Source organism: Echiichthys vipera (assembly GCF_963691815.1).
Source record: "Echiichthys vipera genome assembly, chromosome: 23".
Lineage (NCBI taxonomy): Eukaryota > Metazoa > Chordata > Actinopteri > Perciformes > Trachinidae > Echiichthys > Echiichthys vipera.
The window spans coordinates 18,129,076-18,190,023 of record NC_139848.1 but is presented as its reverse complement, the minus strand read 5'-3'; the positions used below and the strand labels follow the sequence as shown (position 1 = coordinate 18,190,023).

The 60,948-nt window shown below is 40.4% G+C and overlaps 1 protein-coding gene across 1 annotated transcript; it reads right to left on the bottom strand.

Moving 5' to 3' along the window:
* Positions 1–22,704: 22,704 nt before the first annotated feature.
* On the bottom strand, positions 22,705–29,963 carry LOC310964975 (uncharacterized protein). Its single transcript, XM_083938320.1, has 4 exons — positions 29,837–29,963; positions 27,427–27,852; positions 26,184–26,299; positions 22,705–24,194 (listed from the first exon to the last, which is right to left on the bottom strand). Exons 1-4 carry the CDS (start codon positions 29,916–29,918, stop codon positions 23,493–23,495), a joined length of 1,326 nt encoding a protein of 441 aa, XP_083794446.1. The 5' UTR covers positions 29,919–29,963; the 3' UTR covers positions 22,705–23,492.
* Between the last annotated feature and the right edge of the window lie 30,985 nt (positions 29,964–60,948).

The following is a 60,948-nucleotide window of genomic DNA, read 5'->3' as shown; positions in this document are numbered from 1 at the left end:
TTGTTTTTGTAATAATGCCCAGTGCTGCGAGAGTTACCTGCAAGGGATGGGACTCCTGCACCAGCAGGGATGACAGCTTGTCCAGCATCCTGGTCTCTCCCTATTGGTCAGCTCATTTATCAGGAAGTGGCTGGCAATCTTTTAGTAACATCGTACTGTATGGAAGAGGCATTCTGAAGCTTCCTGTTTCCAGCCTGACAGAGGAGTTCAAGTGCTCTAAAGTCAGCTTGGAAATGACACTAACAGAATCCTGTGACCAATGCGTTGCCAAAACTGCTCCTACCCTGGTGACCTGAAGGAAATGGACCACAGCTGCAGCTACTCAGCAGGCGAGGTCAGACCTCAGGCAAAGAGACATCATCAGCCTTGTGCAATAGGGGAGAGGAGGCCTCAGCCTTGATGAGAGCAGACCACCTTGGCATAGGGCAGCTCCAGCTTAAAACAACCACGTCATGAAGTGCCTAGCAGTTACTTTAGGGACCATACGGTTAAAGATCAATGGCCTACCTCCTCCATCATTCCATCCTACACCTGAAAGGGAGTTCATCCGAGAAGGTGCAAAGCCAGCCAAAGTCCATACAACATCAGACATTGGCCAGCTCGGAGGGGCTTGTGACTGAAAGTTGTCAAAGTCAAAACCAAGAGCCTTAAGAACACCATTTTGGCAGCGGATGCTAGGCAACGCAGATGGAAAGCCAAGGTTTGCCCAGTGGAAGTCGGCTGCAGAGGCTTTGACGTCAACCAACAGGATGCTTAAGGACTTGGGAGTATGAGTCCACACATAGGTTATTTATCATGGTTTATTGGGAGAAACCAAGCGTCTACATGTAAAATCAGACATTCATTACCCCCAGAGCCAGAATGGAATAATCTATTGTTTCATAACCACAGTTTTCGCATTTTGCAATAATTCGACAATGAGATTGGCAGTCGAATCAGGCTCCTCGGAGCGAATCATCGAAATAGTTGACTATTCGGGGTCCCCCTTAATTTATTTCAATAATGATATTCATTGTTTCATATACAGCAAACGTAAATGTAATGTAAGCACAGACTTAATGCGTTTCTGGCCAGCAAGTCAAGGAACGTGGAATTCGGGGGTCACATCTGCAAAGTGAGTTGTAGGCCTGTGGTTCTTTGTGGAGGGGCCTCATGGTTCCATTCTGCAGGGGCCCCCGGAAAATTGAGCTACGCCACTGTCTCACAGACAATAGTCAACTAATAGAAGAGGGTGTTGTAGCGGACTTAAAGCTAATAATTCAAAATTATTTAGATGTAAAAACAGAATGATTTGTGCCTTTTGTAAGAGGCTTTTTCCCTAGACACGATCCCTTTAGTGTCAGTGTGTCTCTTAACAACGCAGGAGGTTAGGGTTAAGGCTTAAGGTTCTTTTTCAACAGTTGTTGAGTTTCCTTATTGACTGTTTCAATAAAAGACACTCTGTTGTGTAGTCGAAGATAGAAGTTGTTTGTCTCCATTTTCCTGCAACTTCTACAGTGTATTATTATAGATCAATCTACATAGCAGTATGTGAATGCAGGACGTGTTCTCGTGAAGTGAACGAGTGGTGTAACATCAGTGTGAGTCCACTTTAAATGTATCTTTCACAGCTCCTGAAGACTTGAAGTGGAAACAATCACAGCTGCTTCTATTGCTCCTTTCACTCATAAACACATCAAGTCATTAACAGTCAAGACTCTGAATGAATCCTGGAGGATCAATACAAATCCTCTGAGAAACTTCAGGAGCATGTGTGTGAATGCTGTAGCTAACGTTAGCTTAGCATCATTAGCAGAGCAGTAGAACGAAAACAAACCTCCTCGCAGCTTCGGTTCCGGTTCCGGTTTTATAACCACCTCCAGCTGTTTACGGTATCGGTCCATCTCTGATGAACAAACAATCATCTGTTTTTCTGCCGTTATTTGGCTTCAACTAACGGCTTCTCTACGCTCACTGCTCCCGGTGTTTGGGTCGGGAAATAATAAACGTCACTTCCGGGGAGGGCTGTCAAAATAAAAGCCTCCTTATTCTTAGGGCGTACTGCTGCCCTCTACAGTTTGTTATAAACTGTAATTTTAACAGCTGATAATATTTAGTTCTACAGACCAATACTGTGCAGATATTCCATGAGTCCAGTCATCCAGGTGAAATAAAGATGGCAAAGTCAAAAGTGTTTAACTGCCTCTAAAAAGCTTCGTCCTTTGTAATGTGAACTTCTTACACTGGATAAGGAGGTTTTACTGTCTCTGTGTCTCCACATTCACATTCCCATCCATTCAGAGCCAGGCCACATTTACAACCAGAGACTAAGACAAGAATGGAGGCTCTTCTTGGTTATGGGAAACCTGGAAAACTAGTGGAATCGTTAAAATTGTTCAAAGTTTGTGAATAATCTTCTGATTTATTTGTTTAGAATTACATTTTCCGTGGATAGCCTTCCACTTAATGTGACAAGTTGGAGTTAATTAATTTTCTGTAGCTGTTGGTGTAACATGCTGACACACTATCCACGACTCATCATGAGCGCAGACGTTGTCGGGAGTGCATACAAGCACACAGGGGCCAAACACACTACTGAGTCACATTATGACTCCATCTAAACTGGATTAGCCTGTGATCTAAATTTTTCATTTTGGATTCGAGATTCAGAGCTCAGAGGGTTAAAGATTTTGTTTCCATTGACCGTTGTTACATAATTTTGTTGTCAGCACATTATATAATGTACATGAGAAAATGTTTTACAGTTGAAGTGTTCATTTCATTATTTTTGAGCAGTGTGCTTTTAAAATACACAGAGCTGCCATAGAGAATTAGCTCCTCCTGGTGGAAAAGTCACGCCACCGCTTGGCTGGAAACTGGAGTGATGGACTGCTCTGTTCAACCAGTTGCTGATCCGGCACCACAATCACCTTTTTGGCTACTTTCACACTGCAGGTATTAACGCACGATTCCGATCTATTGCTCAAATCTGATTTTTTTGTTTGACTGTTTACATTACGTCTTTAAAAGTGGCCTGTTTACAGATTGCTGTGTGAACAGCTCACACTCCTGATGTGAACCGCATGTGCAGTTCATCATTGATAAAATCACACCACAACAGTGTTTAAGGAAGCGAACACGCATCCTACTTTGCATATACACAAAGACTTAAATACATGAGTGAAGAATAACGACAACCGTAACAGTACCGGTATAATGTCTCCAAATGTAGATGAAGGATTTCCTCTAGAGTAAGTCATGGTTGTGTAGGGTTTTTATTCACTTGTGATTCCAGTGATTCCCTGATTTGTAGCCCCCGTTACGTCGTTAATTCTGGTGTATTGCACCAGGTCGGCTACTTTGCTTTCCAGGCCAGGAACATGATCTTCCCGTCCTTCTCCTCGTTCTCCAGCCTCAGCGCCTTCAACTCGGCCACCAGGTCCAGGATAGATTGCTGCTGCAGCCTGACAGCGGTAATCTCCCCTAAGAGAAAGTCAAGTGACGCCTTAATATCCTCGACTTTCTCCATCGTTGGTTGTTTTTCCAGCGGCATGGAGACTCTTTCACTGCCGTACCTGTGTCACTGCCGTATGCCGTACCTGTGTCACTGCCGTTCCTGTGTCACTATGTGCAGGGATGTGCAAAGTATTTTACTTATTTTCCAAAAATGTATTTATTTAATGAAATCTTACATTTTACCTCCTATACCACAGTTTAAAATTCTGTATTAGAGCCCTTTGAGCTAGTTAGAGTCGAAAGCTTTCTTAAAATCAATAAAGCAAGTAAATATTTTGCCGTTTTTTGTTTGTTGTACATGTTTACTGATTAAAGTGTGAAGGGTATATAAATGGTCGGTGGTGCGGTGTTTTGGGAGGAAACCAATCTTACTTTTGCTCAAGATTGACTGTTCCTCAAGGAAATCTAAGATTCTTGTGTTAGAATACTACAAAATACTTTCCCTAGACAGCTGCTGACACAAATGCCACGGTAGTTATTGGGGTCTCATTTGTCCCCACTCTTATGAATAGGGGAAATGAGCCCTTTGCACCATATATCAGGAGAATATCCTGAATGTAATACATTGTTAAACAACTTCAACACTGCACCCTGCATCTCTGGGCTGCTGTTTTTGAGCATTTCGTTTTTAATGCTGTCTGGACCACAAGCTTTCTTTAACTTCAGACATTTTGTCTGTGTGGTTAATTCTTCCCAAGTAATTTCAAAATCAAGGGGGTTTTGGTTGTCTTTAATTGTTTCTTCTAATTTTTAAGTTAGTCTAAGTCTAAGTTTTTCTTTTATAATATATTGATCCGAATTGAATTGGGTGATTGGTATGTCGTCGTATAGACTTTCAAATGTGTTCTCCAGGTGTCACCGTTTTAGATTGGTAACATTTGTTGCTGCTTTGTGTTGAACTTTTTCCCCATATCCCAGAATTGATTTTGATCAATGGCATTCTCAATATCTTCAAGGTTTTTGTTATAATAATTTTGTTTTTTGTCTCTAATTGTACATTTATATTTGTTCAAAATGTCATTGTATCTAATGCCTAAGGCTGGGTTGTTTGGTTGGCGATGTTTCTCATTTTCTATTTTTCTTAGCCCTTTTCTGATGGTTTTACATTCTTGAACAAATCATTTCTCAGCATTTTGACTTCAAACAGTTTCTGTTTTTGATTTATGAGGTCAGCCTTAATAGCTGCCTTGTGAAATATCATATTGATATCATCAAATGCCTTGTTTACGCCATCCCTGGTAGGGACATATTGGTTTTTCGTCATATATTCATAGGTCCTTCATCAAATCAGGGGAGTTCAAGGCCTTAATGGATGTGTCTCCACTGTCTGGGGCCCATCTTTAATGGGATTTAATTAATACAGCTTACTGGGTTCCCTTTTTATGTCATTCATTTGGCTTGAGAGTTTCAAGAACACATTTATTTGCTTGTGGTCTGAAAAGGGGGATTGCTGTCTGACAGTGAATGCACTGATCGTTGAGGGTTCCATGTCAGAGATTGCATAGTCTACTACACCAGACCCTGTAGCTGAGGAGTTTGTGAACCTCCCATTAACTATGTACAGCCATAGACCTGATAGAGATGCACTATCTCCCTGCCACTTTGATTCATTATAGAGTCAAGGATGTTCCAATGGGTGATGGTTGGTGCGGTGAACATAAGGTTCACTTCCTGTTCATTCATTCTGCTCCAGTGCACTTTGAATCACTGAATTGGTGTTTGATAACATCTATTTCTTTAGTGTCTGGTGTCTTTTATGTCTCTATATTTGATCTTCTTTCTTGTCTCCAGACTCTGCCATACTGGTGAAAGGGACTGGTCTGTGCTCAGGCAGACTGGAGGTGAAGTCTAACCAGTCTAACCAGTGGTGGTCCTCAGTGTGTGATGCTGACTTTGACCAGCAGGATGCAGAGGTGGTCTGTAGGGAACTCAACTGTGGGGCTCCTTCAGTTGTCCAGTGGGTGCTCTTTGAGAAGGGGAGGCTCCAATGTGGACCAATGAGTTCCAGTGTGGAGGCAACAAGTCTCCTCTTCTGGACTGTAGAAGCTCAGGCTCAGATATTAACACCTGCTCACCTTGAAAAGCTGGTGGACTCACCTGTTGAGGTAAAAGAGGAGCTGCAGCTTTAATTTTTTTTTTATGTTCAAACAAAACTCAATTTATTATTTTACTGATGATTCTCTTGTTTCTGTTTAGAGTCTTATAATGTCAAGTTGGTGAGAGGAGACAGGTAATGTGGAAGAACACTGGAGCTGAAGCATGGAGACTAGTGAATGACTATCACTCTAAATGGAACCTGAAGACAGCATCAGTTGTCTGCAGAATGCTCGACTGTGGTTCTGCTTTTTCTGTAGAGAGAAAAAAGTCCTCATACAGATCTATGTGGAGGAGCAGGTCTGACTTTGTTAAGTCTGGATCTGCTGTGAGGGAGGGTGCACAATCCCATTACTCTTCCTCCATCCTTAATATCACCTGTTCAGGTAAGTCCACGAGTGACATCATCTATGACACAATGTAATTTGACATCTGTCTGTTCTCTGTCTGTCCTGTGACATCACATCCTTTTTCAGGGGTCATTACTTTGAATGGAGGGTGAATGTCACTTTTCATCATCTCTGGGTTTACAGACCTGCTGCTTTCAGCCCAACATCTCTGTGTCCTCCTCTATGGATGGGATCTCCGAGGCCCAGCAGCAGGGGTTTCGGTTGTGTGCAGGGGCTCCACCTTCCTCAATTCAATTCATTTTTATTTATAGTGCCAAATCATAACAAAAGTTATGCCCCTTCCCTTTAAAAGGGCAGGAACGTCGGACAGACCAAGCTCTATGGAGGATGGACATCTGTCTTGACCAGTCTGGGAGGAAGAAAAGGAAAGAAGAGTGAAAGAGAGAAAAGACTGACAGATGGACAGACAAAGACGAAGACAGACACAAAAACAAACAGTGAGACATGTCCAAAGACCAAAGCAACCACAAAAGCAACAGCAACTGTAATTATATCTATAGTAATGTAAATGTGATTTATATGTTATGGCAGTTCATATAGCAGAATAGTAAGAAACAAGCTTAGGTGACAGAATATGATAATGATAATAAAAATTATGGTGGCAAACATGATCAATGATGAGTAGTGGCGATACAGCGAGACATAGCACTGATGGTGTTTTTATGGCTACAAATATAATAATTTATAAAACTAATGATAGTATTTATGAGTAATAGTAATAATAGCAACAGGGAGCATCATGCAGGACCACGGCAGCAGGCACCAGCACGATCAGCAGAGACCTGAGAGACGACAAAGCACAAACAACTCTAGGGAAGAAGTAGAATTAGTAACATGCATTGATGAGACATGAATGATACAGACAGAGAGGAGAGAAGCTCAGAGGATCAGGAACAGGATTATCCCCCGGCAGACTAGACCTATAGCAGCATAATTAAGCAGAACAAAATCCACTTAGAACATGCAGGCTCTAAGAGAAATTGAATGCCAATAACAACATAGCTAAGGGCTTGTAAGCCCTAGCTGTAAGCTTTATCAAAAAGGAAAGTCTTAAGTTTACTCTTAAATATGGGGGCAGAGTCTGCCTCCCGAACAACACTTGGGAGTTGGTTCCACAGGAGAGGAGCTTGGTAGCTGAAGGCTCTGCCTCCCATTCTGATTTTGAGACTCTAGGAATGACAATTAACCCTGCATTCTCAGAGTGCAGCGATCTAGTCGGGTAATACGGTACTATGAGCTCTTTAAGATACGACAGAGCCTGACCGATAGGAGCTTTGTAGGTAAGGAGAAGGATTTTAAATTCATATATTTCATGCCTTGCTCTACAGCACCTCGGCAGTGCCCAGGAGACGAACCGTCGACCCTCCGGTTCCCCGCAGAGTCACCTATGGACTGAGCTAGTGCCGCCCTTAATTAGTAATTTTTAAGTGCTGTCTAAATTCATTTTAAATCCTTACTGGAATTCCTTAAAATATCTCATTATTATGTAAAAAGTCACACAGCTGATTGGCGACTAATTTCTCAAAGATTTTACAGAAAAAGGGAAGGTTAGATATAGGTCTATAGTTGGCTAGTACCTCAGGATCAAGACTGGGCTTTCTAAGAAGAGGTTTAATTACAGCTACTTTAAAAGACTGTGGTACATGACCTGCTGATAAAGACATGTTAATCATATCTAATACAAGAGTGCTAACTATAGGTAACACTTCTTTAAGTAACCTAGTTGGAATAGAGTCTAGAATCTAAGAGACAAGTAGAAGGCTTTGATGCGTAAATAGTAGCGGTTAATTTGTTAAGGTTGACTGTAGAAAAGCAGTCCAAGAATATATCAGGTCGTACAGTTTCTAAGGTTTGAAGAAAAATTTGTGCCAAGCGAGTTGATTTTGTCTCTAATAGTTATAATTTTGTCATTAAAGAATGTCATGAAGTCGTTACTACTGAGGGTTATAGGAATACATGGCTCAATAGAGCTGTGGCTCTCTGTCAGCCTGGCTACAGTGCTGAAAAGAAATCTAGGATTGTTCTTATTCTCCTCTATTAAAGATGAGTAATAGGCTGCTATGGCATTACAGAGGGCCTTCCTATATGTTTTTAGACTTTCATGCCAAACTAAGCGAGATTCCTCCAATATAGTAGAACGCCATTTACTTTCTAATTTTCGCGATATTTGTCTTAGTTCACGGGTTTGTGAGTTATACCACGGAGCTAACTTCCTCTGTTTCATTATCTTCTTTTTTAAAGGAGCGACAGAGTCAAGTGTTGTTCGTAGTGAGCCTGCAACACTGTCAACAAGGTGATTAATTTCAGAGAAAAATTAAATTCCTTAAATTTAGTTATAGCACTATCAGATAAACATCTAGTGCAGAAACCTTTGCCCAGAGGTGAGTAGTCCTGTTATATGAATTCAAAAGTTATTAAATAATGGTCTGATAAAATAGGATTCTGTGGAAAGACTATTAAGTCATTGATTTCCACACCATAAGCAAAAACAAGGTCGAGGGTGTGATTAAAACAGTGAGTAGGTTTATGTACACTCTGACTAAAACCAATCGAATCTAGTAGAGAGATAAACGCAATATTAAGGCTATTATTAACAACGTCCACACGAATATTAAAATCTCCTACAATGATTACTTTATCAGATTTAAGGACTAAATTTGACAGAAACTCAGAATTCAGATAGAAATTCAGAGTACGGACCAGGAGCATGGTACAATATAACAAGTATAATTGGCTGCACAGTTTTCCAGGTTGAATGTGAAAGACTAAGAACAAGACTTTCAAATGAATTATAATTTAGTTTAGGTTTAGGGTTGATTAATAGGCCTGAGTCATAAATAGCTGCAACGCCTCCTCATCGACCACTGCCTCGAGGAATATGAGTATTGATATGACTGGGAGGAGTGGATGCATTTAGGCTAACATATTCTTCAGGACACAGCCAGGTTTCAGTCAGACAGAGTAAATCAATATGGTTATCTGATATCAGATCATTTACTAATACAGCTATAGATGGCAGCGATCTGAAGTCCACATTTTATTTTCTGATTTTTTTGCATTATCGCAGATTTGGTGTTGATTTGTATCAAGTTTTTCTGTGTAGCTCCTCTGTGTAGCTACTCAAAAAATTCCGACACATGAAATTCAAATGTTTCAAAATATGATAATACTCATTTGCTTCCACACTGTACCACTCCTTCAATCCACTTTTAAGATCAAGAAGGAAGAAAGTAGAAGAAGAAACAAAAGCTTATTAAGTCAAATCAAGTTTATTTATACAACACAATTCAAACACTTGCCTCAAGGGGTCTTCACAGTCTGTACAGCAAACGTGATCATCTGTCATCTGTCGGTCTGTCATGTCTTTGGGTTTTGCCTTGTGCATTTCCTGTTTTATTTTGAAAGATAACGCTCCTCTCGTTCCAGGTTACTTGCCCTTCCCATTGTGTCACCAGTCTGACGTCATTCCCTGATTCACGATTGATTCCACCTGTGGTTCCCCTTCCCTCATGTGTATAAAGTCTGTGTCGAATGTATCCAGCGGTTTGTGCCGCAGTCTTGTTCATGCTTTCGAGTTCTTTGTTTCATCGTTCAGGTTTTTGTATTCCTTGTTTTGGTCCAAGTAAGTTTTCCCTTTTTGAATTCTTTTGACTTTGTTTTTTCCTCCTGTGCGGAGCGTTTTTATTTGGTACTTTGGCTTAATACTGACGACTTTGGTTTTGTTCCTCCTGTACGGAGTTTTTTCTTCTTTTTTTTTTTTTGTGGCTTTTTCCCTGTTCCACGTCCCTGTCGTCAAGTTAATAAATTCAGTTTTGATCAGTAAACCTCTGCATCTGAGTCCTCTTTCCTGCCTGGGTCTGACAGTCATCAATACTGAGAGCCTCGACTGGGAAGAGAAACAACTCCCATTAAAAAGGACACAATGGAAGTTTTCACTACGTATCTAATTTATTGTGGAAGTGTGGACAGTTTTGATGCTAACTGACATTTGACTAGTTGGTGGAGACAAACTATGAGGCGCTAATTTTAGTTTGACAAATTATACTACAAGTTTTTAGTTACTCCAAAGCATACTAAACTTGGTCTAAGTTTTAATGACATTTTACTTGGCCTTTTTGTGACTTCATGATACACTATGTGTTTTTATTGTGAGCCTTCACGCTGTAATTGATTGATGATGATTTGAAAATGTCTTAAAAATTCTCAAATGCTTAGGCCTGTAGAACATTTCAATTCAGGAACAAAAGCAATTAAAGTTGCAATCAGCAATGAATGGGTATCAGAAATTTGGTAAAGAATGGATATGTTAAAGTTACAGCAACTTCCTGTTTCGCAACCTGCCCCACTTCCTGCATCCACTGTGTGATGCAAGAGACCGCATATCAAACTTGCTTTGCCTTGCTATACTTCAAGCGACATCAAACGAACAACACATTAAAGTTTGAATTTGCTTAAGTTACAGCAACTTCCTGGTATGACACCATCAAAAAGCCACATATTTCCTGTCGCCAATAGGGGGCGCTCTGACTGAGTGAATATTGAGATGTGGTTCTGCCGAACTCTCAACCATCAGAAGTTTGGAGCAGATTGGACAATTTATGCTTAAGTAATTAGCTACAGGATGAGGTAACTTTGATCACAAGGGTCTTGAGATGGTACAGGCCAATTTGGAAGTTGATCAGGTCACTAGGATGAGTATGGCACCCTTTAAAAGACCAAATATGAACTAAATTTGCATTCAGTTCAAAATGGCCAACTTCCTTTTGGGTTTAGGATATGGCATTTGAGGTTTTTTTGTGAGTCTCCTCATTCTCTATGTGCCTACCGATTTTCGTAACTCTCTCTAACCCCTCAAGGGGCTCAATTTGAGCAACTTTCTAGGGGGCCCTACTGAGCCAGGTTCCAAGGCCCATGCATGAGCCCCATAAAATACCTAAATGTACACCAGTCTTGACAAGGTTGCAAATTTCCGGGACATTTAAAAAATGTTAAGGCCCTCAAAAAGGCAATTAATGTAGTAAAAGAAAAATAATTATCATTTAAGCTGCAAGCATCTATGAACGGGCCCTAACACCCGGTACACGTCGGGGAAACTGGCCAGTCTCTGTCCGGTCCTGTCGCTTATCTCAGTGACCATCGAACACTGCATGAAGGGCCTGGGCCTCAGGCGATCTATCGAAATGTTTGCACCACTTTCTGTGTCCACTGTGAGGCGCTAGAGAGCACCTACAAAACATGCTTTGCCTTGATGTAAATCAAAACACATTGAAATTTTGATGTAAATCGGATGAAGTTTGTCAAATTAGGCTGACTTCCTGTTGCCAACAGGTGGCGCAGTGGCTGTGAGTAAATATTGGGATGTTGGTGTGTTCAGGCTGGAGGTTGTTATGCGTCAACAATTTGGTGAAGACTTGACAATGTATGCTCAAGTTACAGCAACTTCCTGATTTATATTGTGACGCCAATAATTATCGCCAGACCACAGCCAGGTGGTCCAAAAAAAATTAACGAAAGTAGGTAACTTTGATCACTAAGGTCTTTAAATGGTCAATCAGGTTAAATCTCTAGGAAGAGGTTGTTGAGTATGACACCTGCAAATGTCAGAAAATGGCCATAAAGTCCAAAATGGGCGACTTCCTCTTGAGTTTAGGATATCGGTTCAAGAGGCTTTTTTTTTTTTTTAGATCTGGGGGGCTACTGATGCCTACTGATTTTCATAAAACTACATTGATCCTGGAAGAGGGGCTGTGTTGTTGGGTCTTGAGATGGTGCAGACCAATTTTGATGTCAATCAGGTAAAATCTCTAGAACGAGTTTGTTAAAGTACAGCACCATCAAAAGGTAGAAGGGTTCTGGTGGTCCAAGTCAGCAAGTACAAAAACCTGATGAAACCTCCAGGAAAAGCTAGTAAGTGTATCTTGAGTGAAGATTATTTTGTAAAAATGGTTCTGGTCCTCAGTCTGGGTAGGATTCTCATCATCAAACTCTCACACTGCTGGACTGTCAGAACATCCACCAGAGTCACAGCACAAGTGGATAATCAAGAATATTATTGTCAGATTAATGGATGATGAAAAAATATAAGAGGAATAAAGGCCAGCATTTTTTTTACACAATTTAAAAACTTTCATAAAAATTACCAAATAAAATGACAAATAATAGACTGTACAGGAAGAGGGAAAAAACAGAGGGCTTATTTGAATCCTCCACCAAAAACAGTTCACAAAGTTATTGAGGTTTCAAAATGCAGAAAACAAAAATAATGGTAAACTTATGACAAAATTGGTAGCAACAACAAGAAAGAACAATAATAATTTCCATTTTAAAAAACAAACAAAAAATTGTGAAGTGTATGAATGTATGCGTGTGTTCATGTAAGGGTACTGTATTGACCCCAGGTTAATTACCTCTGAGTAGAACAAATAAAACCACCAACAATACATGAAGTTAATCATTTATAAACAGCAACTAAATGCTTTTAAAACATCTTTTGTAATAAGCTATCGAGAAACATCCATTAGCCAAATAAAATTTTTTTTTCATAATTTGGTTCCCCGAAATCCTATTGAGTGAGAAATTTAGGAGGATGAAGATGTGATGATTTATGAGTTGAATATGAATATGTTTTATTTGTTTTACTCAGAGGTAATTTACCTGTTTACTGGGAGTTTGCTTTAAAATAATACCTAAAGTGATCTGGAATATTTCCTTCATGTAAAAATATTTGGTAAATAAAAACACATATTTGGAAAATATTTAAGTCATAAATCTTAAGAAACTGGAGTTTCTGAAAATAAAGAGGCAGATGAAATATGTGACTCTGATTGGGTCAATCCTAACAAAACATTTCTGGAGGACCAAAATGTTGTGGAGTAGTTGGAAAAATACTACCCCAAATGTTATTACAGTATGAAAGATGGGGATAAATCAAGCTGTAATATACTGTGAGGATACACTTAGTGGTAGACCAGATGACCAACCCTCCTTATTATACCAGTAGATTATTTTTTTTCTACTAACCCAGTCAGTTTGTTCTCTCTTATTTAAACTCTTACCAACAAAAAATCCCAAAAAGTTTGCACTTTACACTTAAGGCATCTCAGCAGACTTAATTATAATCTTAGATAAATCTTTACAGTAGGTTTTATTACTTCTGAAAATAATAATATCAGATATTTTTATATATTCAACGATCATTTATTTAATCTGAACCAGGAATCGTAGGCAACTAAACGAGCATTAGCATCTCTTATCAATGAATCAAAATTTGAATGAGAGAAAAAGAGGGTTGTGTCATCTGCAAACATTATTGGAGAAAGGCTATCGAAAACATTAGACGGTCATTTATTTACATATAATGTATATATGTAGAAAAGGAATAATAATGGTCCAAGAATGGACCCTTGTGGGACCCCAGAGTAATTTGGCTTTATTAGAATAGCAACCCTCAATGCAAACAAATAATTATTTAACCATTTGTAAGTAACATTATGAAAACCTTATTTATACATTTCTTTCTTATAAAATCAGATGACTAACTATCAAAAGCTTTTGAAATGTCAATGAAAATACTACAAATAAATGTATTGTTTTCAAAGCGCAGAGGTAACATTGTCAATTAGGGAAGCAGAGCCATATAAGTGGAATGATTCTTTCGAAAACCATACTGGTGTTTATAAATAATTGAATTTGACTCTCAATGAAACAGAATCCGTTTGTAAACATTTTTTTTATTTACAATCTGTTTATTGCGTTTTCAGCCATATCAAACATCAACAAGTATTCAAGATAAATGAAGAGGTATCTTTGTAAACTTAGGTTTGTAAATATAAAAATAAAAAGGTTAAGATACAGTCTGTTTGTTTAAACAACATCAACAGTAAAAAACAAACAAACAAAATAAACAAAAAAAAACAAAAAAAGACAAAAGACAATTTCATCTTGAGCTCCTGAGGACCTACGAGTACCATTAAGTGTTTTGTAAATATCAATAAAGAAATTGTTTAGTTGCAGAGGTAGTGTTTAATCTCCCCTTAGCTGTGTCCAACATACTAGAAAAGTCTTTTTCTCTCAGAAACTTTATAAATGGGCCCCAGATATGTTAAAAACCGTTCTTGCTTATCTTTAATTGTGTATGTGATTTTTTCCAAAGGTAGACATCTTGACATTTCCTTTAGCCACTGTTCAATGTTTGGTCTATGGGAACTTTTCCATGTTAAAGCTATTGATCCTTTGGCATGTAAAAGACACAAGTCTATAAATATCTGTTCTCTACGTTTTATTTTATGTCCCTTTGGATAAATGCCAAGAATGAAGAATCTAGGATCTGCTACTAAATGGATTGATAGTATCTCCTGAATTGTACGACACACATCTGACCAAACTCCTGAGTCTTTGGGCACTTCCAAATGCAATGAAAGAGTGTTCCTTACTCTCTGCTACATTTGGTACATAAATCTGGAAAATTAGGATTAAATTTGTTCAGTTCTTCTGGTGTGTAATATACTCTCATTAACCAGTTGTATTGCAGGAGTACCAATCTTGTATTGGCAGTTTGAGTTTGAGCCCTCCTAAATGCCTTGTACCATTCTTCAATTGTCAGTTCGCCCTGTAAATCATTTTTCCATGCTCTAAACTTAGATTCTGTGGATTCCCGTGAGTTAGTCAACATCAAATTGTACACTTCTGATATGATTCCCCTATCAAAAGGGTTCTTAATTAAAATTTTCTCTAATAAGGATAGAGTAGGAATGCTGATGACTTGCTTTTGATTAGAACCTATAAAGCTTCTGAGCTGGAGGTATTTATAAAAAGGTTTAGAAGGAATATCATAAATATCAACCAGCTCTCCAAATTATGTAATATCTCCCTCCTCTGAGTCAAATATGTCACCTATTAAGCTTAATCCTCTGTCAAGCCACCATCATCCCTCCCTGGTATGAAATAATTATTTCCCCATATTGGGCTGTATTGAAAAAGAGTTTGCGTTTCCTTTAAGTATTTTTGCACATCATACCATACAGCAACCATGTTTTAACGATGGGGTTCTGTATTTTTTTGATTAGTTTTTTGGGATTATCTGAATATATGTATGCTGGTAGCTGAGGCGTTAAAGAAAGCGATTCGATATCTTTCCATGCTAGTGAGCTGTCTGATGAATAATAAAACCTCATAGACCTAATTCGAGTTGCCCAATAGTACCATGGTAGGTTTGGGCATTTCAGCCCTCCCCTGTCAAAGGGTAAGTAAAGAAGGGATAAACGGAGTCTGGGGCGTCTGTTTTTCCAAATAAAACTTTTTTTAAAACACTTTTTGAAGACTGCCAAAAAAATTTGAAGGAGGCGGCAAGGGGATATTCTGAAAAAGATACAATAATTCTGGCAGGATATTCATTTTTAAAATATTAATTCTACCTATTACAGAGATCGAAAGAGATGACCATTTATCAATTGATTCAGAAATGGACTTCATCACTGGTGTATAATTGGTTTGTACAATTTCCTCTAGTTTGCTGGTAATTTGAATTCCCAAATAGGTAAAGCTGTTGACAGTCTTAAATTGGTTAGCATGAATAGGGGGGTTTTCTCTTTCAGATGAGTTGAGCAACAAAATGGATGATTTGAGGGTGTTAATTTTGTGACTGGAGATACTACTGACTCTTTTCATCAGTTCCATAAGAGCCAGAATAGAGACTCTTAAATTTCTGAGGAAGAGAATTACATCATCCGTGTTCTAGTTGACCAATGCATATTCCGGAATTTAGTGTGTGGTTTCTTATTGCCATTGCTAGGGGCTCTATTGCAATTATAAATAAAAGGGTTGAGAGGGGACACCCCTGTCAGCATCCTCCCCTGATTTTAATTGGATTGGAAAGATTATTATTTGTGATTATCTCTGCATAGGGTTCATTGTATAAACGTTTCACCAAACTGGTCTAGTAAGTAGTAAGTATGCCCATTCTACCCTATCGAATGCTTTCTCTGCGTCTAGCGACAGGAAAGGTGTATCAGATTTTTCCTTTTGGTCGTGTAAAATATATAGCACCCTACGTACATTATGAAAACCCTGAAGACTTACAATGAATCCATTCTGATCTGCATTTATGATCCCTGGGAGGAGACTTTCAAGTCATTTGGCTAAAACTTTATATCAAATTTTTAAGTCTAAGTTTAAAAGTTTGATTGGTCTCAGATTTTCACATTTATCGTTTGACTTGTCTGGTTTGGGAAGCAGAATAATTGATGCACCTCTTAATGAGGGTGGTAGAATTCCTTTTTGGAACGATTCCCTAAACATTTCTAAGAGAGGAGTTAGTAATTTAGATTCAAATGTTTTATAAAAGTCTGAGGGTAGACCGTCAGGGCCTGCGGCTTTGCCAGATTTCATGCTTTTTATTGCGCTTGAGATGTCCTCTAAGGATATATCCTCTTCCAACCTCAAATCTATCCTCTGCTGAAAGTTTTGGAAATTAATATTATCTAGAAAAACTTTTTGGTGCGCGAACTCTGGATCTCTTTCAGAGGTATACAAATTTTCATAATACCTTTTGAATGCATCGCTAATTTTGATGGGATCTATGATAGTCTCACCATCTTCATTTATGAGGCTAGTGATGGCCCTTTCAGTCTGAAGCTTTTTTATGCGCCATGCAAGAATTTTTACCAGATTTCTCCCCTTGGTCGAAAAAGGTTTGTTTAAGTTTTAGAAGATTAGCCATAGCTTTTAATGAGGAGATTTCATTGTATTGCGCCCTTAAAAGCACTATTTCCTGATGTAAATTAGAACAAGGATTCCGATAATATTTTGTTTCCAGGAGCTTAATTTTGGATTCCAGCATTTTTGTTTAGCATTTTTGGACTTATAACTGGTAATTTGATGATTTGGCCCCTAATAAAAGCTTTAAATGCCTCCCACCGAATACTTGCTGATGTTTCTGACTTATTAAATGAGAAGTATATGTCAATTTGTTCCTCAATAAAAAAGATTAATTCTGGGTCCCGCAGCCATTTTTGTTGTAATCTCCATTTAGGCGGGTCCTTACTCAGACCTGGATCCATATACCAAAGGTTATTTGGGGCATGATCAGAGATCAAGATGCCATCATTATTACAATCTCTGATTTTAGACATCAAACCTGCAGAGACTAAAAAGTAACTGATTCTGGAGTACGACTTATGAGTGTTAGAAAAACAAGAATAAACTGGTATGTCAGGGTTTCTGTCTCTCCATACATCACATAAATTTAGTGACTCAATAAATGAGTGTAGAATTCTCTACTTTTGTTATGGGAATTGTCCACCTTTGATGACCTGTCCTTATTGGGGTTAAGGGTACAGTTGAAATCTCCTGCTATTATGTATTGACCTGGAAGGGCTGACAAATTAAGAAATAGGTTGTTAAAGAATTCAGGGTCATCCTGATTTGGCGCATATATGTTGACCAAATTAAGAAATTCTGATAAAAGCACACCCTGAACTATAAGGTACCTGCCTGCTTTATCAGCAATCACGTTGGTGATATTCAAAGGAATGGATTTGTGAATGAGTCGCAACCCCTCTTACGTGGGTATTAAAAGGAGCCGACAAAACCTTACCTTGCCACCTCCTTTTTAATCTAATGTCTTCATTAATAGAGAGATGGGTTTCCTGAAGAAAAATAATTTGAGAATGAATGCTTTTCAACCTCCCCATTACCTGTTTTAGCTTTCTATAATTTTGTAAGCCTCTGCAATTCCATGAAGTAAATTTAATCTCAAATTCTTTAGTCATTACTAAAATGTGTCATCACTGTTGGTACCTGAGGAATAAAGTGCAAATTCTGCCTCCAGATGCAAAAAAACAAGAAAACAAGCCAAGAAAAGTCATCCAAAACAAACCTGATGAAACACATCAACATTTTCCCATGAACAAACCACACAAACCCTGTTGCTCTAGAACCGAGCTTACCCCCTCTACCAAATGTACACTTCTGCAACGTCGAAGACCACACCACACTTGGTGAAGAGTGATCAAGCAGTGCTACTTAAAAGTTGCTTCTACCGAAAAACAAAAAAACAAAACAAAACATAGATATCCTCCCTCCACAAATTAAGACCTAAAGCACAACAAAAAGGGTCGGTAAAGTATAGCAAATATCTCGTCACAGAGTCTCTGGAGTATACATTTCAAGTATCTGGTAAAGTGCTAACTTCTCCAAGGGTTCATTTAAATTATAAGTGTGCATTTTCTTATGATTAGAAGATAAGGAGAGAAAAGAACAGAAAAGAACAAAAATGCAAAATGCATTTCTTCCTCTCTCCTCCCCTTTAGAACTGAAAACTTAAGGCTTGATTTTACCTTGCCTGGATATTGATAATCAGAAAAGCTGAAGCTTAGTCACCCATACTACCTGACCATAGTAGTATAATAATGACATAAGCCTTAAAAGCTACAAACTTTCCAAGGCTAAATGTTCATTCATTACCATTTTCCTCTTGGATTTGCCTGATGAAAGCCTCTGCTTCGGTGGGTGTTTTAAAAGTTTGTGTGCTGCCCTTCACTTCTGGTTCCGGCGCTGTGTAAAGCGGCAGCCAGCAACAGTTGCTCCCTCTCCTTTCACAGACTCATTCTCCCCCAGTGTAACACTGAACGCCGGAGGAAGTCTTTTCTTCCGGCGGCCATCAAACTTTACAATTCATCTCCCCCTGGTCAGGTAAGGAACAGTGGAGACACTGTGTCCTGAAAATGTCACTTTGTCACTTTATACCATCACTGCACCACTTTATTCAGTTGTACTGTCACTTATTTTCAGTAAGAAATGCTGCTATACTACACTGTCACTTTATACCACCACTACATCACTTATTTTGTGGTACTGTAACTTACTGCTGCTACACTTTACACTGTCTCTTAATATCACCACTACATCACTTATTTATTTATTTAATGGTACTGAAACTATCTGCTGCTACACTTACTGTGCTTTAGGACATGCTGCTACATTTCACTGTGGTTTACTGTAACTTACTGTAACTTACTTCAGTACGAAAGGCTGCTACACTCCACTGTGCCATACTGTCACTTAGTTCTGTAGGAAATGCTTATTATAATTATAACTTATCGCTCCTTCTCACTTATCTAGTCTGTACTTATTTCATTTCAATCTGCTGCTAAACTGCACAGTGCGTATTGTTGTATATTGTATATACCTACGCTTAACCACGATGTCTGTTGCACTCTGTCACACTTAGTTCATTGCTTGATTTATCTGATGTTAGCTTTATTTTGATTTGATTTATGTTTATGCTTATTGTTACTCTGATCCTTTTCCACCTTTGTATTGAAACTGTTGCAAAATAATTTCCCTTGGGATGAATAAAGCTTCTTGAATCTTGAATCTTGAATTTTATGTAACCACGAGTTGAGCAGGAACCAGGATGCCGTGCCTTATTCCCATATTGCGCAGCTTTTTCTGACACCATCAAATTCTTTCTGTCTTTGGTGGACTCCTGGTGCCAGGTCTGGGTAGAAACGTACTGGATGACCTTTGTAGAGAGTTTCTTTTTTTGGCTCTGACCGCTCTCAACACAGCCACTTTATCCCTGCCATTCAGAAACTTTATAATCATTGTCCGAGGGGGGGCACCGACCTCTCGCCTCTGGCCCACACGATGCGCTCTCTCCAGGGTGAAGTTGTTTGGAGCTGTGGGTCCCAGCACCTCGGGGATCCACTTCTCAAGAAACATGCAAGCGTCTTCCCCTTCCTCTTTCACCAGAAGGTTGACCAGTCTTAGATTTGAGCGTCTGGACCGAGCTTCTCAGTCTATCACTTTATCTTCAAGCTCCCTTTTCTTCTCTTCTAGTACAGAAACTTTAGCCTGAAGATTAGCTACATCATCCTCAGCATTTGAGATGCGGACCTCAGCGTTAGAAATACGTTCAATACACTCACTTATTTCCTTACTCACTCCATCAATTGCAGTCACTATTCCATCCAATCTGTTTGAGAAGTCATCCTTCAGATCTTTGATGGCATCGAGAATCTCCTTGTTCATATTTTCTCCGGTATCCTCAAAGCAATTTCAGTCAAAAGCAACTGGACTGGTTGGAGAGGTTAAATACCTGGATCTCACACAAGTTAGTTGGACCAGTCCCAGCCTGGTCAGATGCGTACATGAACTGATGAAGCCTCTTGGATGAGAGGTGAAACGTCTTCCTAGACAAACAACCAGTCCAGTTGCTTTTGACTGAAATTGCTTTGAGGATAACGATGACCTGGACGAATGAGAACATTCACAGGCTTATTTTCTCCGGTGTTTCCAGCAGCCTCGCTCTGCATGTCGTTAGCGTTAGCTTTAGGGCTAACTTCGCTGCTATTCTTAGCTGAGCCGAAGTCGGAAATCTTTGGTTGTAGACTTTTTGTGCGATGCCTGCTCGATTTCCCAAGTGCCGACGACATCAGAGGCCTTGTAGAATGCAGCGAGTAAGTTAATATGTGTGCCAGGTTAGGTCATTTGCAGGGATTTTCTGATTTTGGTGGAGGGATACCACGTCTGTCTAGCACGCCGCCATTACCGGAAGCCCCTGTAAACAATTTTTTTCCAATATTTTTGAAAAAAAATGGCAATATACAGTAGATATGGGTTTATAGTTACTAAAACATGGATCATCTGCTTTAAGCAGAGGTATAAGTTTGGCAACTATTAAATCCTCAGGCAAAATGCCAGTTTTCAAAGACAGAGAAAATATATACAGTACACAAGTGGTTGTAAAACTGTCTCTTTCACCTGTTTGACAAGGGATAGAGAAATATTGTCATGACCAGTTGAGGACGATTTTAATTCCTCAATTATGTCAATTATTCCTTGGATATCAGGAGGCTTAAAATATGAGATAATAGGATCACTAGCTGGAATAAAGTCCAAAGGATTACAGGCCAGGCAGATATTTTGTTAGCCAAATCATATCCAACATTAACAAAAAAAGCCATTCAAGTTTTTAGCTATATCACATGAGTTGTTAAGAGAATTACCATCCAAAAAGACTGAAGGAAACTTGGGGGATCGTTTTTTCTCTTTGCAGCAATTGATTTATTACTTTCCAAGTCGTTTTAATATCCTTCGCACATCTCTTAAATCCATCACAGAAATATTTCTTTTTTGCAGATCTGATGGAATAAGTAGATTTATTTCTATAAGATTTATAAACACTATGGGTAAGAGGAGAAGGATTTTAGACATATTTCTATACAATTTATTATTTTTCCTCAGCAGCTAAAGTAAATCCATTGTAAACCAAGGTTTATTGAGTCTTGTCTATTTTGTTTTGGAAGAATCACCAATTGGAAAACATTCATTGAAACTAGAATTTATAACTTTCATAAACTTTTGACATGCAGAATTGACATTCTTTCTTTATACAAATCATCCCATGAAATACTGGCAAGCATATCTTTAAATTTGCAAACATTTGACTTGTTCATATTTTTTACTTTATTGGCTTTAATTAAAGAATAGTGGAATATAGGAAAATGAGCTGACAAATCTGAGAACAAGACCCCAGATTTGATTCCTTCGGTCAAAGAATTTGTAAAAATGTTATCAATTTAAGTTGTTAAAATTTCATTAACTTGTGTAGACTTATGAATGAGAGGAAAAAAATAACTAGAATAAAGAATATTAAGAAAATCCCCACAAAGGTATCTGTTTTATGCATTTAAGAGACTCATATTGAAATCTCCTAAAATATAACAACATCTTTCCTCCCTATTGATCAAGTCAAGATAACTGGACAGACTTTCATTAAGATCTCTGATAATTCCATCAGCAGAGCGATAAATTACTCAATAATAAAATTACAATAACATTCCTTCCACCAGAGACACCAGAGAGCTGAACAAAGACTGATTCCACCTCAACCTTTTCAGACTTCAGAGAAAGATCAGTCCTAATTTTAAATTTATAATCATCATGAATAAACAGACACACTCCACCTCCGATCCTATTCTCTGACACAGTGGACTGCATTGTATTTGGGTAATTTAAATATTTCACTAGATGCCTGTTAGCCATGTTTCTGATAAAGCAATAACAGAAATGTCATGTTTGAGTGAGGCTAAATAATGAATGAAATTATCATAGTTTCTTGAAAGACTTCCTATATTCAGGTGGAATGTAGAAAATGAATTAGGAGGCAAAGAAATCCATATATCATTGAGCTGAATTTTATTATAATAGCAACAGAGGTAAGAGGTGAAAAGAAATGCTGGTCTGGGTCAACATCCAAATTGTAGGAGTCAGTTTGAGAGGGATCAAAAAGCTTAAAGAGTTGTCCTTCAAAATCAGATGTGTTCTTAACCATGGTGTGTGTAAGTGATAATGTGATGTAGATGAGATATGAAGTAGTCAAGGTACATACATGACTAGTGATGGAGACAAACAAGCCACATTCTGAGCATTGGCCCTGCTGATGTGGTGGGTTTTGGAAAGGTAGATGGACATTAAGTCTGTCATATTTTAAATATGCAATTTCACTTCTCTAACAAGCTGCTTTCATTTCGGGGAGTAGTTCTTTCCTTCTTTGCCAAACAGCCTCAGAAAAATCTTCTGAGCCCTTTAAGTTTTTTGCTTTATCCAAAACAGCAAGTTCGTCCTTCATCCACAGAAATCTGACCATGGTGGGTCGGCCTTTCTGATGATGACATTGGCTTCCCAGTCCTATAAACCCAGTCGAACTCCATTTTTATATGGTCCAGTTGTAGTTTTCCACTGAATAGCTTTCTCACTTTTTCTTAGAATTTGGACACCTTTTCTCTCTCAAATTCTTTGACACAATCTACAGCAATATTGTGACATCTTGACTGGCCCTCAAGATGTTCGGTCTTGTCAGAGATTGAGATCAAGCTTTTGCAAACTGTCCAAAACAGTTCTTGTGTCACTACAGTCGATGGTCCAAGTTTTACATTACGTTTTAAAGTCATCAAATTCCTTTTGAGTCATTTCAAGACCCATCACCTCATCAATCCTCCTGTTTGAAGAGTCAACAATGATCTGCACACAAGTTTTGAAGCTTTTTTCCTGTTGCTCAAACAAAGTTTTATAGAAATCCTTTTGTTGGTCTAACAATTCACGTACTTGAGCCATGGTTGCATATTCCTCTGTGGTGTTGTTTGAAGCTTAAAGAGGCATGGTTTGGTCCTAGTAGCCCCGGAATTCAGTAGAAAGATGCCTAAAAAACCTCCAAAGATACTAGTGGTGTCCACAATTTTTAATTTTTTGTTGGATAGAAAATCAGACCACAGGTGCAGAGCGATTTCAGAGCACAAACAGTCAGACGATCCTCGCTCACAGAGGCATTTCTTAGCCTGCATCTAGAAATATCCATAATAACGTCCATGCTTTAAACGACAAAGTCACTGTTGGTCAGCCCTCAATATGGAGAGAAGCTCAAAATATCACAAATATCTCTATCAGGGCATGGAGAGAAGGGAAACAGCTGGCTATGACTCTGAATAATGTTCACAGGGATGCAGAGTGAACACGTTGGTGGGATTTAAGGCTATCACTCCGAGAAAAGGTTTTCCCACATTGTTCACACTCATACGGTTTCTCTCCAGTGTGAGTGTTTTGGTGGGATTTAAGGCTACCACTCTGAGAAAAGGTTTTCCCACATTGTTCACACCAAAACGGTTTTTCTCCAGTGTGAATGCGTTGATGTGTTTTCAGGTTATGTCGAAGAGAAAAGGTTTTTCCACATTGTTTACAATTGTATGGCTTCTCTCCACTGTGAATGCTTTTATGGGCTCTAAGACTACGCCTGTGAGAAAAGGTTTTCCCACATTGTTCGCAGCTGTATGGTTTCTCTCCAGTGTGCACACGTTGGTGAGATTTAAGCTCACTGCCCCGGGAAAAAGTTTTTCCACATTGGTCACACCAGTGTGGTTTCTCTCCAGTGTGAATGCGTCGATGAATCTTTAGGTGACCTGGTTCATTGAATGCTATGCCACATTGATCACAGCTGTAAGGTTTCTCTCCAGTGTGAATGCGTTGGTGTTTTTTTAGGACACCCTTGTCAGAGAAAGCTTTCCCACATTGTTCACAGCTGTATGGTTTCTCCCCAGTGTGAACTCTCTCATGAATCTTTAAATGACTCGGTGATGGGAAGGACTTGTCACAGTGCTGACAGCTGTGAAATCTGAGTGCCTTTCTTCTTCTCTGTTTCTATAGCAACAAACAGACAAACAGAGAGGAAGTTAGTGAGATGCCATGGGGAAGAGAGCTATCATAAAAAATATTTAGATCATGTCTGTTGAACATAAACCTGTGTTCTAGTTTGACTAATGCATTAGCACCTTTGTCCACAGAGGGGCCTGGTGGTGGCAGAGGTCTCTGATCCCTACAGAACCCCCTTGACATTTATTAAAGACAGCATGAGGAGGATTTGTCCTTGTGGTTTATAGGCAAAATACTCAAAGATGGCCCCTCCTCCCCAAATCTGATTTGTCACGTCTTGCCTATAGTCGACTGATTGTCAAATCAAGGTTTTTTTTTCTTTTTCTTTGGGGGACCCTCTGATCCAGGGTGGTGAGTGGCTCATGCTGGTGAGTCAGACAGAGGGTTACTGAGAGATTTGATTTCTGATAGGAAACTGTAGAACTGTAGTTTCACTTTCATGTGTCAGACTGTGTCCGACTGAACGTCTATAATGAAAAACAACAAAATGGGCAAATATTCAAATAAAATGATGCTGATGATTAAAAAGTAGCAGCCTGTTGTATATCAGGTGAACAGATAGATTTAAAACCCAGCCAAGATGCGCTCTGACAGCAGCATGTACCTTCCTGACGATAGTATAACTTGGTCTAAGATGGGGAGGGGGTTATTCCCACACAGTAAGGAGATAGATTAAAAGCAAATGGGTTATTTGCACATATTTAGCAACAGTACTTATTAATAGGCTTATATTTATACCCAAATAGGCTATTTATCATGGTTTATTGGGAGAAACCAAGCATCTATATGTAAGATCAGACATTCAGCACCCCCAGAGCCAGAATAATCCATTGTTTCATAACCACATTTTGCGACGATTCGACTGTGTCGAATCAAGCTCCTTGAATCGAAGCGTCGACTATTCAGGGTCACTCCAATGAGCTCCTTAATGGGCAGAGTGTCTTTGACCAGTGTTGTGGTTTGTCTCTCTACAATAATGTGAGTTTGAAGTGAAACAGAACTGATAATCAATCCAAGTGCTGTATCTTCATTATGTCCATAATACTCTATTGCAAATCAGGTAACCAATTCAAGTGCACTATACACTGAATCATATTAATGATATGTTGAATTGTGTGGATATAACTTTTTAAAAGTAAAAAGTGAACATAATTCAGATTTAAAAGCAGCAAAAAGGTGGTATATTTGTTTGTTTTAAAGAGAATAGGCAAGAGATGATTTTAAATAGAAGCAGTAAAATACAGTGCACTCAGAGTCTGCCTGCTGTTTGTGTATATGCACCAACGGCAGCTCGGAGTATCAGCCTTCTTGGAGACCCTGAATAGAGTCCTGCATTTGGCTCCAGTAGGGGATCTGAAGTATGAATGTAGGTATGAATCTGTAGTTCTGATGGGACACCCACATGGGCAATGATGGAGATACTTGGAGAGGCGTGATTGGGAGAAACAGCCTCTACGCCTGAGTGGTCGTTTGTTATTAGACTTCTGTGCTGATCATGGATTGTCTATAACTAACGTTCACCACGTTCAATCAAAGGATGCTCATAAGTGTGCATGGTACTGAAGGTTGATGATTGACAAGGTTATTGCATCGTCTGAGGCCGCATGTTTTGAACGCTCGGGTGAAGAGAGGGGCAGAGCTGGATGTAGGTTGGATGTCAGTGTTTCCTCTAGGATTTATATCAGCACCAGGGGAAAGGGTTTTGTTGTACCACCATGAGAGTGAGTCCACACATGCTGGGCCACCGCTACACACAATCTGCAGCGGCTGTTTCATTCCAAATGGAGAGGTCGTGGAGCTACATGGTTTTGCCATCAGTTTAAGAGGGTATGTAGAATGTTACACACAGGATCTCTGAATAATAACTTCTGGATTTGATTTGGAAGACCCGAGGTAACATTCAATGGATTTTTAAGAAAATATTTATTAAAAATAAATGTAGAATGTTTCTTCACTGTCTGACTCTTGGTCACTGACCTGAACATCGGTGGGATCAGAGGACGAGCCTGCTGCAGCTCTTCTGGGGACGGTGTTTCTCCACTGCTGCAGCTTCTTCTTGTCCTCCTCCATTCTGCTCTTGTAGTAGTCCTGCTCTAAAAGCACACAGAGATATTCAGTCACAGATGTCTCTTCTTGTTTCACTCTCATCCACCAAGTGCTGAGAATATGGTGGATGTTAGAATGAAAACAGCTGCAGCTCTTATCTAAGGAACGCTGCAGTGTACACTTCCTCCAGCCAACAAGGTCACACTGAACTCAGAAGACTGTCTCAGTAAAAGTACTAATACCACACTGTGAAAACCCTGTGTCTCAGTAAAAGTACTAATACCACACTGTGAAAAGACTGTGTCTCAGTAGAAGTACTAATACCACACTGTGAAAAGACTGTCTCAGTAAAAGTACTAATACCACACTGAAAACACTGTGTCTCAGTAAAAGTACTAATACCACACTGTGAAAACACTGTGTCTCAGTAAAAGTACTACAACCACACTGAAAACACTGTGTCTCAGTAAAAGTACTAATACCAAACTGAAAAGACTGTGGCACATTCAAAGTACTAATACTACACTGTGAAGACTGTGTCTCAGTAAAAGTACTAATACCACACTGTGAAAAGACTGTGTCTCAGTAAAAGTACTAATACCACACTGTGAAAAGACTGTGTCTCAGTAAAAGTACTAATACCACACGGTGAAGACTGTGTCTCAGTAAAAGTACTAATACCACACTGTGAAAAGACTGTGTCTCAGTAAAAGTACTAATACCACACGGTGAAGACTGTGTCTCAGTAAAAGTACTAATACCACACTGTGAAAAGACTAACAGTAAGAGTGGTAAAGAAAGAATGGAAGGCAGATCCTTCTGCTCGACTTCAAACTTTCCTCTTTGATAAAGTTTATAATTAGGGCTGGCTCAGGTTTTTTTTGGTCCAGACTTTAGTTCTGCTGCTATAGGCCAAATCTGCTGAGGGACTTCCTTTCTGTTACTCATCACTTTGACTTTGATGAAATTAAAAGGACTGATGACGAACAGCTGAACATGTCTTAAAGACTGTAGCTAAATGCTTTCTCCCCTGTTTGAATAATTTGGTGTCTTTTCAGATGTCTTTTGTGGCCAAATTGTTCCCCACAATTAGATTAGGAAAACTTTTTTTTTTTATCGAGCACTATATCTTAAATCAAGACAGCAAATTCATCTTTACTCATAGAGTTTAAACCTGATTGAGGTTCTCTGGTCTGTTTGCAATCATCACTGTCATCAGTCTCAGGTTCAGAAGAGTCTCCAGTCTTGTCATCAGTATCTGATCTTAAATATGTATCTGGATCAGAGTTTCTGGCTGGTTCTGGTCCTCCACAGTCCTCTTCATCAGCTTCTATTTTTATCTGTACAGTTTGTCTTGGATGAAGCTGTGAGGACTGAGGTTTCTCTTCATCATATTCACTCTTCACAGAGACTGGAGTGAATGAGATCTTGATATCAGCCTCCTCCATTCCCTGAAGCTGCTCTCCCTCCTGACTGATCCAGAGTTCCTCCTGTTCCTCTTTAATGTGTGGGGGCTCTGGGTCCTCCTGGTCCAGACTGGAGCTGCACTCCTGTAGATGTTCTTCACCAACAATCACTTTCTGGACATCTGAAGGTAAAGCTGAAAACAAAAACAAACGGCCATTAATGTGATATTAACAATACAGTTCTTTGCTAATTAGAAAAATAAACGCTTTATTGATTTCCAGGTGTGAATTTGTACACAAGGGACATGGCTGAAAATCAAGAGTGGATGTGATTAGTGATTTTCAGGCCCTCAGATGGCACTGCATTAAAAAGTATTCTGTAGTGGACAGCCCTGCATGGGCTCAGGAACACTTCTAAACAACATTGTTTTGTGGACACTGTTTGTTACTGCATAGGGCTGGGCGATATACCAGCAGTAAGAGTTATATTGGTATATTTAGAAAAAAAAGAGATATGAGGGGTGGCCAGTAGAACAGGGGTTAGAGTGGTCGCCCCACGTTTGGAGGCTGAGGGTCCTCAAGCCAGCGGCCGTGGGTTTGACTTTTGACTTTGCTGCATGTCTCCCCCTCTCTCTCTTGCCCCGTGTCCTGTCTGTCCTATACGGTAAAGGCTTGGAAAACTGCCAAAAAATAGCTTAATTTAAAAAAGAGATATGAAATTAAGACAATATTGCTATACCAGTATATTATATCTTATCTTGATGTTGCCTTGCGAGCGCTATTTCATAAGGCCGCTGCTGCCCTCCGAGCACTCCGAGCCTACAACCGATGTTATTTGGAGGTATTTTGGATTTAGGATTCAAGAGGAACAGCAAAGCGACGTGATTTTGCAAAGAGTGCATGAAAAAGGTAACAACAACAAATCTCTTCAGCCACCTGCAGCAGACCCACCGACTGCTGTATAAAGAGAGTGTGCTACGTGGTGCTGCTGCGGCCCAAGGCTCGCAGTCGCAGAATGTCTCTCTCCCGAAGGTAAGCTTCTTGAAAGCGTCATTATTCATTGTTGTGCCTTATGACCATAAAAGTAAGAAGTGGCGCGACATAACTACGGCGGTGGCATACCATGTTGCCAAGGACATGGTCCCTATAGCCTTGGTCGAGAAAAAGGGTTTCATCAATATGTTAAAAGCAATTGACCCACGGTACTAATTACCCAGCCATAATCATTTTGCTAGAGAGAGAGCAGAACTTTCAAGCTACTTGCGGTCAGTTAGGACTGTGAGTGATCCTCCTAAATGGTGGAGGGAATATGATAGAATACTATTGAAAAAAATGACCATTTCTGCACATTAATATTCATAAACAATAGACAAAGCACGATAATACCAAAAAAAGTGTGTCTTATGTGTCCACTTTAGCTGTAAACTGGATATTGGTTTGGAGTCACTGGGTCACATGACATCGAAGCTATTAAAACAAAAGATAATTTCTATATATTAATATTCATAAAAAAGAGACAAATCACTAAAATAGTAATACTAAAAAAGGTGGTGGTTTTTATGTGTCCACTTTAATAATACAATGTGATACTGATTTGGAGTCACTGGGTCACATGACATTAAAAGCTATTGAAAAAAAAATTCTGCATATTAATATTCCTAAAAAAATATGAAGCGCTAAAAGTGGTGTCTTATTTTATCAGTTTAGATATATCATTTAATACAGGTTTGGGCTCACTGGGTCAAATGACATGAAAACTAAGAAAAAAATGCGATTATTTTGTGTTCATATATTTATGTGAAGTAATTTAATGACGGTCCCTATATCAGTTTCCAGCGATTCATCGCGAGGCCCTGCGGTCGTTCTCCTGCAGTCCGCACTGGGCAAACTGCGGCTAACGCTGACAAAGCCTCGGTATGATCGCGACTGGAACCGGGGTGAATATCCGTCCAATATCCAACTTCAAACTGACTTCCCCGCGGTCTGGTTTTGCTCCTCTCATCCATAAAGACATCAAGTCATTAACAGTAAAGACTCTGAATGAATCCTGGAGGATCAATACAAATCCTCTGAGAAACTTCAGGAGCTAGCTACGGCTAACAGGCTGCTTGAGTGTGAATGTTGTAGTAGCTAACGTTAGCTTAGCATCATTAGCAAAGCAGTAGAACGAAAACAAACCTCCTCGCAGCTTCGTTTCCGGTTTTATAACCACCTCCAGCTGTTTCCGGTGTCGGTCCATCTCTGATGAACAAACAAACATCGGTTTTTCTGCCGTTATTTGGATTCAACTAACGGCTTCTCTCCGCTCACTGCTCCCGATGTTTAGGTCGGGAAATATCCAACGTCACTTTCGGGGATGACTGTCAAAATAAAAGTCTCCTTATTCTTATGCAATGGCGTACTGATGCCCTCTCCAGTTTGTTATAAACTGTCGTTTTAACAGCTGTTTATATTTAGTTCTAAAGTCCAATGCTGTCCAGATATTCCATGAGTTTCTTTATCTTAGTCCAGTCATCCAGGCGAAATAAAGATGCTTTAGTAAGGCCTCTGAAACTCAAAAGCTAAAGACATTGTTACTCTGGATGATGTTGTGTTGTCCTCCAGCACCACAGTAAGGAATCTGGATGTTATTTTTGATCAGGATATGTCATTCGATTCTCACATAAAATTTACGACAAGGACTGTATATTTTCACCTGCGTAATATTGCGAAAATTAGAAACATTGTGTCTCAGAAAGATGCAGAAAACCTAGTCCATGCATTTGTTACTTCTAGGCTGGACTACTGCAACTCCTTATTATCAGGCTGCTCCAATAAGTCTGTTAAGAGTCTCCAGTTGGTCCAAAATGCTGCAGCTCGTGTCCTAACTAAAACAAATCGAAGAGAACATATTTCTCCTTTATTAGCTTCTCTGCACTGGCTACCTGTAAAATCTAGAATAGAATTTAAAATCCTTCTCCTTACCTACAAAGCTCTTATTGGTCAGGCTCCGTCATAGTACCGTATTACCCGACTAGATCTCTGCGCTCTGAGAATGCAGGGCTACTTGTCGTTCCTAGAGTCTCCAAAAGTAGAAGTGGAGGCAGAGCCTTCAGCTACCAAGCTCCTCTCCTGTGGAACAAACTCCCAAGTGTTATTCGGGAGGCAGACACTGTCCCCATATTTAAGAGTAAACTAGAAAACTTTCCTCTTTGATAAAGCTTACAGCTAGGGCTTACAAGCCCTTAGCAATGTTGTTATTTTTAAGCTGATTTTTTTCTGCTTAATGATTCTGCTATAGGCCTAGTCTGCCGGGGGATAATACTTTTCGAGATACTCTGAGCTTCTCTCCTCTCTGTCTGTATCAGTAATGTCTCATCAATGCATGTTACTAATTCAACTTCTTCCCCGGTGTTGTTTGTGCTTTGTCGTCTCGCAGGTCTCTGCTGATCGTGGTGGTGCCTGCTGCCTGAATGACATTTCCTGCTACGATTATAATCTATCACCTTAGCTGTGTTTGTTTCTACTATTCTGCTGTATTAACTGCCATAACATATAAGTCATATTCACATTACTATAAATATTATTATAGTTACTGGAAGTGTGTCTGTCTCTTTCTTTGTGTCTGTCTTTGTCTCTCTCTGTCCATCTGTCTGTCTTTTTTCTCTTTCTCTCTCCTTTTCTTCCTCCCCAACCGCTGCAGACAAGATGGCGGTCCTCCTCAGAGCTGGGTCTGTCTGACGTTCCTGTCTGTAATAGGGAAGGTTTTCGTTGCCACCGTACTCTACGGGGGAATTGTTGGGTCTATGTGTATCATAAATAAGTCATAGAGTGTGGTCTTTACCTAGTTTATAAAGTGTCCTGAGATAACTTTTGTTATGATTTGGCACTATAAATAAAATTGAATTGAATTGAATTGAATTGTAGCTGTTGGTGTAACGTAACTTTAAGAAGCCTCCTTTTCCTACAGCTGGAGCACAATCCTGCAAGAAGTGATGTCGTGTTCTTAGATATCAATTGTCTTTTCATGTAAACCATGTTTTTATGTATCAACTGCCTCTTTTTCTTAAACTTTCTTTTTTAAACTTCTCTTGGCTTCTATTTGATAGTGCTGATGGAGGTTGAGAGGCAATGGGGGAGAGAGAGAGGGTGAGACACGCATCAAAGTGCTGCATGTGGGAGTTGGACCTGAGCTGCTGCGGTGAGGACTTTTAGCTTCTGTATATAAACTATCATTTAATCTTTGTAAAGTACCTTGAGTGGCAGCTGTGGGCTGTAAATAAAGCAGCTTTGTCCTGGAAGAGGGATAATGACTGTTAGTGTATATCACTGACACAGCGAGTGTTTCCCAAACTGAAAGGACATAATGCAGGCAACACAAGAACTGAAAGAGCTGCTTCATTCATTCTATATATGTTTAATTTTTCCTCTCTCGTCGAAAGATATCCCTCCACAGTGTACCACTGCATCAATGACATCTGAGCTACAGAGTCCCTGAGGAAACCACTTATTTGGAGCTTGTTCAGTGGTGGAAAGTACATTTACTCAAGTACTGTTCTTAAGTCCAATGAGACCCTTGTTATTTACTTGAGTTATGGCATGTTATACTATATTTAACATACATCTACTGCACTACATTTCAGAGGAATTTACACATATCACTAATTTAACTTCAGTAAAAGCTCTGAGTACCTTTTCCACCACTGGGTTAGTGTTGATAAATGTTTTGAAGCTTTCATTTCCAGGTTTAAGAATGGGCATTTTGGCAAGTTAACTGAATGTTATTCTCTAATATTTCAATCATTTATCTCCCATTGTGGGGTGTTTTGATTAAATATATGTAATACTTCTGGACTTTTATTTTGAAGCTCATCTGTACCGGAAGCTGTATTCTTTTCTTTCAACTTTACTAACAAACAACGTGGGTCACATCATTTTGACATTCAAAAGGAGCAGGTGCAAAAAGGAATTCAGACTAGAGATTCTACATAAGAGCATAAAATACTCATGAAATAAATAAAATAAACATAGGTCAGCTAGGACTTTTCTTGCAGAGCATATTTCTCAAATAAACTGAAAAAGTTTTATCGCATATTTACTATTCATTATGTTAAGGGATTTAGTGAAAGAGAGAAACTCGTTATGAAACACACAGAACCTAGGTTTCACTTTTATACATTTATATTTGTGTATGGAAATTTTTCCAGGATGAGTATATTGTTTACCAAAAATTCCCATTCATTATTGTCCATAACAACTGAGTTTCCAGTTTCCAACTAGGAGGTATGGAAGATTAGGAGAAATATGAGTAGGGTTTGGAACAATCCCTTGAAATGAATTTGAAGTAGGATTAGGGATGGCTCTCATTATGGCAGCAAAGGATTTACAATCAACTGCTAGATCATATTTAAGACAAAAATGTTCTCATGTCATCACACGCCCATCTTCATCAGTCAAATTAATTAGGGAACAAATACCTTTGTCCATCCAGTCCTTTTTATACAACGACTTGTTTTTAAATGTAATGTATCTATTGTTCCATATTAATACTCCTGCCTGTGCTATTATTACAATACTATTGTATTTAATGCCTGAATGTTTTGATGACCGCCACTGTCTCTCCTCTTGCCGGTATCATATGCGTGAAACTCACCAACCTGGCAACCCCGGGCTCCCTAAGAGCTGTCAATCAAAGTCCAAGCTGCCTCTCCCAAGTGAGAGCAGAATCTGTTGAGCTCAACGAGTTGGTTAATCGCGATGGTTAATATGTGTGTGTGTATGAAATCAAATACATCGCTTGTGAGTCATTGTTTTGTGCACTGGAATTTTGAACAAATTTAAGCTCCTTACTGCAGCCTTCTAGCACTTATGAAGGAAACTGGGGAGCTATCTCTATTCTCCCCGTGAGTTCACTTCGTACATTCTGGTCGGTGTTTACATTCCACCGGAGGCCAACGTGCAGGACGCACAACGCATACTCGCTGACCAGATACTGGACGTGGAGCTGGCCTATCCAAACTCCTTAGTTATTGTCCTCTGGGACTTTAACAAAGGAAACCTTATCCACGAACTTCCCAAATACAGTTTATAAAATGTGCGACCAGGAAGGGTAACACTCTGGATCACTGTTACACTACAGTCAGTAACGCCTATCACGCCGTCACCCGTGCTGCACTGGGTCACTCTGACTATGACAAGGTCCACCTGATTCCTGCCAACAGGCAGAAATTAAAACTTTCAAAACCTGTGATTAAGACATCTAAGAAGTAGACCACGGAGGCTGCTGAGGAGCTGAAGGCGTGTTTGGACTGCACTGACTTGGATGTTTTAAGGACTGCTTCCACCTGTCTGGATGAGTACACAGAAGCTGTAACCTCATATATCAGCTTCTGTGAGGACTGATGCGTGCCATCATGCACCAGGGTGACTTATAAATATGACAGGCCCTGGTTTACACCCAGACTCCGGCAGTTGAGGTTGGATAAGGAAAAGGCTTTTAAGAGTGGCAACAGAGCAGAGTACAAGGAGGCCAAGTACGGGTTTAGCAGGGCGGTGAGAGAGACTAAACGACTGTACTCTGAGAAACTCCAATACCAGTTCTTCTCCAACAACACCACCTCTGTCTGGAGAGGGCTCAAGCAGATCACCAAGGCCAAGAGCCCCCCTCTCTGCTAATAATCGTCACTTTGCCAACAACCTAAACAACTTCTACTGCCGCTCTGACAATCGGGTAAATCCTCACACCATCCCCCACCCAACTTCCCACCAACACCAGGCCCCTAGCTTTACCCATTTGGAATTTTACTCATTATAGGTTCAGCACAGAGAGCGTCTCGCAGGAACTCAAAGGCCTCTTGGCAATCTGCAGTCCACTGAAACGGGACATCCTTTACCCGTAAGGTGACTGAGGGGGGCGGCCGGCTGGGCAAAACTTGTCACAAACCTCCTGTAGTAGGAACAGAGCCAAAGAAGGCACGCACCTCCATAGCTGATCTTGGCAGAGGCCATGACTTCACCTTCTCCGTGTTCTTGGGGTCAGGGCGAAGCCCCTCAGCCAAGATGAATGCTCAAGGAAGACCACATGATCCCAGGCCAGGTGGCACTTCCTGGCATTCAGGCGTAGGCCAGCTGCTCCGATCTGAGTGAAGACCTCCCCCAGAGCAGCAAGATGCTCCTCAAAGGACCTGCTGTATATCAATACGTCGTCAAGATACACCATGCAGATGTGCCATGGCAGCCCCTTTAACACCAGCTCCATAACCCGCTGGAATGTCACTGGTGCGTTTGTGAGCCCAATAGGCATGGGTCTGAACTGGTAAAGGGCCTTGGCCGGTGGTGAAGGTGGTCTTTTCACGGTCCTCTTGCGCCACTTCCACCTACCAGTAGCCGAGTAGCCGTCTGAGAAGTCCATGGTGCTGATGCCCTGGCCCCCGCCACTGAGCCACAGTATAATCAACACAAAATCGCCACGTGTTGCGCCAGCGCGGCGAGAAGCCAACAGCGCTGCCTCGTGTGGGTTCTACCTGCCGCACCTTAAAGTGTCAGAGTTGAACTCATTATTCATAAAAATAGATTAAATAAAAACATATAAACAAAAAACATTACTATTGACAGAAATCATATTTATGGCAGTTAAAAGCAGCCTATAATTGCTTAATTAAATACACTGCAAACAAACATAATGTGGATGCCAGTGACACAACATTATCATATGCATTTCTGATATGTAAAATAACTCACCAAAATAGTTGATTACCTATCTGCAATACTTCTGTTCTTTCCTGGCTGCATCCAAGAGTTATTTTGTTTCCAATCAACTTCTTATACACCTCTATGCAGGGATACATTAAATTGACACACACTTGCAGCTCAGCCTTGACACTGTCCACATCCAGACGACTCCTCTCGTTTCTCCATGCAGTTGTCATCATTGAAAAGACACATTCTTTGTGTGCATTGCTGCATGGGATGGAGAAAATGTAGGCACTGACCTTTCAGAGATTCAGAAGTGGTCCACCTTCAAATATCTTTGATGTTGTGTTTGTAAACCTCAATGGACAAATCCTCCTCATGGTGTCTTTAAGAAATGTCAAGGGGGTTCTGTAGGGATCAGTTCCATTTCTACAGAGGCCAGTGCCACCACCAGGCCCCTCTGTGGACACAGTGCTAATGCATTAGTCAAACTGGAACACTGGTTAATGTTCCACAGACATGATCTAAATGGTATTTATGGTTGTAGATAGCTTGCTCCACCATGGCATCTCACTAACTCTCCCTCTGTTTGTCTGTGTGTTGCTATAGAAACAGAGAAGAAGAAAGGGACTCAGATGTCGCAGCTGTCATCACTGTGAAAAGTCCTGCACATCATGGAGTGATTTAAAGCTTCTGGTGAGAAACGATACAGCTGTGAACATTGTGAGAAGCTTTATCCTCAACGACTAAAATCCTTCTTGGTGCCAACACATTCACACTGCATGATTTAGAACATTTTTCAGAGCCAAGCTGGTTGTTCCCTCCTGCCTGCTCTCCATGTCCTGATGGTTGTGTTGTTATCTTCTGAGCTTTTCTCCCAATTACAATAATTTAATGTCTAACTAGCATGTATGCTATCAAGGCTACAACTTCATAGTCACAAGGTCACCCACTACTCTGCTTGGACCAAGGGTCCTTAAAGAAGTGGGTCAGAGCCAGAGAAGCTGTTTCTACTGTGTTTGAATGATTCCTGGTCCACTGGGGTTTTCAGTTTCTGACTCATTAATGAGTCATTGTCCTACTGTTTTTATTTTTTCAAAATAATTGCTGTATTTGCTGTACAGACTGTGAATCCCCCTTGAGGCAAATGTTTGATTTGTGATTCAATTTGACTTTGTTAAGCTTTTGTTTCTTCTTCTTAACTTTCTTCCTTCTTGGTTTTAAAAGTGGATTGAAGGAGTTGGAGGAAGTTCCATCCGGTTGCAGATGCTTTGACTGAGCTATTTCCGTGGTGATCTAGGACAGGCTGGGGGTGGGTCCTTCGTAGTACTGCAGGGGGTATCTGAGCTCTTTTTAAAATGTTGATTTCAAAAATATCAGTCATGTGTAATTCCTAAAACAATTCTAGGATAATAAGAACATAACTGTAATGTAAGTTCACTAAAGCACATTTCACATTCTATATTCCTGTTTTTAATGAATTTGTTAACTGCAGTAAACTGTCAACTGTCACAACAAACACAATCACTTTGACCAAGACATTTGTTCAGCAGGAGGTCAGTTTCAGTCCTGAGTGACGGAAGAACATCAGAAAAATTTGTGTTTGAAAGGCAGCAGCAACACAGATGAAAACACAGAGAATGTCAAAGATCCTGAGTGAAGCACAAACATGTTTCTCAAAAGATTGTTCTTGCAGCAAATGAAAAAGATGAATTTCAATGCAGCTCCAATGTCATTATTGCATGATGACAAAAACCTGTTTGCCATGAATTAAGTGACGGTTGTAAACATTTGAAATTGAAGTCTTTTTCAGGTCCAAAGCTGTTTAGTAAATGAGACTGTAAATGAGATGTCAAGACATCTGCAACTTAACCATGTGAGTGTTTACTGGGAGACATGTAAAAAAGGTTTTACCCGGGTATCATCCCTTCATGTTGGTAAATTCAGGCTTCACATGCTACTCATCATCACTCACTACATACAAAAGCATATTAAAATACTGTCCACTATGTTCACAGGAGCAAATCTCTGAGGTATCTTCCATCAGGATATTAACGCCCACATAACACCAACACTTGCCTATTTTTACCTGTGAAACACTGCAAAAAAACAGGAAATCAGGTCTGACAACTACACAAAAAATTAGCCTGCATGTAACAATGCATCATGAGAAAAAAATCGATACAAATGTGTAATGATTCAGAATCAGTTGAGATGAAGAATGAATGACAATGCCCTTTTTTTAAAGATTTTTTTTAGCAGTTTTCAAGCCCTTTTTTGTTAGATAGGACAAACGGGGTGAGAGAAAGAGGGGGAGACATGCAGCAAAGGGCTGCAGGTTGGAGTATAACCTCCGGCCGCTGACTCGAGGACTTTCAGCCTCTTTACATGGGGCGGCTGCTCTAACCACTCAAGCCCCGGCAATGCCCTTTTTAAAAAGCAGATGGTGCTCTCTACTTTTGACTGTGCTTGTTGACGTCCTACGTCAGCAGACGGCGGTGCCAAGATGACGGCAGTCACAGCGAGCAAAGATCATGGATGTGAGACATATTGAGGACGCACCAGCCTGTTTTAAATCAGAGGCGTATCAGCACTGAACATTTACTACCACTTCACTCAACCCAATCATAAACAGGATATTCATGTACACGTACTCAAGGCAAGTTTATTTGGATAGCACTTTTAAACAACAAGGTCATAAAACAATCTTTTTCACTTATCAGTGTTAAATCTCATTTTTAAATCGTGTTTGTGAAGCGTTTCAAATAATGAGTTCAGAAAACTCCTTATTATTAGGCTACTCCAATAAGTCAGTTAAGAGTCTCCACTTGATCCAGAGCGTTGCAGCTCAGATTTCTCCTGGATTAGCTTCTCTGCACTGGCTCCCTGTAAAATCCTTCTCATCTACAAAGCTCTTCAAGATCATATCTTAAAGAGTTCATAGTACCTTATTACCCCACTAGAACACTGCAGTCTCAAAATGCAGGGCTACTTGTGGTTGCTAGATAGAGAATGAGAGAATAGGAGGCAGAGCCTCCAGCTCAACTTCAAGCTTTCCTCTTCGATAAAGTTTGAAGTTAGGGCTGGCTCAGGTTTGTCTTGGTCCAGGCTTTAGTTCTGCTGCTATAGGCCAAATCTGCTGAGGGACTTTATCTGTCATCTGGGACTTCGAGTGTCTCACTCTCTCTCTTAAGTCTCATTAATGCAAGTTATTCCCTAAACTTGTCCTTTCTCATCTCTGTCTTTCTCTCAGATGGCTGTACACCAGAGCCAGGTTCTGTTTAAGGTTAGAAGGAGGTTCTTCCTCACTGCAGTTGTGTAGTCTATACATACTCAATGAGAAGTGTCCTGCAAAATTTGTTATGATTTGACATCTCATCTCATCTTCAACCGCTTTACTTTGACTTTGATGTAGCTGAGAGGACGGACGACTGGCACGTTTGTCTTTTCAGCTCATGAAGACGGCTGGACATTTTATCATAAACCCTGCAGCTGAAGGGTTTGTCCTGTATGAGTTCTCATGTGTCTCTTCAGGGATCCCTTATGGCCAAATCTTGTCCCACACTTGGAGCAGCTGAATGGTTTTTCTCCTGTATGATTTCTGAGGTGTCTCTTCAGATCTTCATTTCGAGTAAAACTTTTATCACACACTGAGCAACTGAAAGGTTTCTCTCCTGTATGAGTTCTCATATGTGTCCTCAAATGTCCCCTCTGGCCAAATATTTTCCCACACTCAGAGCAGCTAAATGGTTTTTCTCCTGTATGAGTTCTCATGTGTCTCTTCAGGGATGCCCTCTGGCCAAATCTTTCCCCACACTCAGTGCAGCTAAATGGTTTTTCTCCTGTATGAGTTATGAGGTGTCTCCTCAGATATCTACCTTCAGTGAAATTTTTACCACACTCTGAGCAACTGAAGGGTTTGTCTTCTGTATGAATCATCATGTGTGTATTCAGATGTCCCTTGTGGACAAATCTTTTCCCACACTCAGAGCAGCTAAATGGTTTTTCACCTGTATGAATCATCATGTGTGTCTTCAGATGTCCCTTCTGGCCAAATCTTTTCCCACACTCAGAGCAGATAAACTTTTTCTCCACAGCTCTACATCTGACATGAACTTCATCTTTATTCAGAGAGTTTAAACCTGACTGAGGTTCTCTGGTCTCCTTCCAATCATCACTGTTATCAGTCTCAGGTTCGGAAGAGTCTCCTGTCTTTTCATCAGTATATTGTTGTAAATGTATATCTGGATCTGAGTTCCTGGCTGGTTCTGGTTCTCCACAGTCCTCTTCTTCTGTTTTTATCTGTTCAGTTTGTCTTTGATGAAACTTTGAGGACTGAGGTTTCTCTTCATCATATTCACTCTTCACAGAAACTGGAGTGAATGAGATCTTGATATCAGCCTCATCCAGTCCCTGAAGCTGCTCTCCCTCCTGACTGACCCAGAGTTCCTCCTGTTCCTCTTTAATGTGTGGGGGCTCTGGGTTGTCCTGGTCTATACTGAAGCTCCACTCCTGCAGATGTTCTTCACCAACAATCACTTTATGGACATCTGAAGGTAAAGCTGAAAACACAGACAAAACAGCCATTAATGTGAGCATTAATGTGATCTTAACAACAGTTTGCTAATTAGAAACAGAAACACTTTATTGATTGATTATCTATATGATTGATTCCCAGGGGCAGAATTTGTACTGAAAAGGCTGAAAATCAGTATTGGGTGTTGATGATGGCACCGCATTAAAAACACACAAATCCACAAATGACAATTGAAACTCTACCATTCATAGAGGAAACTGTATATAAACCGGATCCAGAAAAAATGCTGCCTTCTCTGGGCCTGAGCTCATTTAAAATGGACGAGGGGAATCGGAAAACTGTCCTGTGGTCTGACCAGTCTCAATTGAAATTATTTTTGGAAATCATGGATCGTCAGGGCTAAAGAGGAGAGGGGAAGACACTTGACAGACAACGAGCAACATAGTGCACGTACTGCTTTCCAAAGTGTTTTAGGAGATACACGTTTGTTGCAGAGTCTCCCAAATAAAAAAACAGCATATACAGAAAAATATGTTGATGTTTCAATATTCTTTTTTTATGTGTGTAGTGTTTCCCTGGACAGACAACGAGCGAGCAGCGCGTGCACGGCTTAACCAGATCTTGTGCTAACGTGGTCAGCTGGTTTTCAAAGTGTTTTATTAGAGAGACGTTTTTTAAAGTGTGATAAAAAGTACTAGAGTGATAAGAAGTCCTGGTGAATGCTTGATAAGTAGACTATAATAAATAATGAAGTGTATTTTTCGGTGCGCTATGTGCACTATTGGTCAGTATAATATGATAGTACCGGCAAGAAATCAAAACAACTGTCACCCCGGCTCACACCATTCATGGCCCTATCCTAACCAGAACTGATTTGTCCACTTCCAAGTCCCCAACAGACACCCACTGGGCAAAAATCGAATCACAACAAGGATGGTAATAATAATAATAATGTAAACAGTGAGTGATATTTTGTAGGGAACCGTTTGGTTCTTGGGCTGTGGGTGACAGAGTTGTATGAATAAGAAAGGTCAGGTGGACGTGGTTTTGTGCAACATAACGTTAGTTCAGTATTCCCTGGCTGGGCACTACATGCACGTGTTCCTTGACGAGCCTTCACGTTCCGGCTCTTGTGCATGCGCATGTACCGCATAATTTACTTTCCCGTCCTCCTCAACCCAAATTTTGAGAGAGATGGAACGGTATGAAAATTTCAGATCACGATTATTGTGACCAAAATGATCATATTTATCTGTTTTATCATAGTATTGTTAAATGATGCCAGTACACATACTGGAATAATTTAAAATAGTATCAAAAATTAAATCAGTAGCTGTTTTTGTTTGCATAAACATTAAAATAGCCAATACCTTCTGTAATGGCCATGAGAGTAACTGCATTTTGTGCAGACTGTAAATAAGAAAAATGGCAACCAAAAACATGTTTCTTGTCTTTTACAGATTTTGCAGCACTTCTTCAGCTGAACCCAAAAGAGCTCAGTCTCCTGAGCAGATAGAGTTCTCTTGTTTTCTCTGCATTGATCTGGAGGCTGTTCCGCTGGCACCAGTCCACAAAGTCCTGCGTCAGTCCTCTGTACTCCCTATTGTCCCCCTTTTTGATGACGCCGGCAATTGCAGAGTCATCAGAGAACTTCTGTAGGTGACAGGTGGGTGGGTTGAGTGAAAAGTCTGCAGTGTAGAAGGTGAAGAGGGACAGAGCCAGGACCGTTCCCTGCGGGGGCCCCCGTACTGCAGACAGCCATGTCCGACACACAGTCCTGTGTCCTCACATACTGTGGACGGTTGGTGAGGTAGTCCAAAATCCAGTATGTGAGGTGACAATCCACTCCTGTGTGCTCCAGCCTAGCCCTCAGAAATGCAGGCTATATCGTGTTGAAAGCACTGTAGAAATAAAAAAACATGATTCTCAGTTTACTCAGGTTTCTTCAGGTGAGATAGAGCTCGGTGGTAGAGGAAGATCACGGCGTCTTACACCCTGATGCCAGGCTGGTAGGCAAACTGAAGCGGGTCCATCGATGGGCTCACCAGGGGGTGGAGATGGACAAGGACCAAACAATCCACCTTAAATGTCAAATTGATGACAAACTCTTTGTTTTCATTGTCTTTGTTGAACCACATACATTCTAATAATGGTCGGATTTCAAAGTGCTCATGAAACCGTCTGAAAGTGAACCAGATTATTCAAACTGAAACTATTCTGTTTTTCTCACTTGGAGAAAGAAGTGCCGTTCCAGTGTATCAACGATTACCCAATGATCAAAACCCATTTAAAGTGATACGTCACCTCCTGAGTCTGGGAAATCCATCTTAATGGTGACACGTCGAGTGAGAGGACATCTGAGATGGCGTGCCCTGAAACTTTCCCAGCAGCCACATTATACCTCAATGAAAACTCGCCTGGAAACATTGTGTAAAATAATCCATTGTCTCTTCCTTCAGTGGTGCTGTTACAGAATCTGTGTGAAAAGGGTTTGTGAGTTGTAATACATCATTCTGTTCACTGCTGCACTTGACACACTAAAGTGACTGCCATGAATACGTTCTCCCAAAAAATAATAAACTAATAAAAGATGATGTATTAAGATAGATTAATAAACACAGCATATTCAGATTTTGAATACCGGACTTGACTTGAGTATTCTGAAGGATCAGAGTACTTCTTTTCCTTCACTCTCATGGGGGTGATGTGATGTACATTCAGTAGCAGCTTGGTTTGGAAACCTCTCTTTGAAAGACAAAGGCTCACTAAACCTAATAGTGTTGTGGTCCAGCAGGCTGATTGGTGAGCTGCTTGCAAAGTCAAAGTTTCTGTGTCATGGAAAGCCTAAACACCTTTTCGGGCCAGCCTGGAACTCACCGTGCCTTTCTACAGATGCAGAAACAGCTGGGAGTGAAAGCTGAGTTCTCTGCCCTGAGTGACACGTGATCGGCCTGCAGATGGCATAACGTGTCAGCTGTGAAGTCCATAATGGCCACCCTTGCCGAGTTTTCTGTGCCAACATACTGCAGATTTACAGAGGCTTCAGGTTTGGAAACTGGTATTCTGTGTGTGTTTGATTATGTTCTTCCATGCGCTGCGCTTCATCCATGTTGCATCTCAGGCCCTTCAGAAAACAGACACAAGCTTCTAGTGTTTTGCAGGCCAGCATCCAAGGGCTTCAGGAAAAGAGAAAAAACTGTGAGGAGATGTGGAGGAGATAATCCCTTTTGAAATGAGTTTGCGTGATGTCACTCTGGAAAATGTCAGAGCCGGACTGAGGTTAAAGGTTGTTTTTTTGTCCCGTAGCTTCCCCATATGTCCTGCCCTAGCACCGCCTATCCCTGCAGCCATCACACTAAGGAATAAGTCATAGCTATATTTTGCACAGGTGATTATTTATTGCTGACTTTATTTATATACTCTCTGAGACACTAAACGTGGCCCATTGATGGATTTTCTTGAAGGACTTCTGCGGAAATTGGAGTGGAGGAGACAGTTGTAGACTATCTTAGTCGCCCTTCTTCCACACAGAGGAATTCATTTTTTAAGTTTCATCCTCAACAGGAGTCCACAAACCCTGTCGTCCAGAGGCTCTTCATTAGAACGGACGGCATGGCATGGAAATGGCTGACTCATTGTGGTCAACGTCATGCTTTATTTTGTTTTTTTTGTCTTGCTTTTAGCAAGCCCAATGATCCAAGTGCTTTCATTAGAGGCATGGCAGACTGGAGGCATGTGCACCAAAGAGTAGAGGAGCATGAGAGAGGCATGACACATACAGTGTGCTGAGGCATATTTTTTTAACTGCTCCAGAGCAAGCATTGGTCACCTCCTTGAGGGAAGACAGCAGACAGGACACCGTGAGCAGGTTCAGAAGAGACGTCAGGTGTTGGAATGTGTAGTGCAGGTTGTCAAAGTCATAGGAAAGAGAGGCTTGAGCTACAGGCATGAGCACAATGAAGCTGCGTACACCTTGGACATCGACTGTCGAAACAAAAAGTGCACGAAACAAAACCAGAGGATAACGAGATGGTTTAGTCCGATATGAAACTGAGCTAACAGCTCAGTTATTCCTCCGCATTTTGAGCTTACCTCACCGCTATCAAAATACCTATAGACCGAAGGATTGGACATCCTCTCAGCACACAGAATGATAACCACAACACAAGATTCACTGAAAAAGATAGCAAGAGATTTCTCTGTTGTCAAAGATTGTAGGATGTGGACTGTTTTGTCCATTGGGCAAATGAAAAGTTAGAGGAGCAGGAATAACTAAATTTGAAAGTGGACGCTGCTCTGCCTCAGAAAAGGGTGAGGAAGAGGAAAGTCTTGCCAGGAGAGACGGCCCAGGATGAAAGCCTCAGTGATTCAGAAAAAACCTACGAGGTTGATGTTTACCACCAGATTCTTGATACAGCCGCCAAGGCCCTTTACAAAAGATTCCTCATCCATGGCACGCTGTACTCAGATTTATCCCTCCTACATCCTAAAAACTTCCACCTCATCCACACCAGTGCTCTCACCAAATCTGCACTTGCAGAACTCAGCAAATGCCTAGTTGTGTATGACAGCAAGGCAACTGTTGCCAATCTACAAATTGAACTGTAAAACTTGGCACAGACTGGTACCATCACCCTTGGATAACTACTCAGATCAGATCAGATGATCAAGAAGAGGTGGACATAACAAGCAAAACCTGTGTCTTACAAAGCGTGCCCCGTGTGCTGCTACAAAATCCTTTTCAGATTTAATATGCTGACTCACGCATACCCCCTACTTCGGTTGGCATACAAGTTATTGCTGACCCTGTCAATAACTCAGGTAGCATGTGAGTGGTCATTTTCAACCCTTCGCTACATAAAAAACAGACTGAGGAGTTGCCTGTCTGCCAGCAAACTGAAAGCCTTAATGTTGATGGCCACAGAAAAGGACATCCTTGTTTCCCTTGATACTCATTGACAGAGTCGCAGACAACAGTGAATTACTGAAGAGACTGCTTTTGTATGGTGAGATTTATGTTAAATAAATACATTTGTGTTAAATTTGTGGATTTAAACTTTTTGACAGAGATTTATCTGTTTATTGCTTTGCTCTCTGCTGGCTCCTCTCCTCCTCTCTCCGAGTGCCCTTGCAGCTTTTAGTTGCTCCAGTTCATAATCTTCCAATTTCATTGCTATATTCGTTCTTGAGGATTATCGGAGGGCCAATCAACATTTTCTTAACCAGTATGTATATCAGACTGTTGTCTAACTATTTCTTTATTTTAGTCATTAGTCCTGTTATAATGCAGTTGGTGTGTATGACTCACTTTTTTGTCCGTCCAACTCTTCCCCTGTCTCCCTGAGATATTCCATGGGGAAATTCAATTTTCACTCTAGTATTTTTCATTTTACACACACACACAGGCCCGAAATACACACACATGCACAGACAGGACCTATATATATATGCAACCAATGGAGAGATGTTGGAGCGAGGGGGGTACCACCTCTGCAGTGCCCAGGAGATGAATTGGCACCTCTCCAGCCACCAGTCCACACTCCATTCATGGTCCACACAGGGACTCGAACCAGCAACCCTCCTGTTCCTAGCCCAGTCACCTATGGACTGAGCTACTACCGCCCCAAGAGGTGGTATCAGATCAATCTAGAATATTTGACCTCACCTCTGCTTTCTGTCTCCCTCAGCACCAAGGTCCATGCAGCCTTTTTTCTCTCTGCATATATGAGCTATTATCTCTTTGTTCACCTAAAGTTTATAATACCTTATCTGATCCCTGCTCTCTTTCTTTCCTGTGTCTTCCTGTCTTTGCATTTCCCTCCCCCTCTTTCTTACTGTAGGCCTAATTGTCTTGTGTAAATTGTATGTTTAATCAAAGCGCTCCACACAATTGAAGTCGAACGTAACCAGAAAACATGGACGACCGCCATCAAATACTAATAATGTTAATAATAATAATTAATAATATTGTCAACATTGGTTGACACTAGAGCGCTATTCAGCGAAAACATCATCAACTGATCTGGAGCCGTAGCCGATATGTAAAAGCTCTGCACATGGATATGAAATGGAACTGGGTACAATATTACAATGGGCCTTCAATCCTGCAGCACAGCACTGCTGGGACACTGGAGATTTAGATTTTATTTCATCAAAATGAAACAATGTAGTATAGAAAAATATACTATAATAGTAAATTATAAAATTCTGCAAACTAATGTAGCCTATATATATATATATTAACGGTTTATTTAAAAAAATCTGTGTTGCAACGTAGCGTAAGCCTTCATGACCGCTGTCCATTCCTGTATCTCAGCACTACGTCTCAGTGCTACTGTCTCAGCACGTCAAATCCCTGTGCTGGGAGACCTGCTCCATGCGCGCCCTATAGGCGCACGGCCACAACGCTACGCACGCTCCCGCTACGCTCTTTTTCGTGGGTTTCTGAATCCTGTTGGCAGCAGCTCGCTAAGCTTCGCTCTGTTGTTTTTCTCAATCATTTCTGTCTGGTTAAATCTGCGGTTAAATCACCACATCAATGTCTCTTTCTACTCTGAAAAAAAGAAAGGTTGACACAGAAAACCGTCAGTTCAGAGAACGAACAGAGAAGTTTTTGTTTCTGTCACTGTGAAGCCTTTACTCTGTCAGTAAAGTACTCTCTCAGTTTACTCTGCAGCCATATCTGCGTGGAAAGAGGAGAAGTTGATTAAAATCATGCTACTCTGCATTTATGTTACGATCATTTTTGTCAGTCCAGTTTTTGATGAATAAACTATGTAAACTATGCAATATGTTTCATATGCGCTTGTCAGCCTGGTAAAGTAACTAGTTACTGAAGTAATCAGATAAATGTAGTGCAGTAAAAAGTAGAATATTTCCACTGATTTGTAGAGGAGTAGAAGAATAAAGTAGCAGGAAAATAAAATACTCAAGTAAAGGAGAAGAGCCTCAAACTTTCCTTTAGTCCAATAATTGAGTGTAAACCTCTGGTTCACAGGTTTGTTCATTTAACAAGGATTGTTTTTTGACAAGCTTGTTGCACTTTAAGGTCATGACTAATATTTACATTGATAAAATAAAGACAATATACTGTATGCACTCCTATGTCGCTGCATTGTTTTAGAATATCCATTTATGTGATGCTCATATTTTTTTACAGCCCCTAAAATTAAGTGAATAGCCTATGGAGCCTATTTCAGTCAGTTCAGTGATTGCTGTTTGTGCGTATTTTAGTGAAAGAAAACCTATTTTATTCATTTTTTCTAAGATTTGTTAATGTATAAGTGTTTATATTCTTACCTAGAAGGGAAATAATTGTTGACCTTTTTGCCAACTAATTATGTAAACGCAGCAATGTATCTCCTACTGTTTCAAAATCTCACTTCACTTACAGTAATCCCTAAATAAGCTGCTTCATTATTTCAGTTTTTGCATGATTGCATGACATGTCCTTAAGAATATCTGATTACATTTTTTTAGGTTATAGATCTGATAAATGGTATTTTTAGAATCTAAAAGAAATAGAAAAAAACAACCGAACCGAAAAACCGTGACCTCAAAACCGTGATATGAACCGAACAGTGGATTTTGTGAACCGTTCCACCCCTAATATATATATATATATATATATATATATATATATATATATATATATATATATATATATACTAAGAGATTATAACACATATTTTCTCGCCAGAATATTCAAAACAAGTTGTGTTAAAATTGAACACAACACTACACGCAGGGAAGTAATTTTTAGCCTATTCTTTGAAGTTTCTCATTGAAGTCGGGGTTGGTTGAGTTCCCCCGAGTTCGCGAGTTGGAGGTTCCACTTCGACAGGCATTCAAGTGCACTTTACAGAGTTGGAGGTCTGAAAGTTCCGACCCTCCCACTACTGGATACTGGAACGCAGCATAATGAAGTACTTGAACTTGATTCCCTGCCGGTTGTTTCACACTGATCCACTCATCCAGTTTCATTCCTACTAATGCAACACTCCTGACTAACAGCACCAACTGGGACTGGTTCTTGACCAGGTCTCTTTATCTGGTTAAACAAAGTAAAAGTGACATAAACAGATTGACTCACTTTGTTTCTTTCGATCTATGACTCATAGGCATTTCTTATTTTCTTCTCCAAGTGAAAGTTGGATCATATTTTTGTTATGGAGTGATTCTTAAGTTGTTCTCGTGAAGTGAATGAGTGGTGTAACATCATTCTGAGACCACTTTAAGTGTATCTTTCACAGCTCCTGAAGACTCCTGAAGAAGTGGAAACATTCACAGCTGCTTTTATTGTTCCTTTCACTCATAAACACATCAAGTCATTAACAGTAAAGACTCTGAATGAATCCTGGAGGATCAATACAAATCCTCTGAGAAACTTCAGGAGCTAGCTTCGGCTAACAGGCTGCATGAGTGTGAATGTTGTAGTAGCTAACGTTAGCTTAGCATCATTAGCAGAGAAGTAGAAAGAAAACAAACCTCCTCGCAGCTTCGTTTCCGGTTTTATAACCACCTCCAGCTGTTTCCGGTGTCGGTCCATCTCTGATGAACAAACAATCATCGGTTTTTCTGCCGTTATTTGGCTTCAACTAACGGCTTCTCTCCCCTAACTGCCACCCGGTGTTTAGGTCAGAAAATATCAAGCGTCACTTCCGGGGTTGACTGTCAAAATAAAAGTCTCCTTATTCTTCTGCAATGGCGTACTGCTGCCCTCTCCAGTTTGTTATAATGGTTTTAACAGCTGTTTATATTTAGTTCTACAGTCCAATACTGTGCAAATATTCCATGAGTTTCTTTATCTTAGTCCAGTCATCCAGGTAAAATAAAGATGACAAAATCAAAAGTGTTTCACTGCCTCTGTATATAAACTATCATTTAATCTCTGTAAAGTACCTCGAGTGGCAGCTGTGGGCTGTTTGTAAAGCAGCTCTGTCCTGGAAGAGGTAGAATGAGTGTTAGTGTCTATCACTGACACAGCGAGTGTTTCCCAAACTGAAAGGACTTAATAAAGACAACACAAGAACTGAAAGAGCTGCTTCATTCATTCTACATATGTTTATTTTTTTTTCTCTACTTGTTGGAAAGATATCCCTGCACAGTGTGCCACAACATTAATGACATCTGAGCTACAGAGTCCCTGAGGACGGCCCAAGTTGTGATGTAAAGCTTCTGAAACAACAACTTATTTGGAGCTTATGCAGTGGTGGAAAATAACTCAGTACATTTACTCAAGTACTGTTCTTAAGTCCAATTTTGAGACACTTGATATTTACTTGAGTAATTCCATGTTATACTACTTTATACTTCTACTGTACTATCCCCAAAGCAAATTCAGTCAAAAGCAACCAGACTTGGTTATTTGTCAAGGAAGACGTTTCACCCCTCATCCAAGAGGCTTCATCAGTTCATGTACGCAACTGACCGGGCGGGGACTGGTCCAACTATCTGCCAATAAACTACCAATGTGGGTCAGCAACCCTTAAAATGTTGCGGGAACATGAAAGGTTGTCTTGAAAAAATTGCAGATTACAGAAACCAAGGATTTAGCCTGAGGCTTACACCAACTAGCCTATGCTTGAATTCCACTATGAGAGGGCATAGAGTGGAGAAAATCATAGAAAAGGCTCAAAACCAACTCCTCAATGAGCGAATGAGACAGGTCAATTTTACTTTAGAAGGGCTAAAAGAGAAAGCAGAGCTCTCATTATAGAAACGGACATCAATCTCACCTGGTTCTATCATGGAGAAAGTTGTGGATTTCACCCAGAAAGCCCAACTATCTCAAAACAACAAGAGCCAACAAAGACAAACAAAGAATTTTCACAATTTACAATCCCGGAATATTGACCAAAACACAGAAATAGTCACTTGGAGGCAAAAACTGACATCAGCACAGAAAGAAACACATAACAGATGGGTTATGAATTTGTCGGACAGAGATCTTACCCACCGAGAAGGAGGTCTTAGCCAAGGGCTTGAATTTTGCCATGACATCAAAAGAGTCACCCATAGTGGAGTTGATCACAGATACAGAATCGGCTATAAAGAAAAAATGCCTAACCGGAACTGAGGCTGAACGGCTAAGGTTAAAAGTGTCAGCAGCGTTGTCCCAAGCTAAGGTCCCCCCATTCAACCTCAACATTGAAGAGAGAAAAGCAGTAACAGCACTAAGGCAACGACCACAACATCACATCCTTCCGCAGACAATGGTAGATGCACAGTTGTTCTCAATACAACTGATTACCAGGCAAAGATCTCTGCACAACTCAGTGCCTCTAACACTTAGGAAACTCTGAAACAAAACCCTACCAGTGGTTACAAAATGAAGGTTATAGAGTGTCTACAACAACTTTGCCAAGCACATAGCCAGTATCCTGGCACCACTGGTGGGCAACACCCAACATCACATCCAAAACTCCATAGACTTTGCGATCATGGAAAATGGATCCAGGTGAAACCATGGTATCCTATGAAGTGACTTCCTTGTTCACCTGTATTCCAACCATGGAGGCTCTGGCGACAGTACCAAGACAAAATGTTACACAACCGAACAAATCTCAAACCAGACCACATTTGCCAACGTCTGGATTTGTGCCTGAACACCACATATTTCCAGTTTAATAGCACTTTTTACAGACAAAAACACGGCTGTGCCATGGGTTCACCAGTATCCCCTATTGTGGCAAATCTATAAATGGAGGAGGTAGAGGACAAGGCTTTTAACACCTTCAAAGAAATAACACAGAGCCATTGGTTCAGATATGTGGACGACACATGGGTTAAAATCAAATCCAAAGAGGTGCAAACTTTTACTGAACATATAAACTCAGTGAACAGGAACATCAAGTTCACCAGAGAAGAAGTCAAGGACAACAGTTTGCCTTTCTTTGTCTGTGACGTACATATGGAGAATGACAGGAGCCTGCACATTGGGGTATACAGAAAACCCACTCACACAGATCAGTATCTACTGCTTGAATCCCACCACTCCCTGGAACACAAGCTTGGGGTTATCAGAATACTGCAACATAGAGCTGATAATGTACCCACCAGCTCACAGGCCCAAGGGTGTAGGTGCAACCGGCACCCCAAAGATGATTGTTCTTTTCTGGAACTTTCAGTTTGATTATGAGAACTAGGCCCAAAGCCTGGCATCCTGTCGCTGAGGCATGGTCACAAACAAAGGCCTGCCATGCAACCTTCTCCCCCCACAGGTCACACCAAGGTGTGAATTCAAGGGACCCCCAAACTGTTAGTTCATTGGCTAAACTGACCTCTGGTGATGACATCATCGGCGTCTATAAATGTAGGACACCCACTTCCTCACTCTCTCTCTTCGAATCTCCACACTCAACTTGACGCTCTCCTGCGGGATCCAGGGACCAGCTGCCCGCTGTCCCCTTGGCCCTGAAAATGGCCTGTATGGTGTAGGATCACTGGCAAAGGTTAACCAACCGGTTATCCACTCAACTGAGAAGAACAACGAGTGATATGAGTCCTCTTTTGTCTGAATGCAACAACCAAGACAAGAACCTTTCTTCAACCAGCTTCCTTACAAGGACCAGCCACTGGCATCAAGCAACGCAACTTATCTTTCCCATCTCATGGACTGGTAACTAATCACCAACTGGGCATTACTACATGTTTTAGGACTTAATCAATGTCTAGATAGAATTGTAACTTTGTCATAACCTGAATAAGAACTGAGATCTCCAGACTGCTGGCCTTTGTGTAACTTAAATGTTCACACCTTCTCTGCAGGGGTCCAAGCCCCCACCTCTCCTCTTTGTCTCTCTCACACACACACACACTCACACACAGACACACAGACACACAGACACACACACACACACACACACACAAACACACACACACACACACACACACACACACACACACACACACACACACACACACACACACACACACACACACACACACACACACACACACACACAAACACACACATTTGCTGTTAGCTTTAGTTAGTTTATTGTGTGTTTTGTTTGTTGCATTTATTAACTTGTTAATAAATGTTTGTGTTTACCATATGTCTGATTATTTAATGTTACACAAAGATGAATGAGCCTCTACTAAGAAAAGAACCTTTAAATCCTTCAACTAATTAAACTATTCTATTTATCGATGTTCAACCCTTAATTAGTAGTTTAAAATATTTAATGAGACCTTTATATTAGTTGTCACTCCGTCTATAACGGTGGTGCCCCGAGGAACTCTGGTTTAATTAGAGTAATTTTTATTATTATCTTTGATAATTATTGGTGATAACTAATATTTACTTGATTAACGATGAGTTTATTGAGAATACTCAATCTCATAATCTGAACGTGAGTCAAGGCCTACCTTTAACTGGTTCTCCGTGTGAAGTTTAATAAATTGAAGTAATTCATTTTTAGTAATTTTTCTTTATTAATTTTCTTTATCGAATATTTAATTTTGATAGTCACACTATTGATCCAATTAACCTAAAGTACCTACAAGGGGAAGAATGCAAACGCCTGAGAGGCGCCCTCACAACTTGTGGCTACCCCAGCTGGACCTTTGTTAAAAACGGCAGCTGCTCCCAGAAAGAAAACCAAAGTGGTTGAGAAAGAAAAAGAAAACAAGAGAAACAACATAGTCATCCCGTATGTGGCTGGGGTATCAGAGAAACTCAGGGGGATCTTCAACAAACACTGCATCTCTGTGTATTTCAAACCCAGTAACACTCTCAGACAGAGACTAGTACATCCCAAGGACAGAACACCACACACCCACAAAAGCAACCTGGTTCGTGCTGTCCAATGAGATGAGGAATGCAAAGATCTCTACATTGGAGAAACAAATCAACCACTGCATAAACGCATGGCCCAACACAGGAAAGCTAACTCCTCAGGCCTGGACTCTGCTGTCCAATTACATCTCAAGGAGAAAGCCCACTCCTTTGATGACAACAATGTCCACATTCACATGAAAGAGGAGTAAAAGAAGCTGTCTATGTAAAAGTAGAGAAATCATCGCTAAACAGAGGAGGAGGTCTGAGACACCACTTATCTCCAATTTACAATGCTTCCTTCATCCCTTCAGGAGATTCAACAATCCCGTGACTCCAACGGCTGCCGTTATGACCCTATAGAGCACTAATGAAGCCGAAACCAACTTCCCACCAATGTCTGTCACTCTAAAAACGGCCGTTGACACTTGGAGCACAAAGGGTTCCAGTGACATCATCAGCCTTGTGAGAGGTTAAATACCTTGATCTCCACACCAGTTAGTTGGACCAGTCCCAGCCTGGTCAGTTGCGTACATGAACTGATGAAGCCTCTTGGATGAGAGGTGAAACTTCTTCCTAGACAAACAACCAAGTCCAGTTGCTTTTGACGGAAATTGCTTTGGGTATAATTCTGTGAATTCATTTTCCATACCTGTCATTTGTCCAGGGATAATTTTTATATATTTGTTATATATACTTTACTGTATATACTAATTTTACAGTCTTTCACCGGCGTTATATTATATGTAAACATGAAAAGATATTCTAGTCTGTTATAAATTCCATGCTTTCCAGAAAAACAGGTATATTCCTTTTGATCAGGTTGGAGCCTCTTTCTATTCAGGCCTTCCTTAATAAATTTGCATTTTTGTCTGCCCGATGCACCTTGGTGCTAGATGAATCTATTTTTTGTGTTCCTTACCAGGTTGAAGTCCCCTGCCATTATTAGAAATCCCTTAGACTTTGTACAACCAAATCAATTAGTGTGTGCATCAATTATGGGCCCGTATCCGGTGGATAGTATACATTACACAAGGAGAAATCAATCCCTCCTTTTTTACCGACTACTAATATACTGTACATCATCCTTCTTTATCAATGATACCGTTTTCTATTTCAAAGTTCACATGTTGTTTAACTAATATTGCTACTCCTCTTCTCTTTGAGTTGTGTGAGCTATACCATGTCTGGCTATTTGATAATTAATTTAACTTCTTATGCTTCTGCTTTGCTAGATTTGTCTCTTGCAAGCATGCTATATCACCTTTGACTTTATCAATTTCCCTTAGCTATGGGGATAACAAGAGATTTACACCGAAGTAACAAAAGAAAGGAGAGTAGATATCAATTTTGTTTCCGATGGATTGACATTTTTCCCCCTTAACGTAAAACATCTTCATTCTCCCATATTAAAAAAAACAAACAAAAAAAGCAGTGTGAGTGAGAGTGTTGTTGTCTTATTTGGTATGTAAAGTCATGGTCGAGACAAATCCATTCCTTCTGAAGTTTAATCTCCTTTTTGCTCCACACAGCTTGCAGCACAACCTTTTTTAGTGTGATAGTCCAGAAAGGCAGCAGTGATGGGTCGTGCCAAATTTCGTCCCTCAGTTGAAGTTCGGTGTGCCACTCCAAGAGTGTCTCTAACCAGCTGTTTAAGTAAAGCCATCATATCAAGTTCTTTACTTCCTTCCAGAACCTTATAGATGCATATATTGTTCTGTCTGGATTTGTTTTCTAAATATTCCACCTGTTCCGTAAGCTTCATAGATTTCATTAAGGTTTTGTTATTAGTACCAGCATCATCCAGACTGCTTACTCTGGCCTCGAGCTCATCAACTCTGCCCCTTATCTGCTCCATGTCTTTACGTAGGTCTGCAGTTTGCTGCATGATAGTTTTTAATGTCTTGGTCACAGTCTTGGCAGAACTCTTTCAGTTCCGTTCTAAGTCCCTGAGGCTCATTTATAAGAGAGTCTTTCAACTCACCAAAAAGGTATTGGATCTCATATTTCTCCGCCGTGCTGTCTGAGTCTTTGGATTGTTCATGTTTCTTGCTTTTCTTCTGGAATTTAAGTTTCTCCAGTTCTGCAACGGCAGTGCCCAAACGTAGGTTCATTCCCTGACTTTAATTACATATATTACAGTAGCCTTTGTTTAATGAGGTGTCATTTTACATTTTCGGGAGGGTTTGCAAGGGAGCTTAGTCACTCATACCTGCTGTGTCACCAAAACTGGAGTGTTTCAAATTGCAGCTGTTCCTCCCTGTCTGGTGTGAGCTGTCTCAACAACATTTTAAGATACCTGTGTGGGTAAAGAACAGGACACTGTTCCTCAAAGCATGTGAAGAAAACCTGGAGCTTTAAATCCAAAACCTGACTTGAATGTGTCTAACAAATCATTTAGAGCTAAATCTATTCCATTTTTTTCTCAAGTGTCTTTTCTGCAGCTGCAACTGTGTAGTTTTTATCTGTAATTATCTGTTTAACTTACTGTTTTTTTGTTCAGTTTTATAGTTTGCCCTGCACTCTTCTTCCTGTGGAGTTGTCCATGTTTGTGATTGTTCACCTGCTGAACTCACTCATGACTAGATTCTGAAACACTGGGGTACGTTCAGTTTGGAAACGGTGCATACAGTTTTCAGAATGAACGTGCCCCAGGCTTTGGGGTATGTTTTCTTCCATTAGCTGGTTGTGTCATGGGTGTTGCCCAATCAGCAGTGACATGCATGTAAACCAACTGTTGTCATGTGACCTTTTTGCATGACTGTGATTGTTAGGGTTAGTAAAGCCAGATGACTAAAAGATAGTGGTCTGACTTATATTGTCTTATGCTGTCTGGATGGAGACAATCTGTTTTAATAAATACAATAACGTTTTCACAAATTTGAAAGAGGGTTTGAGACAGTGTTTTATTTTATATTTTTATATGGAAATATCGTCCCTTTACCTTCAAGCGACGTAACAGGAAATTGATAATCAGCCAGGAGGGAGAGCAGCTTCAGGGACAGGAGGAGGCTGATATTGAGATCCCATTGATTCCAGTCTCTGTGAAGAGTGAAGATGATCATCAAAGACAAACTGAACAGATGGAAACAGAATCTGATGGAGAGGACTGTGGAGGACCAGAACCAGCCAGGAACTCCGATCCAGATAGAAATCCACAACCTGATCCTGATGACAAGAGTGGAGACTTTTCTGAACCTGAACCTGAGACCAATGACAGTGATGATTGGAAGGACACAAAATAACCTCAGGCAGGTTTAAACTCTCTAGAAAATGATGATGTTCCTGTTAATGATCGGAGATGTCGGGCTGGTGAGAAACCATTCAGATGTTCTGAGTGTAGGAAAGGATGCAGCACAAATAACATCTCAAGAGACACATGAGAATCCACACAGGAGATGATCTGTTAATCTGCTCAGTCTGTGAGAGATCTTTTGTAGAGAGAGAAACTTTAACCATACACATGAGTAGCCACACAAGAGAGAAACCATTCAGCTGCTCTGTTTGCAATAAAGGATTCACAATAAAGATTACTCTGAAGGATCATATGAGAATCCACACAGGAGAGAGACCTTTCACCTGCTTTGTTTGTAATATTGGATTTGCGCTGAAAGAACAACTTGATAACGCTAGATAACTCATACTGGAGAAAAAACAACCAACCAAAAATCGGAAGCACAGAGTGGAACATTCATGACACACTGTATGAAGAATTTTGCTCTTTTACCTATAATTTCTTCCTGGCTATTATTTTGAAGCTTTACTGTCCCAGGTGCTATTTTCTTTACTGTGGCCATCATCCAGGGGCAGAGTGGCCATCAGGACAACCGGTCGGCAGACTGCTCTATGCAGAAATCCCTATGAACCGTAGATGCAGAGAGTCCAACCACGATATATAACACTTGTTGTGTCTCTACATCTCACTCATGGTTGCTACAGTGTCACACTCACTCTCATTAATCCAGCCTACTGATTTTTGCCTCCTATGTTGATCTAACTATTTTGATTCAGACATAACATAACTTTCACGACCACAAATATTAAATGGCCAACAATTTAATTTGTTTTTTGTTCATAAATGAATGTAGAATGGTCGGAGCAAAGCCTCATGGTAAATGGGAACTGCGTATCGCGCCAATGATAGCTCCGCGTATAACCAATGAACGAATGGGGATGAATGAGCGGCTATCAGACAGAGAGAAAGAGGGCAAAGTTGGAGTAGTGGATTTTCTTACAGTCGAAAAGGAATCAGATTTGGTCAGTTACACTTGATGGAGGGCAAGAAGAGAAAGGAGAAAGGAGGGGCTGAAAAGGCCAGAAAAAGGAGAAGAGTGCATCAAAATGGTCGAAAATCACAGATTTATTCCAAAACAACCAGGCGTCAACTAGTGATGCAGGTGAGTGGACAGGAAAACGGTTAGCTCAAGCTCTGACATTGTTGAGAATTAGCAAAACATTTGAGCTGAGTTCTTCATAGTTCCTCCTCAATGGGGCGGTGTCGTCATACCACAGTCTGCACTGCAAGTTTTACACACAGACAAACAAACACACACACACATACACACACACACACAGACACCCCCTGTCCTGGTGGAGGGGGTATGTTGGGCCCGTTGTGCAGTCAGAATTGTCCCGGTGGATTTTTGTGTCCCACTCCGCCCCAACTAACATCACACTATTTGAGCAAGGTGGTATCTAGAACAAACACATTAGGAGAATCTATTTGTTGTGTTGATAAAGAGTGAAGCAGCGACTATCTGCGTCTGCTGAACAGATATTTGGGCTGTTTGAGAGAGTGGACAAAAAAGAACGAAGAAGGACCCATTTTCACGGAATAATATCAGACATTTGATATAACAAAATAAAACAGCATTTAATTACACATTATATGAAATGCAATTTTAATTATATTTTAATAGAACAGTACTGTACTGTTTTTGTATTTGAGAAGGGAGCTCCAAAGTTAAAATATCATCAAATAGTAGATCTGAACTAAAATAAAACCCTTTGCTTCATCACTTACAATTTTCTGCTCTGGATGACCCTGATTATGTCTGTGTACAATTTTTCTGTGAAACTTAAAGATAAAGTCAGATCAGAATACAACATTATCATAACTTACTCATGTTTGAACTGTCATTAAAATCAAATCCTTGATAGGTTATCATCAGGCATTTTCAATGGACTGTTATGGATGACCACTATGTTGATGTCAGATTTCAGGTGATTTAACTGTTCTATAAAAGTCTTCTCAACACACATTATTACGCAATCATATTTTCATCATAACTGAACTGTCATTACAACTTCTTTGATCTGTTGTTATTATTTGTATTAATGCGGCTATTTAAACTAAGATCAGAGTCAACTATCATACCCAGGGGCAGATGTCCAGCAGCTGTTGGTGCTTAAAGAAGAGGTTCGCTTTGAGCAGCAGGTGTCATGAACGGTGCAGGGAATAACACAATGAATCGGACCCAAATGAAGACAAGAACACAATGAACAGTTTAAACGAATATTTAATAATACAGAAAACAAGGGAAACCAAAAACACGGGATACAAACTAACAAAACGTGACGAGACGGTCGAGGGTGGACAGGAACGGGATCGCGGGAAACTATAACATTAGAGAACAAAGAAACAAATGTTAACAACAAACAAACAAGCGGGAAGATACAAACCAACTAAGTATGGGAGCCAACCGACAAGAAGTTACCACGTAAAAGAGGAAAACGGGGCGACGGTAGGCGGTTACAGCGTGCTGGTTATCACAGGCTTCAACTGGGAGATGTGTAATGTGGGATGGATCCTGAGAGAAGCATGGAGCTTGAGACGGACGGCACTGGGATTGATGACAGCCTCGACCTCGAAGGGACCAATGAACGGGGAGCGAGCTTCTTGGAGGCGACATTCAGGGGAATGTCATGAGAACTTAACCAGACCCTCTGGCCCGGTCTGTACTCGGGAGCTAAAATGCGGCAGCGATCGGCCATACTGCGATTCTGCTCAGCAGTCCGAAGCAACGCCCCTCGACCCTCCCTGCAGATCCAACGAATCCTCCGGAGATGATGTTGAACGGAGGGCACTGCAATCTCAGACTCCTGGGCCGGAAAGAGAGGAGGTAAGTAACCCAATGAAGCCTTGAAGGGAGACATACCAGGCAGTATTCAACCCAGGACAGCTGAGACGACCATGACGAGGGATTGCGGGCACAGACACAGCAAAGAGCGGTCTCCAAATCCTGGTTGGCTCTCTCCGTCTGCCCGTTAGATTGAGGGTGGTAGCCCGAGGATAGGCTGACCCTGGCTTTCCATCCCCATGGCTGACGGCAGACTTGGCAGAGGAACAAAGTGCACCATCTTAGAGAACCGGTCAACAATGGTCACAATAGTGCTGTTACCTTGAGAGACAGGAAGTCTAGTGACAACGTCCAATGTGATGTGAGACCAAGGACAACCGGGCACAGGAAGAGGACGGATAAGACCAGCAGGAGGACGATAAGAGAAATGCTATTTTGGAGCTATCGTTAGCGTAGGTGAGGAGCTGCTGACTGAATATGAGTGAGCATTGAAATAAGAAAATTTTACACTCCCCTAACTTCCCATTATAACGCTCAGGTGCAGGGACATAAGGCTCACAGGGCAGAAGGGTACTCACAGTGGTAGCGGGTGAGTCAGCATTTGCAGAGGAAGCAAGGAGAGGCAATAGTATCCAGCTGCAGACCCAGAGCACAAGTCCCTCACTTGACAAAGCCCCTTGCTTGACGAAAGTTAAAATGTAGTTTTTTTTACTTTATGCAAAGTCACGCAATAGTTTTTTTTTTTTACTTTATGCAAAGTCACGTAATCGTTTTTTTGATAGGTTATTTAAACTTTTTTGAAAAAGCACAAAACATAGCAAGTTAAAGGAAATCGTTTTTTTAACTTTATTGAAAAAATAAGTTTCCGTTTTTTTAAAAAAGAACATACAATTCCCCTCAGTCGGGTCTTAGTCCTTCACACACAGTTAGTGTATCTTACAGTTGATTTAGTCTTGAATATTGTGACATTACAAAGATAAAACTTAAAATCAAATATTGGATGTTTTAGTGAAGATCTGCAAAGTTTAATGGAAACTAACTACGAAATGCAACTTTAATAAACAAAAATTGAAAAGCCCTTTATAACAGGGTAACATGAAATTTAAAAAATAAAAGTAGTGGGCTGTAGGAAAGGACGATACTTAGTCAGTCCACGAGCACAACAGTCCTGTGACTACCAATAAATATAAATAAAATTGAAAAATATATACATTTATATTAATAAATGACTATATGTAATGTGAAAGGTCAGTTAATTTTAAAGAAATCACAAAATGAAAACTGTAAATGTTAAAGCAGACAAATTGTGAGATGGGGCAGAGTTTGACCAGCAGACATATGAGTATGGATTAACAAAGTTTAGTTTAATAGCCTTTTAATATTGATTTCATGATACAATATTAGAATTCAATAATCAATAATCATCTAGGCAACAATACATAAAAGTTATTTTGTCACTTTTTACTTCAATCTTAATGAGGCAAAGTTAACCAGTTTGTAATCATTCATTCATCTTCAACCGCTTGTCCCTGTCAGGGTGCGGGGGGGGGGGGATTTAGCTTTTTTTATTTAATCTATTTAAATGGTAATAATTAAACCTCAAAAAAGTCTTTATGGCACACTGAAACCATTCTGGACTGAATCCTGGGACTTTTTGCGGCAGGATGGATCAAAACATGATGCGTTATTTATTAAGGCAGTGGCTGTGAAGATGGAGATAGTTGTTTGTCAGAAGCTGCAGTTTCTTCCTCTTGAAGTCTGTGGGCTTCTTGTACAGTTCCATGACAATGGGGCCCAAGGCAAAACATTTAGTGCCGGTGAACCTCTTTTCAAGTTTGTAGTGCTTGAATTCAAAGAAGATAGCTGCTCCTTCTGGTAACTTCTCCACAGGTCTCTGGATCTCCACGTCACACTGGAGTGAATGTAGGTGTCTTCCTTTCTGGAGGCCACAGGGGTGTCCTGCACTGGGTTCACATCTACACCGTTCAAATCTTTAACACCAATAGTCATGTATGGTAAGGCAATATACCAGTTTCTACCAATCTGGATCTGAATGATGAACACTGACATTTTACCTCAGGCAAAAGCACGTTAAAGACAAAGGCAACAGAATCTATAGGTTGTCTCGCTCCTGGTGTGTCTTTAACTTCATCAAGCTGCGTGTCATCAAAGCAGATGGTGGCCGTTTGCTTTTTTCCTTCCAACAGCGAATGCAGATAGC

What these genes read in the sequence shown, in the direction of transcription:
- LOC310964975 (XM_083938320.1), bottom strand. Translation starts at nt 29,918, where the DNA reads ATGTTTGTTTGTTCATCAGAGATGGACCGACACCGGAAACAGCTGGAG. An exon ending in GACCAGAGAACCTCAATCAG is followed by an intron (nt 26,300 to 27,426) that starts GTTTAAACTCTA and finishes GTGTGCTTTTAG; the next exon opens with AGCAGGACTACTACAAGAGC. An exon ending in CTGATCCCACCGATGTTCAG is followed by an intron (nt 24,195 to 26,183) that starts GTCAGTGACCAA and finishes TTGTTGCTATAG; the next exon opens with AAACAGAGAAGAAGAAAGGC.